This window comes from Panicum virgatum, chromosome 2K (assembly GCF_016808335.1).
Source record: "Panicum virgatum strain AP13 chromosome 2K, P.virgatum_v5, whole genome shotgun sequence".
Classification (NCBI taxonomy): Eukaryota; Viridiplantae; Streptophyta; class Magnoliopsida; order Poales; family Poaceae; genus Panicum; species Panicum virgatum.
In genome coordinates this window covers 65307897-65361586 of record NC_053137.1, presented here as the reverse complement: position 1 = coordinate 65361586, position 53690 = coordinate 65307897, and the positions used below count along the sequence as shown (strand labels likewise).

At 48.1% G+C, this 53690-nt stretch overlaps 2 protein-coding genes and 1 pseudogene across 3 annotated transcripts; 1 reads left to right on the top strand and 2 right to left on the bottom strand.

Annotated features, from left to right (window-relative positions):
• Positions 1-13989: 13989 nt before the first annotated feature.
• On the top strand, positions 13990-15068 carry LOC120694622 (annotated as a pseudogene).
• An 11522-nt stretch (positions 15069-26590) lies between these two features.
• On the bottom strand, positions 26591-29262 carry LOC120694624. The gene is made up of 7 exons (XM_039977804.1): positions 28914-29262; positions 28379-28494; positions 28208-28267; positions 28074-28131; positions 27795-27935; positions 27114-27281; positions 26591-27029 (listed from the first exon to the last, which is right to left on the bottom strand). The coding sequence occupies exons 2-7, from the start codon at positions 28435-28437 to the stop codon at positions 26970-26972; spliced, it is 546 nt and encodes a 181-aa protein (XP_039833738.1). The 5' UTR covers positions 28438-28494; positions 28914-29262; the 3' UTR covers positions 26591-26969.
• Positions 29263-30040: 778 nt separating this feature from the next.
• LOC120694625 (SWI/SNF-related matrix-associated actin-dependent regulator of chromatin subfamily A-like protein 1 homolog) lies at positions 30041-37956 on the bottom strand. 2 transcript variants are annotated; one of them, XR_005683570.1, is made up of 5 exons: positions 31175-31194; positions 30958-31083; positions 30698-30756; positions 30574-30610; positions 30041-30468 (listed from the first exon to the last, which is right to left on the bottom strand). XR_005683570.1 is itself a non-coding variant. In XM_039977805.1 (5 exons), the coding sequence occupies exons 1-5, from the start codon at positions 37939-37941 to the stop codon at positions 30319-30321; spliced, it is 486 nt and encodes a 161-aa protein (XP_039833739.1). In that variant the 5' UTR covers positions 37942-37956; the 3' UTR covers positions 30041-30318. The 2 variants fall into 2 exon arrangements, 1 of the variants encoding a protein (XP_039833739.1); XM_039977805.1 differs by lacking the exon at positions 31175-31194 and adding an exon at positions 37828-37956.
• Positions 37957-53690: the final 15734 nt, after the last annotated feature.

Sequence of the window (53690 nt, the reverse complement as noted above, 5' to 3'; positions counted from 1 at the left end):
GCGCGCATGAAAAATTTCCGCCAGCTATTTCAATTCGCTCGCGTCCAATATTTTCAGCATGATACAATACTACTTTTGAAAACTCCCCGACCCCGAGCATTATTCATTCTTCACCCTGCGTCCCTGCGCCCCGCGCGCGCATGCGGTGGGAGATAGAGTGGGACGAGTCGCCGCGAGCTCATGACCCCAGTGGCAGTGGCAGTGGCAGTACCCCCACCGCGCGGACGCGGTCAACATGTGCAGATCTGGCCGGACGACGATGGCGTCGTCAGGGCCGGCCGTCCGGGCTCGCTGAGAGCCTGACACCCACGTACGTACGTCGTGCTCCTCAGCACCGATTTGTTATTAAAACTGCCACTTGATGAGTTAAACAAATGAACTGAACGAATGGTTGGTACGAGCCTCGCCTTTCCCTTTTAATATCTTGCTTGGCATTATTAATTCCTCTGCACTTTGCTACAATTGGAAGAGAAGATATATATACAACATGCATGTGGATGATGAAATCGTTAATAAGAACGTTGGGTGGCGAGGGAAGATTCTTTCCAGTGGAGGTTCGCTAGCGGATCCCTTTTATTTGAAATCTTATCTGACTAGCATTACAATCTGCTTGCTTTCTGTCATTAAGTTCCCTAAGTGGGCTGTGGAAGTTATATTAACTCGGAGTGGCAAATGCCACTTGGCTAACTGGCAATTGATGATTGCAAAAAAAAAAAAAATTGTGGATGGTGGTTCCAGACCTGCAGCACATTAACATGTGCTTGCTGGCTTCCTGGATTTTCATCAGGCACCATCTATGTGAGGATGTAATTTGGAGGAAAGTAGTAGATAGCAAATGTAGGACTAAAAAACCCAACCTATTCTGTTGTCCTGATGAGCAATACACATCCCCTTTTTGGAGAGTGATGTGGGCTAGTAAAGCAGCTCAAATGGGGTACTCCTGGAAAAGTGAAAATAGCTAGTAAGATGATAAGATTCTGGGAAGACTAATGATTTGCCAAATTCCAGCCTTAGTCTTCCGAATTTTGGCCACTTTAGAAAAAAGTCAGACTGTTGCTGAAGCTTGTGATGGGGGTTAATACGAAAATCACTTTTAGAAGGACAATGTCTAGTGGGCAGATGGAGATGTGGTATGAAATGTGAGTATAGCTGAGCCCATCTCCCGCTAAAGAGGAAGATGCCATAATTTGGAACAACTCTTTTGGTCTCTAGTCTGTGCAGTCCCTATATGCTTTTGTCAGCCTCAGAGGTGTTAAACTTATGCACTCCTCTTCTGCTCTGTGGATCTTAGCTCAGGTTACCCCCGAGAGTGCATCAGGGGCGTCCCGGCCAAATCAGGGGCATGTGCGAAATGTTAAGATGGGCCCATACTAACTTAATAAAATTAAACAATATTAATATGTAACAATAGTTTTATTCGGCTCGGTGTCTTGGTACTGTGCAGACGCACGGTGAGGGCAGAGGCCGGAGGGCCAAGGCCCTGACCCTAAGCCTGAGGTGCTGGCCGCGCCAGCTACAGCGAGGCAGCGGCGTCTAGGCTGCCATAGCCGTCCAGGAGTGCCCATGGTCCGTGGGCGTCTTACAACTCATGTTTGGCGACCGGCATCAGCAAGTTGACACCGTGACAGCGATCGCCAGGCGCGAGTCCGCTCCGCCTCCGCGAGGCACGACAGTGCGCGACAGGAGATGAGCAGCGTCGGTCTTGCCTTCGGTGTAGGTGATCGAGTCGAGCACCGCCGCAGCCGCTAAGTGGAAGGCTGGACATCGAACTATCAACAATCAGGAATATGATGTGTGAATTCTGGGTGCAATTTGGACCTTGTTTTGTTACGAATTGGGCTGCAAATTAATGAAATTGAAGCATCCGATATTACTATACATAAGATATACTTTATATTTTGAGGGCCCTTCAAATTTGGGGGCCCTGTGCGGTCGCACAGCTCGCACGCCCCTAAGGACGATATACTTTATATTTTGAGGGCCCTTCAAATTTGGGGGCCCTGTGCGGTCGCACAGCTCGCACGCCCCTAAGGACGCCCCTCGAGTGCATGTGTTTTTGTGGTTGCTTAACAAAAATAGGTTGCTGACATAGGATAATCTGTGTAAGAAAAATTTCCGCCAACTAATCAATTCGCTCTCGCCCAATATTTTCAGCCTGATACAAATACTTTTGAAAATGCCGCCTCAACACACATAACCCTAACATCTCTGTCTCCATATTTTTCATGTGGTTGTGATCTCTCGAGAAATTGTACTTCCTCCGTTCCAAATTATAAATTATTCCAAGAATTTTGAAAAGTCAAAGTTTTTCAAATTTAACCAAATTTATATGATAAAATAATAACATTTATGATACCAATTAAGTATCATTAGATTCTTTGTTAGCTATATTTTCATAGTACACCTATTTAATGTCATAAATTTTTATATTTCTCTCTATAGTTATGGTCAAACTTTGAGATGGTTTGACTCTCCAAAAATAACTTATAATTTGAAACGGAGGGAGTATGTCCCACCAGCCACCAGATTAAGGTTTTAAGTCCGTTTCGCTTAAATAACATGATCGAAGACTAAGGTGCTGAAAGAGACAAAAACCAACCCGTTTCGCCTTCCCAGTTGTTCCACCGAGGAGAGCTTCTCCGGCAACCAGTCTTGCTTCCCCAAACAACACACGCGTCGTCCCATCACCTGAAGTCCTGAACGTGTGGACGAGATCATGGCGCCATCGGGGCCGGGCCCGATGATGGCCTCTGCCTGCAGATCGACACCATGCATGGCATGGAGCCGACAGCAGGGGGCAGGGTTCACCTTACCGTTTGCACTGTAAATTTTACTATTTTTATTGTAGCGGTAACTGTTTTTTGACTTTTGTATTTTTAAATTTTAAATCGAAAAACACCAGTTACCGCTACTGGTAAGTGTTGCCGCCAAGTAGCGGTAACGGTAAAAATTACCGGTAACCGGCAATTTACCGCCGGTAAGTGAACCCTGGCAGGGGGTGCATGAAGATCGGCCGGAGCCGGATCGAGCACGCACCACATGCTCGGTCGTCATCGATCAGTGATTGTAACTAGAACTTCCACTTGTGAGTATATAAACAAATGAACGCATCGATTGTTAATGTATATAAACGCACGGTTGGTACGACGCCGAGCTACAGTAATAATTCAGAAATGCGCACGCATGACACCGAGATCATACCTAACACGCATATATATATATATATATACGCGCACAGTGCACCAAATCAAACAACCTTGCCACGGCACCAACCGTGCATGTAATGGCGTTGTTTGGATCGTGCTAGTTACTGGAACGCACGTTCTCCGAAAAAAGAATCTCGTATGTATAAAGTACTAAATGAAGTCTATTTGCAAATCCCCTTCAGAAACGGGTATAACTTTTCTTGATGAATCTAATGACAATAATTAATCGATGATTGGCTACAGTGATGCTACAGTACCATTCTTTAATCACGTGATCAAATGTCTCATTAGATTCATCAGGGTTCCTAGTGCTGGGGTTTTGAAATTGATTTTGTAAATTACCTTTGTTTGACACCCCTAATAGATGGTCAAACCTTGTTCTAAGATCCTAAAACACCAAACCAAACAGCAGGGCCATTCATCTAAAATTTTGTCCGAAACCTTCACTTGAATATTCGGACCAACTTGACATCAGCAGCTGTACTAGCTACTCCCATTCTCTTCTATAAATATATAGGCAGCGGAGCATGCTCTAAGTCAACAAGAACACAGTTCGATCTACTAGCTGCTTGTTGACACAGAATCGCGCCAACACACTCTAATGCGCTAGAACACGCAGGAGATTGTCAAAATGATCTGAACCAGCGATGCCCTGGCGGACCGGTCTGACCGGTTCCGCAGACCGATATGACCGGTGTGGAGCAGAGAACCGCGAAGACCTAGAAACGCGAGCTCGGGAGGGACCCCGTCGGAGCTTGCGCGGCTAGGGTTGCTCTGAGGTCGGCAGGCCACTCAGAACATCTTCAAACGTCGTCGAGACGAAAGAAGAAAGCAATCTAGGGTTGGAAAAAACTATGATTTGAGAGATAAAAAATAATGCGATATTTTGATTGATTCGATTGAGAATACCTCAATTGGCCTTAGCCTTTATATTTATAGGCCGGGGAAGTCGTACCCCTCTCCAAGTCAGTTTATACAAGAATTTCCAAAATAAAACGAAGTCTACTCGGATTACAACTGGACAGACAGGTCAGACCGGTCAGCCTCTGAACTGCCAGAATTGGCTGTCAACATATGCCCCCGTGCTTTTTGGTGAGTTTCACAAGCCAAAAAAACAAGAACTATCCTGATGTACATATTTTACACAGAGCATACAAATCTAAAAAATAAAACTAAGGGCGATATCTAATACCGGCCATCTTCATCTTCATGCACTTTGCCATACGCTAGGATACAACTTCTTCAAGTACCTCCCTTTGATAGCCCTTGGTAGACGCTCTGTAAGGAATATAGCACCATTTATGCCATTTCAAGTGATTTTGGTGATCGAATGATAACACAACACTTGGACTAATATGATTGTTAAGATGACTATTCGCAGGCTTTTATGTTCAAGTGATGACTAAAAAAAGAAAAGATAGGCAAAGTGAGGCCCGAAGGGCCGCCCCTACGGGGGTTCCGCTCTTCGGATCAGGAGCACCGGAAGAACCGATGCCTAAGCATCGGTGCATCCGACGCTTGTCGGAAGAACCGGCGCTATGAAGTTTGGTGCAGAAGGGAATCGAAGCCAAGTCAGCCTATAGGCACCAGTTGAACCGACGGGTCAAATAGGGGGCATCGGTGCATTGGGCGTCCTATGTTCCAGAGACGATGTCAAGACCCCAGGAGAAGATTCTTCAGCACCGGTTGAACCGGTGAAGCATCGGTGCATACCATCAGTGTAATGACGTCAGCTGTCAGGAGAAGATTTTTAAGCACTGGATGAACCGGTGATGCATCGGAACAAAGCATCGGTTCAACCGGTGGTCACTGCATCAGCTGTCAGGACTTCAATGGCTACTTCGGTTTATGAGTGACCGGAAGAACCGACGCTACCCCTGCCAGAGGCATCGGTTCTTCCGGTGATAAGCAGATTTTCAGCTAATCGTTGGAGCAACGGCTACAAGACTTGGTGGCCTATATATACGCCTCACCCCGGCCATCTAAAGAATGCTGGAGTTGCTGGACATCCCACACACACCCAAAAACATATCCAAGCCATACAAAAGCATCAAGATCATATCCTTAGCCCTTAGCACACTTTGAGAATGTTGTGTAAAGGATTAGCTCTTAGTGACTGATATTGCAAGGCCTTGAGCCTTTGTGCTGTGGTTCTCTAGTGAACCAAAACAAGAGCTTGGTGCGCCGGCACCTTGGAGCGTGAAGCTCGCCGGCAATGTCATCGACCCTCCGACTTGGTGTGGAGCGGCGACGACATCTTTGTGCGGGGGACGTGGAGACCCCCATCCTTTGTGGAGAAGCTCCTTAGTGGAACCCGGGGCCAAGGTGACCGTGATTGTGTTCACGGAAGAGACTTGGTGGCCGAGTAGCAATACTCTTATTGAGTGCTACGACAACGTGGATGTAGGTGTGCCTTTGTGGCTAACCGAACCACGGGATAAACACCCGCGTCAAGAGTTTGCTATCTCCTATCCCGCTCTTTAAGCTTCCGCATTTATTACTTGTAACCTTTGTGCCTTTACTTTCATAGAGTAGTTTCTTGCTAGAAAAGGCTATTGCATAACTCTTTTGAGATAGGGGTTTTACACTAGAACAACCTAGTTGCACATCTAGATAGCTTGTTTTAGTTTAAGTTTTGTGCAAACTAGTTGGAGCCATAGGTCAAATTTTTTTATTAGTGCCTAATTCACCCCCTCCCCCTCTTAGGCTAGAGCACCCGATCCTTTCACGCTCACCTTGCACCGTCTCCACCATATACGAATTACCGGAGATAACTTTGATAATCTTGTATGGACCCTCCTAACTTGACGACCATTTGCCAAACTTGTTGCTTTTCATCTCAAGAGGCAAAATTATCTTCCAAACTAGATCCCCAATCTGAAAAGATTTAAGTTTTACCTTTTTGTTATAAGCTCTGGCCACCCGAAGCTTGTCTTTCTCAATCTCCTTCAAAACCTTCAAACGCTTGTCGGTCACCTCATCAATATTATCCATCATCAAATCATGGTAATCAACAGCGGAGAGGTCATTTTGCTATGCCAATATATATGCGTCCAGATTTACCTCAACGGGTAAAACGACCTCTTGACCATACACAAGCTCAAAAGGAGTAACCTTAGTAGCACCATATCTAGATATACGATGAGCCCACAATGCATCGGATAACACTTCATGCCACCTCTTAGGATTTTCTTCTATCTTCTTCTTGATAAGTTTGATCAAAATTTTATTATTAGACTCGGCCTGCCCATTGGCCTGAGCATAGTATGGAAATGAATTGAGCAACTTAATTTTATAAGATTCGGCAAATGCACGCATCTCTTTTAATATAAATGAAGAATCTTGATCCGTTGTCAAAGTTTGTGGAATGCCGAATCTATGAATAATATGCTCAGTAATAAACTCAATTACCTCTTTATGTGTCATATTCTTCAAAGGAACCGCTTCGGTCCATATAGTGAAATAATCCGTAGCAACCAACACGAAGCGATGCCCCTTTGAAGATGGAGGATTAATTTGTCCAATGAAATCCAACCCCCAACCTCGATACGGCCATGGTTTAATAATAGGATGCATTAACGCAGCAGGCACCAATTGCAAATCACCAAACTGCTGACATTCTTCACACCCTTTATAGTATTTGAAACAATCGGATAGCATGGTGGGCCAATAAAAACCGGCCCTTCTAAGTAACCACTTCATTTTGGGAGCCGATTGATGAGTACCACAAACACCTTCATGAACCTCACCCATAGCAACCCGGGCATGATCCGAGTATAAACACTTGAGAAGCAAATCTTCGGCAGTTCGACGATAAAGCTCATCGTCAATTAAAACATACTTAAAAGCCAAACGCCAAATATTTCTCTCCGCTCCATGACCAGGATCTCTCAAATATGATATAAGAGGGACCCTCCAATCCTGAGCTTCGGCCGAGACAATTGAATCGTCTTTCTTGGCCGAATCAGAGCCAACAGCTGCATTACCGGTCAGACCAGTCTCTGGACCGGTCTCGCTGACCGGTCGGACCGGTGCATCCAGAACTAGACACTCGGCTTTCGTTTGCATAGGCTTGCGAATGTTGAAATATTTTTTTCGTAACATTATAGCCAGATGCTTGCTGAGCCAGAGTATTTGCCTTTCCATTCACTTCCCTCGAAATATGTTTGATAATAAATTCATCGAAAGAAGAAATAATATCGAGGCATTTATCAAGATATGTATTTAGAGAACCATTATAGCACTGGCATACCTTAGATACTTGCTGCACCACCAGAAGAGAATCTCCAAAGACATCAACATGCTTCATGCCCATGGATTGTAAGAATTCCAAGCCAAATAGAAGAGCCTCATATTCAACTTGATTATTTGTGCACTCTTCTTCCAATCGGTTTGAAAATTCAAAAACAGCACCATTCGGAGAAATAAGAACAGCACCAATCCCTTGACCATCATCACAAACCGATCCATCAAAGTACAACTTCCATGGTGCACAAATAATATAGCCGACTTCTAGATCATGCTTGTCATTAATCCGATGCTCAATAATAAAATCCGCTATAATTTGGCCTCTCATAGATTTTAAAGATTCACAAGCCAAATCATATTCAACCAAAGCATAAGCCCACTTGCCGATTCTACCACTCAAAATCGGTTTTTGTAACATATGTTTGATCACATCGGTTTGACATACTACTATGCAAGTACTAGATAGTAGATAATGCCTTAATTTGGTACAAGCATAATAAAGAGACAAACACAATTTCTCAATAAATGTATATCTTGTCTCCGCATCAATAAGTTGTCGGCTTAAATATGTAATGATATACTCCTTCCATTCGGTTTTTTGAGTCAAAACAGCCCAAATAATCTTGTCTTCAGCAGCCACATAAAGTCTGAAATGTGCTCCTCTCCTAGGTTCTTTGAGTACGGGTGGAGAAGACAAATAAATCTTGATATTCTCAAACGCTTCTTGCTGTTTTGCCTCCCATATAAATTCGGTTTCATCTTTTAACCGAAGAATAGGAGTAAAATCATCGATCTTCCCGGACAAGTTAGATATAAACCTTCTCAAGAAATTTACCTTGCCCAAGAACTTCTGTAAATTCTTCTTGCATGTAGGGGCTTCAACCTTCCTCATGGCTTCAATTCTTTTAGGATCAACCTCTATTCCCTTCTCATGAATAATGAAGCCAAGAAACTTTCCAGCCGATACACCAAAAGCACATTTCAGTGGATTCATCTTCAAACCATGCCGGCGCTTCCTCTTAAGAGCAAGTCTCAAATCGGCTAAATGATGATCCAAACCGGCCGATTTAATGACAATATCATCAATGTACACCTCCAAGATGACATCAAGCAAATCATGAAAGATTAAATTCATAGCTCTTTGATAAGTAACACCCGCATTTTTCAAACCAAAAGTCATAACAACCCACTCAAACAAACCGACAAATCCTAGACATCTAAAGGCCGTTTTAGATATATCTTCTTCGGCCATAAATATTTGATTGAAATCAGCATTATCATCAAGAAAACCAATGGCACGATATCCGGAAGCCTCATTGATCAATATCGGCTATAGGCATAGGATATTCATCCTTGGGAGTAGCTTTATTAAGATCTCTAAAATCAATGCACACTCTAATTTTTCCTGAATCCTTTTTCTCAACGTGCACAATATTAGAGATCCAATCAGCATAATGACAAGACCGAATAAATCTAGCATCAAGTAAACGATTAATTTCAGTTTTAATTCGGTCGTAAATAATGGGATTGAAACGTCTAACCGGTTGTTTATAAGGTCTAAAACCGGCTTTAATCGGTAAATGATAATCAACAAGATCACGGCTTAAACCGGGCATTTCATGATACTCCCAAGCAAAGCAATCAACATATTCCTTCAATAAATTAACCAAATCGGCTTTATATTCAGCTGATAAATTTTTGTTTACAAAGGTCGGCCTAGGGATAGTTCCATCACCAATGTCTACCTTTTCTAAAGGATCGGCCGATGCCTACCCTTGGCCCAGCTTGTCTAGATCATCAGAATCTTCAATGGCTTCACACATATCGTTCGTACGCGCCCGATACTGATCTAGCCTCTGCTGTAACCACTCTGTGTTGGACCGGTCTGACCGGTCGGGGTGTCCGGTCTGACCAGTCGGCTCTGTGCACCGAACGGGATTGGACCGGTCTGACCGATCGGCACAAGCGGTCTGACCGGTCGCTTCTGGAGCTTCTGTTGTACTCATCTGATTTACATTAAATGATTTAGCTGATTATCCATCGGCTTTAGTACAGCAGAAACAAAATTATCCTTAGTACAACTAATCAAATCATAATCGGACATATCCACGCCCGATAAACACTTGACGTTGTGTGTGCATTAATAGAATCCGAATCGGCTAAAACAACAAAGGATGAAGTGTCCCCATGGACAATCTCAACCTCATCGCTGATCCACTAAACAAAAAACTGATGCAAGGTAGAAGGAACGTACTGATTTGCATGAATCCAATCCCTCCCAAGAATCAAATTGTAGTTACCTTGCACCTCCGAGATGAAAAAAGCCGTAGCAAGCGTCTTGCTCCCAATGGTGAGCTCCATGGAAGCAACTCCCTTGGCGCTAAGGGGCTCGCTCCCTCCAACACCACTGACCATCATGTTTGTCTTGATCAAGTCCTTGTCTTGGCCACCGAGCTTCTTGTACAACGAGTAGGGCATAAGATTTACAATGGCCCCACCATCCACTAGCAAGCGAGTTACCGGCTTCCCGTTGATGTGTCCCCTCAGGTAAAGAGCCTTCAGATGGTTGTCCTTCTCGCTTGGCTTCTGGAACACAGCTTCACAGGGCCCAAACTGAAGATGAGCCAAATCCTCTTCCGGAACCACGAAGTAATCCGAAGACAAGTGCACCACATTAATCTCCAAGTTGGTGCGCTCCGGAGACGCTTCATAATCCACCAATTCCTCGTCTTCTGCTGTCAGAGGAACTGCTGGCACTTCGTCTATAGAAGGAACCGAAACGGACGGTGCCGATTCGGCTGCTGGCTCTGCAGTAGGTTCTACCGGTCTGACCGGTTTGTCAGAGCGGTCTGACTGGTCTATCTGACCGGTCGGCTGCGGCGGTCCGACCGATCTGGCTAGCTGATCAGCTGTCTTGACCTTCCAAATCTTGCTCTGAGGGAACATGGGCCTGTATCTGTTGAAGTCCTCATCTCTCATCTCCTCTTTCTCCTGCTCCTTCTTTTCTTTGTTGCGAAGGCGCTGCAATTTCCTCTTCTGTGTATGAGTTAAACCTGAAGGACACCACCTAGGCTGATGGTACTTGTCCGCTGCTACCGTCCTCATGATCATTAGCTATGACCGGCTTTAGTGAACGAACATCAGTCGATTCTTCAATATCCATTGGCTTTTTGCCCGTGTCTTTTATGGGCACTTTGATTTCATCGATTTCAATAAAACCGGCTTTAGACTTCTCTGGATTAGCAACAGGCTTCTGCCCCTTAATACGATACTCAAACCTTAGAACAGGAGCCTGGCCCAGCCTCTGGTGAGACCGGTCTGACCGGTCCATGGCGACCGGTCTGACCGGTGCATCCTGCAGCACTGGACCAGATTGGCGTGGCCCCAATCGGTCATGCACTGGTACTCTAGAGCTTTCTCCTTGATAATGTGGAGGATAAGGCATCGGAAAGCACTGCATCCATACCCCTCCATGCTCCCATGCCAGATTGGTTGCATTTGAAGCCGGAGGCACCCATGGCATGGTAGCACACATCTGGGGAGGATACAATGTGACCACATCACCCCTACGCCTGCTAGATTCCCTCCTTGGGGACACTGGACGGTCTTGACGCGGTGGTGATCGCGGTCTCTTTTTTAATGGCCGATCATTTTGAACGGCCTTTGTGTACTTGTTCAACAACTGGTTGAAGGTGGGCTTCTGATTAGCAGTTCTTCCTTGCACCTTCACCTCGTTGGTCTTCCAAGTACCCACTTCTGGACACTTTGGCTTGAAAGTCCGGGGACGCTCACCAGAGCGATCTGACCGGCTAGAGGAACTGGTCTGACCGGTCGGACCGGTCTGATCGGTCGGAGACACCGGTCTAACCGGTCGTGCTTGATCAGCAGACCGATTTTCTGGTGGAGAGTTTCCTTGCCCCCCGAGTCTAGGATTTCTGACTATGATCTTCAGAGTATCCTTGCCATCATCAGTATTCTCCTTGATGACTTCCCGGGCGAGGATTTTGTCACTTGTATCCATCGGTATTGGATCACCGATGACAACATTCTTCCCCTTAGCTCTTTTGGCTTGTTCCGGCCGAATGAGCACCTTTGGATTGTTCAATTCTAGCGTATGAACAGGGAAATGAGCTTTGTCAATTAGCATCTCAAAAAGTACCAATCGTCCTTCATTAATGGCCGATTGTACCTGTCGACGGAAAACATTACAATCATTAGTAGCATGAGATGTAGAGTTATGCCACTTACAATATGCATGTCATTTGAGCTCATCGGGAGATGGAATAGCTTGTGACAATCGGATGTTACTGTTTTTAAGTAATTCATCAAAAATCCAATCACATTTAGAAATATCAAAAGTAAATTTCAGCTCCTCTTGCCGATTCTTTTGAATCGGCTTGAGAGACGGAACTGAACCGGGTTTGGCCTTTGATGGCCAAACAAATTCAGCAGCGTATACCTCCTTGCTATCATCGTCCGAACTATCTGAATCATGATCAAGAATATGCGTGTTGGACCGATGAGGCTTGAAGGTATCTTTGGTATTTTTAAGTTTAAACTCTAAACCCATGAATTTGACTTGCAAGAAATTCACGGTATGATATTCAAAGCCCTCGAGTTTCTCTTTCAAATAAGAACGTAAATCATTAAATGCCAAATCCGCCAAATCTTTTTCAGAAATTGTCAAACTAAAACACCGATTTTAATTTCTTTAAATCTTTTAAAATAATCTGAAGAAGATTCATCACGTCCTTGCTTAATCGATGTTAAGTCCAATAATTTCGCTTCGGTCTCCCCGCTAAAGAAGTGATCATGAAACTTATGCTCCAACTGAGCCCAATTGCGAATAGAATTAGGAGCAAGCGAGGAAAACCAAGAGAAAGCCATTCCAGTCAAAGATAAAGAACATAAACGCACACGCAAAGCGTCATTGAAATCGGCTTCTCCCAACTGCAAGACATATTGACTAACGTGTTCCCAAGTCGTACAAGAATCATCACCATTAAATTTAGTAAACACAGGAATACGCCAACCAGCAGAAAAATGGGTAAAATCAAACTCGGCGGGATAAGGTTTTTGATACAAACGCGTAGTACCCATATCCACCCCAAGCTTAATTTTAATCACATTTGCCAGATCTTCTTTGAACTTAAGGAGATTGGTCTGATAGTGCTGGCTGGTATAAAACTCAGAAAAACGTCGTGCATTAGAATTTCCATGCGCCATAGTCTGTGAAGAAGTCGGGATCGGTCCTTGGTTAGGTCCAGATCCTCGTGGCCCTCCCGCTACAGTAGTATTGCGAGATGGTGTATACAGTGACAACTCATTAGTTCGGCTAGGGGCAGCCGAACCTGGAATTGTCTCGAGAGGCATCGGCGATGGTACTGAGTAACCGGTCTGACCGGTCGTACCGGTCTGACAGGTCTGTGGGACTGGTCTGATAGGTGCAGTGTGCACGGTCGACGGTGGTGGGGTTTGTCCTGGAACGAGTTTGGCGGCATACCATAGAGTGGTTCAGATGTGAACTCCAGGGTAGCCGAACTCGGATCTGATGAGTTAGGATCTGACATGGGTTGTTTACCTTTAAGCGCGTCAACATCACTACTCAATTTAATTAAAACGTTACCCGCAGCAGCTTGTGCAGCAATAATCTTTTGATCCATCATGGATGACATTCTATCAAACATATCAGAGGGAGAGAGGCTTACATTGGGGATCTCCTCAATCTTATCCTTGCTAAGCTTGAGAGATGGCAGTACGAACTCCTCCACCCTCTTGACGAGGCCACCACGATCCTTCTTGAAGCCCTTCAAGAATTGTGCCATGACGTGCTCCTCCACAAGAAGGTAGGCCTTGCGCTCCTCTTCGGTGAGATCCTCCATTGTAGCCGTGATGATGTTTTCCTTGTCGATCTCTGAAGAGTCCATCTTCTTCAAGGAGTAGATTAGATCGGTTTTAAAACCAGATTAATCTTTTCCCAGTGGAGTCGTCAAAAAGTGTGTTGACACAGAATCGCGCCAACACACTCGAATGCGCTAGAACGCGCAGGAGATCGTCAAAACGATCTGAACCAGCGATGCCTTGGCGGACCGGTCTGACCAGTTCCGCAGACCGGTCTGACTGGTGTGGAGCAGAGAATCGCAAAGACCTAGAAACGCGAGCTCGGGAGGGACCCCGTCAGAGCTTGCGCGGCTAGGGTTGCTCTGAGGTCGGCAGGCCACTCAGACGAAAGAAGAAAGCAATTTAGGGTTGGAAAAGACTAGGGTTTGAGAGATAAAAAGTAATGCGATATTTTGATTGATTCGATTGGGAATACCTCAATCGGCCTTAGCCTTTATATTTATAGGCCGGGGAAGTCGTACCCCTCTCCAAGTCGGTTTATACAAGAATTTCCAAAATAAAACGAAGCCTACTCAGATTACAACTGGACAGACCGGTCTGACCAGTCGGCCTCTGAACTGACAGAATTGACTGTCAACACTGCTCAACTTGTGTAGCTCTCCAGCCAGCAGCTGCTAGCTAGCTAGCTAGCTAGCTCGCCGATTATCGACCGAAAGATATAGTCGTACGTCGTTGCGTTATATTGATCGAATCGATTTAACTAGCAATATAATGCAGGGCCTCAGTATTAAGCCGTCTACCAAGCTGCAGCTCAGCAGCTTGTTGGTCGCCGTTGCTACTGTCATGCTGGTATTGCTCGCCGGAGTCGCCCACGGCGGCGGCAGGAGGCTCGTCGTCTCCAGCAGCGAGGACGAGCCGTGCAAGAAGATGACGGTGTACTACCACGACATCCTCTACAACGGCAACAACACCGGCAACGCGACGGCGGCGGCGGTGACCAAGCCTTGGCGGCGCTCACGCCGGAGCGGACGAACGGCACCTTCGGCCTGCTGGTGGTGTTCGACAACCTGGTGACGGAGGAGCAGGCGCTGTCGTCGGAGCTGGTGGCGCGCGCGCAGGGCTTCTACTTCTACGACAAGGAGGAGGACAACGCGTGGTTCGCCTTCTCGCTCGTCTTCAACTCCACGGCGTACAGGGGCACCCTCAACCTCATTGGCCCCGACCTCATCGCGGAGAAGACGCGGGACCTCTCCGTCGTCGGCGGCACCGGGGACTTCTTCATGGCGCGGGGCGTCGCCACGCTGCGGACCGACTCCTTTGAGGGCCTCTACTACTTCAGGCTCCAGATGGACATCAAGCTCTACGAGTGCTACGTCTAAGTGGATGCGTGTTTGGATTCTCTGTTCCGCTGCATGTGCCTGGTGGTTGGTGCTGATTTATTGTGAAAGATAAGTACTGCTGGCTGGCTGGTGGCTAGTGTTGATTTGGTATGAAAAAAGCACCGCTGCTGATTGCCAGTAGAACAGACATGTAAAAGTATAAAACTAGTCCATCCCAATAGGAGTAAAAATAAGCATACCATTATTGCATACATCGTAATAAAAAATAAGCATACCACGTACTGTGTGCATAGAAAAAACATAGCATCGTAATTAGGCCGTCTACTGCTTGTCTTCGCCAAATAAAGTACTGTATGTATATGTTTACTTATGTATAAGTACGGATCTTATTACTATATATGTTTACTTATATAAGCCTGCCGCGATATATGCACGGTACTTGTATCTACTCCATGTAATGCTCTTAAAATCTAATAAATCTTCCTTTTATCGAAAGTTTCCGAACCCGACACCGCCGCGTGGTTTGCTGAGTGTCTATCTTTTGAAGAAGTCCGCCCCATGTGTTTTTTTGTGATGGATCCCGAATGTTTCTAACAGAGGTGAGAGGTGGTGGTTCTTAGTTTTGAAATTGTAATATGCATGCATGTCCTCAACTCTTTACGCCCTGGAGACGCGGCTTCGTATCGCTGAAGCTGATAATCCATCACCTAAACCAATCGTGTCCGCCATCAGCGTCTATTGCTATAACAGGACATTTTGATTCAGTCGAAGTTTCGATATTTGCATATAACGGTGGTCCGATCATCATTTCAACTAATACGGAAAGGTTCTACGCATGCAAAAGATGATAGTTATTATGACGCCACCCACATGCATGCAAATTCCAGACTAAAAGCTATAAATATTAAACTAAGCATCCAAATTAATTTGGATTTCATCATTATTTTTACTAGGACAAAATTTTCAAAACAAGACCACACTTACCTATGTCTGCACAATATTTAAAAATATTTATTAATACTAAATAATTATTTCAGCTACGGGAACAATATTTCAACAACAAGAACAAATAATTATTCTTACAAATAAAAAATTTAAACATAACAAATAAATAGCACAAAACATTAAACATCATGAACATTTGATCATGTAGACTAAATAATAGAAAATAAATATCGCGAATAAATGAGTCAACAAGGCCGAACAATTTAATCTACAAAACGAACAAATAAATTATACACCTCGAACAATTATATTGTGAACACAAAACAAAACATTACTATATCTATAAAAAATAATGGATAAATTGAATAATAAAGAGTAACTAAACAATATAAAAAAGGAATGGTAAAAAATCAGAATATGTAATTAAAGAATAAATGAAAAAAATTAGACAAGAAATAGTGGAAAAATATATTTGAAAAATGCATCAATTATTAGTACAATTAGAATAAAAAAGAAAATACATTATAAAATAAGAATAAACAAGAAGAAAAGGAAGTCAGATTATATACTAGTGACGAAATGTTTATTGCAGCATTAGAAATAAGAAGAAAATAAAATAGTAATAAAATTTATAATTAATAAAAATAAGAAGAAGGTAAGGTACAACTTCTTGCATGCATATGGAAGGAAATGAATAAACAATAAAATAAAAAAGATAAGGTACAACCTTTTGCATGCATGTGGATGAAAATAAATAAATCATAAAGAAAATAAAGAAAAGATAATAAGAAAATGAAAAGGAAGAAAGAAAAAGATATTTTCTTATGAACCGAGCTAGCAGTCTAGGTCCAAATATTATTCGGCTAATCCAGCCAGCAGTTGCAAGAAGAAAAGGATAAAATGGGCTAAATAGACTACGCTGCGGACTGACTCCTTTGAGGGCCTCTACGACTTCGATCAGGCTCCAGATGGACATCAAGCTCTACGAGTGCTACGACGTCTAAGACCATACACACACATCGTCGATATACTAACTATATGCGAGATAAATTAAAATGCACGATTGTTTTAGCCAAGTTCTTGAGTACATGTCTTGCGTGTTGTGATGTTGTGTTAAATTGGCATCTTGTTGTATACCTGTGGGAGTTCGGGTTGTGTGTACCCATACGGTGTTGTAAGACGACATGGATGTGCCTGCATTATTCATTCAACATAAAGAGTGTGTTCTATGAGTTCGTCGAGCTAGTAAATGCTACTCCCTCTATGCATCTTTGCAAAGCATAGTTTTATGCCCAATGCAAGTTGACACTTTGACTGATGATTAGTCAAATAATATGTGATTTATGCATGTGAAATGAAATTGCTATGAGCCGCTGAGCTTCTATCGCTGCAATTGATCTGATGCCCAGGTTGCTGTGACATGATGAGCTTCTAACAGGAGATGCCATGTCCTGGTGTTGCAGGCAAAAGACATTCCCCTCGGAGACCAGGATTACTAGCTCGCCCTGCTGACTTCTCCTCCGACTGCACAGTGCACACTGGGCACCCTAACCAACTGCTTCCTGCCCGGTGACTCCATCACAGCCAGCAAGGTTGAATAAGGCACGCACAACGGATCGGAGTCCATCGGCACTGATGCAGAAGAGCGTATGCCCATCAGGCCATCACGCCATTCCCCGGACCCGTCCCTGAGCTTGGGCTTCTCTCTCGCTGTGCCCGTCGGCACTGATGCAATTCAGCGGTCTGTTAGTCAGTCACGCGTCGGCCTCTCCGGCACGACTGGAGCTTCCGGATCAGGAGACGCGTCCAAGGAAAGGGACGCTCCTGCTTCGGAGTCCGGAGCGCGTGGGCGTTGCGTTTCGCCGCCGTGGCGCGCGGCGATCCGCGGTCTGCCGGCCGGCCGTGCGATGGTGGGCAGCGCCCGGGCGCCCGGCAGGCAGTTGTTACACACGCGTCTTCCGCACGGAGGAGAAAACCGCGTTCCCGACCCGCGCTTCGCGCTCCCACGGCTGGCGGACAGCGGAAGGAGCGGCGGTGACCATGGCGACGAGGTGGTCGGTGGTCTGTTCTGGTCGACCAGGAGTGGACGGTATTTCATTTACCGTCCACCCCTGGGGTCTCAGGAGCCGTCGGATCAGAAACAAGCGGCCAGATCCGAGTGGAGGATGGCGAGCTGGTACGTCATGTGGGCTTTGAAGGCCCACCAACAAGCAGCCCAGTGAAATTGGGCCAAGAAGAACGAAGGGGCTCCCAGCCTGAAATTGCATTGACACCGCTCTGAAACTCTGACGACGGACAGCTCGCCGGAGTTCTTCCTCCCCGTCGCCGTCATCCACATCCTGGTCAGCTCCCCCGCGACCGATGAGGTGCTCTCCATGCTCTGCGGAGTGCGGATGCATGATTACAACTCGCTTCACTGTTGTGTGTTCTTAGCCGCCCGCCTGCCCAGCCGCGGCGCCTAGCTCTGCGTTCGTGTACACGCTGCTGCTTTCCGGATCAAAGGCCGATGAAATTGTATGTTTGCATCTGTGCTTAGCATAAGAGAATCTATAATGTGGGCAGGTGGCTGGTGATGCATCCCACGCCATGGAATTGAAGATTCTGTGCGCGCGCTCTACTCTACTCTCTCAGTCTCACTGCAAGCTGTTGCTCCGTAGTGCAGCTGTTTCCGTCCTGATCATTTTGTTCGCCTACAAGAGATTAGAACCTTGTTCTCTGTAGAAGATGCTTCTCCAATTTACCAGGGAATGGAATTGACGCCTGACGATTCCAGTGACCACGTTGACCAATGGGTATTTTTTTTTCAAACAAATTTGCAGGCGCAGGCCGCAGGGCAATGGGTACCAGTGCTCGCATATCCGCCATGGCTGGAGCTGCAGGAGCAGGAGATACATCCTAGGGAAGGGAGGCTTTCAGCATAGGAGTCCGAAGCGCGTGACCGGCGCCGTGGCTCAAGCCGACGTGCGGCGTGTTGATCCGCAGGGCGGCCGGCGTCCGTGAGATGGCGCCCGGTGCCCGGCAAGTAGCCATTCCAGGAGCGTCTTCCGCACGAGTACTGCTCCACGCTCCCATGGCCGGCGGACGGAGGCGGGGGCGACGGTGACCAGGGCGCGGGGGCGGTTGGCGTCTCGTCCCCCGATCTGGGGTGGACGGTATTTCATTTACCGTCCACCCCTCGGGTCACGGGAGCCATCGGATCGACAACGAACGGCTAGATCCGAGCGAGGAGGGAGAATCTGGTGCTTAGTATGGGCTTCAAAAGCCCATGAAGCAACTCAATGATCACTGTGGGCCGTGGCTTGTGATGGGCTAAGCGAAGCACCCGCGAGGGACGGGGCCTCCCGCGACGACTCCAACAGCGGCGCTGGAACGGCTGGCGGCGGCTCGCCGCCCACCGGCCTCCATTGCCGGCCTCGACGACATCGGCTGCAGGGTGTGATGGGGCCTCGCGCCATGCCCACGATCAGCGACGACTCCCGAAACAGAACGAGACAGCACAGAGTCCAGCGGCGCAGATTAAAGGACCTCCCCTGTCCCCTGTAAGCTTTAACCATGTACGGCAAGAGAAGATTAACCATATTTCATGTGTGCTGCGCAGTTGAATCTGTTCTGCCATATGCCCCTGCACTCCATAAGAATCATAGTTCACGGCAATGGCATTTGAAGATACAAAGGGTGCGTAATCTTGGGATATTAGGAAGGCAGTGATCATGGGTAGGGAACCCGTACAGGCGAACCTCACGGTGTGGCTTACCGATTGGTGGCTGCCGATTCAATTGGGGGCGGAGAGAACGCCCTTATCGGTGGCTGCCTTGCGGGCTGGGTGGCTGCCTTGCTGGCTGGCTGGCTGCCGATCCAAATGAAGGAACGCTGTAGAAGATACTAGAGAACACGGCACCGATGCCCAACGAACTCGTTGCTGACGGGGGAAGCTAGCTCTGTCGGGAATTTTTTTCCACGCAGCTCGATCAGCTGTCAGTCAATCAATTCAGTGCACGCGCCGGCTTCGCCGCCATAGCTTTACCTGGCGGAGCAGGAGACATATCCGAAGAAATAGAAGCACTTTTGCTTCGGAGAGCGCGCGCTGCGTGGCCCTGGCGTTGATGTGCGGGACGGCGGCGACAGGGAGCTGTTCTATTGGCAGCGGCATCACGAACCATCTGCGCTGCGGAGTATCCGCGTCCTCGGACCCGCGGCGAGCTTCGACGGCCGGTGATCGATGGCGGTGACCGCTGCGAGGGGGCAGGTCAGTGGCTTGATCCCCGACCAGGGGTGGACGGTATTTCATTTACCGTCCACCCTTGGGGGTCGTGCCTGCCGTCGGATGGGAAACTAACGGAGGGATTCGAGCGGAGGAGGTCCGGCTGATGCGTCGCATGGGCTTGAAAGCCCAAGTAGCAGCCCATTGGTCAACGTAGGCCGTGTCTCGTGAGTCGTGAGTCCAGTGATGCTGATGCGCGCGGGCTGGCCATTGTTGTCACCTCGCTAGAGGCCTCTCCTCCACCGTCGGTGGCCTCGACGACGACGGCGATCGAGGGCCTCGCGCCCTGTCCACCATCTGAATTGAAACTGCTCAGTTGAGTGAGATATTCAGGTGACTGAGAGGTCCTTGCCGGATCTGTTGAGTGAGATATTCAGGTGACTGAGAGGTCTCCCTGTTTTTTTAATCACAAATCTTAATGGAGGTGCAGAGATCAAACTGAATGGATAACGAGTTTGCAGGTGCAAATGTAGGCAAGGACGAGGGGCCATCAGAACCTCTAGATAGATAATGTGTTGAAATCTTTATCTTGGAATTTGGGAACTTTTTCGAAATTGGATATCGTCAGCTTGTATGAAATTGGATATCCTGTGTTTGTTTTTGCTAAGGTACGTCTCTCCTGAGCAGATTATCTTGGTCGGTAGACATCGGTTCGTTTTTCTGAAAATTGTGTTGGGATTTTGCATATGTTAATCTTGACTTGGTCTCCCTCTTCGGCTGACTGATATGCATGCGCACAAAAATTGGGTCTTGTTGCGACGCGCCGACGCATCCAAATCGGCATCCACCATCGGACAGACATTGGCGTGACCATGATCGCCATAGCCGCCGTCCTTGGGAACGAGCCCCGACAGCCTCCGACCCTCCTGTATTCAAACAGGACTGCGATTTCTGCATCTCCTGTTGTTGCAGGCAAAAGACATGCACCTCGAAGAGACGGAGACCATTTGTGCTGGATCAGCTCGCCCTGCTGACTTCTTTTTCTGACTGGCGACTGCACATGCACTGGGCACCCTATCCATGCCAGCTGCTTCCACAGCCCGGTGACTCCATCCATCGCAGCCAGCAAGGTTGAAGAAGGTACAGCGGAGCCCGTCGGCACGTACTGATGCAGAAGAGCGTATGCCCATCACGCCGTTCCCCGGACCAGTCCCTGAGCAGCTTCGGCTTCTCTCGTTATGCCCGTCGTCGGCACTGATGCCAATATGCCATTCAGCGGTCAGTTAGTCAGTCACTCATGCGTCGGCCTCTCCGCCACGGCTGGAGCTTACCGATCAGGACACGCGTCGCGTCCGAGGAAAGAGAAGCTCCTGCTTCGGAGTCCGGAGCGCGTGCCGCGGGGCCGATGCGCTTCGCCGCCGTGACGCGGCGATCCGCGAGCCCCCGCCGTGCGATGATGGGCAGCGCCCCGGCCCCCGGCGCCCTGAAGGCAGCCGTTTCAAGCGGCGACTTCCGCGCGGAGGAGCAAACTGCGGCCTCGGACCTGCTCCTTGCTCCCACAGCCCCACGGACCGCGTCGAGACGTCGAGGGGCGGGGCGGACGGCCTGGTCCATTGGTCAACGCGGGCTGTGGCACGTGAGCCCAGTGATGTGCGCGGGCTGGCCATTGTTGTCACCTCGCTAGAGGCCTCTCCTCCACCGTCGTCGGCCTCGGCGGCGCGATCGGGCCTCGCGCCCAGTCCACCATCCGAATTGAAACTGCTTCAACGGCGTTCCTCTCCTCTAGACCTGGGAAACGTCGGGTCGGGTCGGGTCGGGTTCGGGTCGGGTCAAGGTCGGGTCACGGGTCGCATAGGACGGCCCGCGCTCGACCCGTACCTATCACCGGGTCGGGTCGGGTTGGCCCGTGCACCCTGCGCAGACGTGTCGGGTCGGGTTTTTTTCGGGTTGGGTCGGGTTTTTTGTCTTTGGGTTAGGTCGGGTTTTGGGTCAAAAATCACGGCCCGTGCCCGGCCCGTTGATTGTTGCGGGTCAAAAAATACGGCCCGCGCCCACCCACCACGTAACTCGGGTCGGGTCGGGTCGAGTTTTTTCGGGCGGGTTGGGTCGGGTTGTTCGGGTCGGGTGACCCATGCCCAGGTCATACTCTCCCCGTCCTTTCTGAATTGGAACTACGGCGAACAGCTCGCCCGGGCTCGTCCTCTCCATCGCCGGCCTCGACATGCATCCTGGTCATCAGCTACCGTGCCGCAGAACCGATGCTCAGCCGTCAGCCTGCATGCCACCCCATTCATTGAAGGGCCCTTGGCGATCCAGTGCATTCTGCTGTTTAACGGGACAAATCTCTGAGACTCTGACGCTAGCTGCTGCTGTTCCGCGTCCAATGCAGCATGCATCCACAACGCCTGACGAATTTTCATCCCTGGTCTCTCGCGGCGATTATCCAGATTCCAGAGATTGTACTCCAACTAAGAATCGACGATGACGACCAACTGAATTGTACTGTACGAAGTGTCGAAGCCCCAGGATTCACCTGCATATTATTATTATTATTCTCGAGGAAAATCTGCGCCTGTTTCCTTGCGTAAATTTGTCAAATTATCCTCAAATTTACAGGCCTGTTTTGGATAGTATATATGAGATCCGTTTTCTTGATCCCATGGCAACATCATCCTAGGTTATTATGATCCAAACCAAACGTTTCCAAACACTCTCATCAGTGGCCAATGCATAAGTGAAGTATATGCAGCTGCCTCTGCCATCGAGACTGCCGGAGGGACAAGGGCCAGGTTGTCGCCTCGCCGGCGGACTCCACCGTCCGCGGCCTCGACGACCACAGCGGCGCGATCAGGATCCGAACTGAAACTTCTTCAGCAGGGTTCCTCTCCACGATCGAGAGGCCGCTGCACCTCTCCGTTCGTGTACATGCTGCTGTTTAACTAGGACAAATTAAATCTCTGAGCCTCTGATGCTAGACGCTAGCTAGTTGCTACTATTCCGCGTCCAATGCGTGCACCGACGCCTGACGACGCGGCGAGAGCGACGGCGGCGATTGCGGCCGCAGCCGACGCTGCTGAGCAGTTCGGTGTCCGTCAGCGGCACCTTCTTCGGCGAGATAGTGGTGTTCAAGTTGAACGACGCGGTAGCAGTCGGCGCCGGTGGCGCGCACCGATGGGTTCCACTTCCACGACAGGAAGGAGTCGGCCTTCTCCCTCGTGTTCAACGCCACGGCGCCCATGGGCACGCTGTCAACCTCATGGGCGCCGACTGACATCATCGTCGGTGAGGCGCGGGACATCTACGTCGACGATGGCACCGGCGACTTCTTCATGGCGCGCTTTCAGGCTGCAGTCAGCAGCTCGCCCTGCTGAGTGCTGATTTCTCTTCCGACTGCACGTACAGTGCACACTGGGCACCCTAACCAACTGCTTCCAGCCCGGCGACTCCATCGCAGCCAGCAAGGTTGAAGAAGGCAAAACGGATCGGAGCCCGTCGGCACTGATGCTGTGATGCAGAAGAGCGTATGTCCATCACGCCGTTCCCCGGACCCGTCCCTGAGCTTCGGCTTCTCTCGCAGTCTCGCTATGCCCGTCGTCGGCAGATGCCATTCAGCGTTCAGTTAGTCAGTCATGCCTGCGTCGGCTTCTGATCTCCGCCACACCTGGAAATAGACGCGTCCGAGGAAAGAGGCGCCCTGCTTCGGAGTCCGGAGCGCGTGCCGCGTGGCCGTGGCGCGGCGATCCGCGGGCCGCCGCCGTACTATGATGGGCAGCACCAGGGCGCCCTCCCCTGCAGGCAGCCGTTCCCGGCAGCGTCTTCCGCGCGGAGGAGAAAACTGCGGCCTCGGGCCCGCTCCGTGCTCCCACGGCCGGCGGACAGCGAGGGACGAGGGAGCGGCGGTGACCACGTCGAGCCGTCGAGGGGCAGGGCGGACGGTCTGGTCTGGTCCCCCGACCAGGGGTGGACGGTATTTCATTTACCGTCCACCCCTGGGGTCATGGGAGCCCTTGGATCCGCTACGAGCGGTAGGATCTGAGCGGGTTAGCAGGTGCTTCGTGTGGGCTTGAAAAGCCCAAAAAGCGGTCCAGTGACTACCGTGGGCCGCGACGGATGGGCCCATTGAAGCCCCGCGCTCGCGCCCTGTCCACGACCTGCGACGATCCCCGAAAGGCCGAAACTGAATGAGAATGAGCAGAGTACGTCCAACGGCGCGGATTACAGACAGAACCTCCCCTGTCCCCTGTAAGCTTTAACCATGCTTGGCATCGCAAGAGTTTCAGGTGTGCTGCAGTTGAATCTGTTCTTCCATGCCCCTGGACTCCGTAAGCAATTACAGTTCACGGCAATGCCATTCGAAGATACGAGGGATGCATTATCTTGGGACCAAGGACGGCAGTGGTCATGGGGAACTCGTGGAGACGAACCTCACGATTTTTCTCACTGATTGGTGGCTGCCGATCCAATTGGAGGCGGTGAGAACGCGTCTCTCTGAACCTCTGATCGCTGCCTATCCAAATGGAGGAGCGCTGTAGAAGATACCGGAGAAGAACGCATCGATGTCCAACGACCTCGGTGTTGACGGGGATGCTAGCTCTGTCTGGAATTCAATATCCGCTAAACGCCCGTCTTGTTCACGCAGGACGCAGGACGCCCACGGCTGGAGCTGCCGGAGCAAGAGACGTGCCGTTGCGCTTCCCCGCCATGGCGCAGGCGGCGGACCGATGTACAGCGTGTTGATCTGCGGGACGACGGAGAGAGAGGCGGCGCCAAACAGCACTTCCATGCGCGTTTGCCGCACGAACCGTCCGCGCGGCGGCGGAGCAAATGCTTCCTCGGACCACGGCCAGCGAAGGGCGGCGGGAGGAGCGGTGACCGCGGCGAGGGGACGGTCGGTGTCTCGCTCCCCGACCTGGCGGGGTGGACGGTATTTCATTTACCGTCCACCCCTGGGGTCGTCCCAGCCGTCGGATCGGCAACGAGCGGCAGGATCCGAGCGAAGGAGGTCGGGCTGGTGCGTCGCATGGGCTTGAAAGCCCAAGTATAGCAGCCCAGTGAGGTGGGCGCGTTGGCGATTGGCGGACGTGGCGCTGCTGGACTGCCGGTGGACAATTGTCGGGTCGCCAGGATGTCGCCTCGCTATTGGGGCCTCGACCTCGAGCCCTGTCCATGATCCGGCTGCGCCCCTCCGAGGGTCTCTACTTCAACGACAGGAAGGAATCGCCCCCGGCCAGCGCGTGGTCCGCCTTCTCCCTCGTGTAGTCGTGTTCAACTCCACGGCGCACAGGGGCACGCACGCTCAACCTCGTGGGCGCCCCGCCGACATATATCATCGCCGAGAGGACGCGCGGGACATCTCCGTCGTGGGTTGCACCGGCAACTTCTTCATGGCGCGCGGCGTCGCTATAGTTGGCCAACTGGGCCGAGCCCGACGGACTGGCACGGGCCCGGCCCAAAAAAGCACGGCCCGAATCCGGTCCGGCCCGTGACCGACCGGGCCAGTGCCGTGCCCGTGCCAGGCCTCGGGCCGTGCCTGGGCCGCAATCTCGGCCCGCGGCACTAGCACGGGCACGGCCCGGTTAAAGGCCTAGCACGAAAAAAGCCCGTTTAACAGCCTCAGCCCATGTAAATTTGGAAACTCAAACCCTAATCTATTCATCTCCCTCACGCGCAGCCGCCTGCTGCTCCTCTCGGCGCCCGTGGCCGCCGCCTACGTCGTCGCCCGCGGCCGCCGCCTACGTCGTCGCCCGCGGCCGCCGCCTACGTCGTCGCCCGCGGCCGCCGCCCGCGCCGTCGTCGCCCGCGGCCGCCGCCCGCGCCGTTGTCCCCCGCGCCGTCGCCGCCGATGCGTGTCCGCCGTCCCCGTCGCCACCCCGGCCGCCGCCGCGCGTCTGCCGTCGTCGCCCCCGGCCGCCGCTCCGGGCCCGTCGTCGCCAGTGGCCGCCGCCCGCGCCGTCGCCGCCGATGCGTGTCCGCCGTCCCCGTCGCCACCCCGGCCGCCGCCGCGCGTCCGCCGTCGTCGCCCCCGGCCGCCGCCGCCGCCCCTCCGGCCGCCGCTCCGGGCCCGTCGTGCTGTCGTGCCCAAGGGCACGGCACGGCACACCGACGCCGGCGTCGGGCCGTGCCTGGGCCGGGATGCCGGCACGGCGGCACTACGCGGCACGGCACGGCAGCGCCGCCGTGCCCCGCCGGACCGTGCCTCGCCGTGCCGTGCTCCGGCGTGCCCGGGCCCGTGCCGTGCCGTGCGGCCCGGTTGGCCATCTATAGGCGTCGCCACTCGCTGCGCACCGACAGCTTCGACGAGACGAGGGCCACGCCCACACTACTTTTCAGAGTTCAGGCTGCAGATGGACATCAAGCTCCACGAGTGCTACCTAGCTCTAATTAAGCCCATGCTTTTGGTAAAATGAAGAGATACTTGGCGTCTTACACTATTGTTGCCAATTCCTTGTTTTGGGATGGGTTAATACTATTTCATACTTGTACCCATGAGCATCTGACATCCATGGTTGTAGTCCTGTGTATTGTGCGTGTGAACACGCATGCCTACCCATAAGTCCTCGCTAGAAGGCCAGTGTTTTGGGATGGGTTAATGAATGGTCAAGCCGTCGAAGTTGCGTATTTACGAGTCTTGTTCAAAGTGACATATTCTTGAACATGTGTAATATCGAGCTCGAACTGATTGCTTGAATACTTCATGGGTGGTTCAACTTTAAGTTTGATAACTAAAGAAAAGTGCCAATACAGATGTTTGTGGATGAAGGGGGGGGGGGGGGGGGGGGGGAGGCAACTGCAACAAAATGAACAGGTGCTGTGGTGTCTCAAGAACTTGACACATTAAACATTCAAAATTACAATTATGCCAACATTATCAACTATTGTTGGTAACAGAGAAGAACATAGGCGCTCGACAATCTAAGATCACAATGGGCATGCAATGCACAAATATCTTTGCAATCCGTTCAAACAGAGTTGTACGCCTATTCCCCATGGGTATTGGTGGAAAGGTTTCTCCGAGTATCAGTGTAAGAAAATTGATCTTGCCACTATCTGGTAGAATCGTTTACCCCCTTCTAAAACTTCTTCTATGTCAGATGTTAACCCATCTCTCAGATGATCTGGAACTGTTGCATGCCGAGGAATTCAAACTTTTTTATCCATCATTTGCTGCTCCCAGAGATAATTTATGGTTCATTGCTTACTACAATCCAGGACCTCGTCGATAGTCTTGTTGACCATGCTGTCTCCAGCCTAACATGCATTTGAACACCAGTCTCATGAATACTTCCTAGACAGTAAAGCATATTGGAATCAATGAGAAGAAAACAAGCTGACCTTTACTCCAATGGCAAGTGTTGTTCTGATATTCACCACATGACCCAACCTCACTGAGCCTCCTTTGTTGTCCTTGATGCAGAGTACGGGAACCTGCCTTGTAGATGCCAGGGTTGGTATATGTTTTGTTAACCACTTGGGATTGCAATCGGCTGCAACAAGGACAGCCTGCATTGTTGTATTATAAAATGAGACATATTTGTCAGCTTCAGAGTTCCTCATTTAAATTGTTGTCAAAGATGTATGTAACACTTGAAAGTTGAAATTGTCCATCTTTGTACTTGACTGAACAAGTTCACCAATATCCTTGACTCATTTAATTGTTGCCCACAGAGTGAAAGAGAATAAGCTAATGATGTAGAAATAAAACAGTACAGTACAGATGAAAATGTGTGAAGACGTCATATATTTGATGTGATAATTTATTATTAAGGCTTAACATCACAGTATGCAACAAAAAAAGTTCAAAGTGGCCAAAGTCCAGGAAAATTTCCTAGGGAAGCAGAAAGGCACTGATGTCTTTGTCTTCACTAAAAGAAAAGAGCAAAAAACAATGGAATTAGACACAAATATTCTGCAATTTCACATCTTTTTGCACCTAATATATAAGCATAAGAAATTAAGAGGCTCCAATTTCATAGGTGGGTTTCTTATGAAGGCAAACTAGGAAATAAAACTAACCTGCAGTGGCACCAAAGGAGCTCTACGCCGACCTGAGACAGTTTGTGCTTCAGTAGAACTATGAGTAGAATTAGTGGCAGTAGCCGGAGGCATTCGCTCAAGAACCCTTGTCACGTCATTGACCCCGATAGCAAATTGTTTCTGCAGCAGCAAAATGGCATAAATGCAAAAGGAAAAAAAAAAACAGAATCTACTGAGCTTGCTCAGGAGACAAGAGAACAGAACAGACTGCCATTAACAATGGCAAAATGTAGTGAAGCCAAGTAAGGATAACAATACCTTCATCCATATCTTTTCTGGTAAACCTCCCCTAGAAACCTTTGCAACCTCCACACTCCTAGAGAAGAATACCTTTTAGGCCTTTCTGAATGTAACTAATGAAGCAGCAGGGAAGGGGTGAAAACAAGTGTTACCTGACAAGTTTCGACAATAGGTCATCAAGAGCGTCTCCTGCAATGTAATCTGAAGTTAGTCTGCATAACGAAAGTGCACAAGTGAATTAGCACCGTGAGAATCAGATGAAAGCATCACAGATCATAACCAAGAGAAAAGTTAATAATATTATAATAAGACAAAGCGTGTACACTTCTTCAGCATCTCTCAACGATTTGGCTGGTTTCAGGGACTTCCTCTTCTTGCTCATCGGCACCAAACAGACTGCTAATAGCCCAATACCCAGAAGAGCGGAACGCTAGCGCTACTGCAAATGACAGAACAGGAACGCTTAAGAAAATGAACACTGAAAAAATTGAGACTTGCAACATCGGAGTGCAATCAATGGCGGACCAAGGATTTGAAACTAGGATAGGCCTGTCAAAAAAATTCAAAGCACAATCCAGTATAATCTAATAGCACTTAATAACAATACGGTCACCAAATTTACAATAACATAATTAAAAAGGTCCTATAATACGTTCAAATCAACAAATTAGTTCAGAACACGAATATTACAATTAATTAATCACTTAATAGAGAGCTAAACTTCATGACAACACACAACAACAATACAAATGGATGCACCAACTATTCAATTAATCACTTAATGTTTGAATTCAGAAGTGAAATTGAGATGGAATCATGAAACAGAATGCGAGAAAGAAGTACACAGTAGGGAATTACAATCGACCAATGGCTGCTGCCTGCTGCGGCAGTTGCCCGTGGCCCCTGCCGCTCGGGGTGGCCGGGCGAAGGGCCACGGGTGTAGGCCGATGCGGGGCTGCGGGATGCTGACGGAGCAGGCCGCGGAGGTGGTGTCAGGGCGCAGCCGCACGGGGCGCCGTCAGCCAGCGGGAAGCGCGAGCCCGCCCAGAGGCCAGAGAAGGCCAGCACCAGTAGGAGCCGCAGGAGTCGAAGGGGGCGGGCGGAGGCGCGCTCGGGCGGCGGCCGGCGGCAACGCGGCGCGGCCGCACGCGAGGGCGCAGGGTTGGTCTCGTGGGGGAACTGGCGGCGTGCCGCGTGCTCGAGTCCCCTCGAGCCGGCAGCGTCGAGGTCACTGCCCGATGTATTTGGTCGGCGGAAATCAGCAAGACTCTCGTGTTGCCTAGGATTTCATTTTATGGGCCAAGATTTGGGAGGCCCTTTATCCATTAAAAATTAGGCCCATCATACGCCTTCATCAGAATCTGTCAATCCTATATATTTTTTGAAAAAAAATATTTCCCCACCTATCATTATTTAAGATTTGTACAATCATCTATAATTATTAGATCTAACCAGTCAAACTTTAACCCTTCCTTGCCTCCTCTTCCGTGCACCGACCGCCACCAAGGGCCGCGTCGCCACCCTGGCCGTCATCCCCTCCGCGCGCGCGCCGCCCCCCGCCCCCTGCTGGCGGCACCTGGACCCTCTGCTGCCACCGCCTTCTGCGAACCACTGCCTGTGCACGCGCCACGCTCTGCCGCTGCCTTGTGCTGCTGCAGCCGCCCGCTGCCGGAGAAGAAAGTGATAAAAGTGTTGAGTTTTAATATTTTCAAAATACTAGTTCATCATTTTCAAAATACTAGTTTAATATTTTCAAAATGCTTGTTCAATGTCAACCGGACCTTAGAAGCTTTATAGATAATTTGTTTAACTATCTTTCACAAGATGTATAGGAACCCATGAGCATCCATTCTCTCAACAGCAAAATAACGCCAGCCCATCTATGGCTCTGGTATCATCTGACAAACCTCGGTATATGTGCCCTCATTCAGCTGCTTGCGTTAAACCTCGAGACTTTCGAATCCGGACCGTAAAATCCAGAGACATGCATAGCAAAGACACTGGATTTGAATCAACGGGCAGCGTAACTGACAACTGGGTCGGGATATGATCTCCCATTACAAATCCAAATTAGTAAGGATTTTACAACCAACCATAAGCCAAAGTACAACAACGCTACTACCATCAACCGATCCAGCTGGAGCAAGCTTCGATCTGGTCGAAGTTCAGACAAAACATACAAACAATGCCATGTGGTTGGCTGGGCTGATCCTCAGTGGAGGTGCTGCACCTTGATCAGAAGCTGCCACTATTAAGTCAGAAGTCAGAACCGGGGGTGCTTAGTGCTGGGCTGATCCTCAGTGGAGGTGCTGCACCGCTTCAGGAAGCCGTCGAGCGTCTTCTGCTGCTTGGATGGGCTTGGTCTGCTGTCGATCTGGGAAACGTCCAGTGTCTTCTCCTGCCCGTCCAGCATCTGAAGAACATAACAAAAGAATAGGGTTGTTGATTTCTCGACCAGACTTGTGTGGGTCGCTGAGTCCGTCGTGGAAAAAATGATTTAGTAGTAGCGAGACAGTACCTGCCCCAGATTTTCAAGTTTGCCTTGAACAGCGCCCCTAGGAAGCAAAACCAGGGTGAACAAGACCAATGAGTAAACGGAATAAATTACAACATGATATAGGTAATCAAAGACCAGGACATACCAGATAAAGTCATCGATCGTGCCATGCGAGAGAAGGTAATATACATTTACTGATGAAACCTGGAATTGTAAAGAAAATAATGGAGCTACTGTTAAAGGTGGAACATCAAATTATCAACTGAAGGTATATAAATATTCAAAGAATACTTGAACATTTATATCACGGAAAACATTGTGGTCTCATCAAATCAATAAATCATAAACTTTCACATAAAAAATGGGACTCTGCTGGTCACAAAATAATGAGTGTCTCATGCTCACCTGGCCGATCCGGTGGGCACGATCTTCAGCTTGAATAATGTCGCCAGGAGTCCATGATAACTCAGCAAAGATTACTGTACTCGCTGCTGTCAAAGTTAACCCGTAGCCTCCAGATTTGATGGACAACTACAGCATTACAATCTCATTAGGCTTTACGCGATAATACTACACTAGATTTGATAAAGGAAAAAGTCCATTTTAACTATCCAACTATCACCTGAGTTTGATTTTGACCATCAAATTCCAAAGCCGGATATCATTGACCATGGAAGTGTGTAAACCGTGTACCAATGGCCACAGCACCCATTTAAAGGCGGTTTTGACTCGTTTTCGGTGGTTTTGACTGCCAGCGTGGATCCAATGGCCACCTCAACTACTGACTCTTGCGTCCAAGCGCCGCCACGCGCACACCACGCCGCTGCACGCGGCGGCCGCGCTGCTGTCCGGCCCGGCGCCGCTGCTCTGCTTCTCTCTACTCTCCCTCTTCTCTCCTCCCTCACTTCTCTACTCCCCCACCATACCCGCTCTGCTCTGCTCTACCGCATCGCTTCTCCAATCACCCGCCCTCCCCTCCTTCCTTGCATGACGCTGCCGCCTCTCGCTCACTCGATTCCCTGGTCCCCGTGCAGCGGCGCGGCAAACGAACCGCTACCATTTTTCTATCCGATCTCGTGCCCCCGCCCGCTTTACAGCCATGCCGCGCGGCCGCCTATAATTCCCGCTGAAGAAGCACCTAAATCCTGCTACTTTACAGCGACCGGCCGGGACCGATCGAAGAAGAAGCGGAAGAAAGGAACAGTGGGCGGGGGCCGGACGGATGGAGGCGTGCTGCTGCTCGTCCTCGTCGGCACCCATCCTCGCCGCCGCGCCGCCGCTTCTCCGCGCCGGCGTGGGCGGCGGGCGGGAGGGTGCCGCCGCCCCTGGCCGTGCCCGCGGCGCCGCGGCGGGGGCAGCGGCGGTGGCACCGTGGCGCGGGCGCTGTCAGGGTGGTGTTCGAGTGGTTCACGGAGCGGGCGGTCGAGGCAGTGGTCCTCTTGCAGCAGGAGGCGCGCGGGATGGGGGACGAGGCCGTCGCGCCGCACCACCTGCTGCTGGGCCTCGTCGCCGAGGACCGCTCCCCCGCGAGGTTCCTCGGGTCGGGACCCCGCGCCGACCGCCGCAGGGCGCACTGGGCAAGCCCGGGCCCGTGCATCCCGCCGCGGGGCGTGCAGATAGAGGCAACGGTAGTGTTTCGACCAAACTACTGATGGAATTGACGAACTAGCGAGCGCATGAGCTTCACAGGATCATGCCTAGCTCACATGCGCTATCGTACAGAGCGGAAAGGGAAGTAGCGCGCCTATGCGTACCACCGGCGCATCGGCAGCGGCAGCGTGGCCGAGCTCCGCCTCTCCACCAAATTCGATGCAATGGTGAGCTCCTTGTTCGATTCCTTCAGTCAACTCCTTCCTCAACCTCTCGCAATGCCCTGACTGCGACATTCTTCTTCTTCTTGCCCTCGTCTTCCGAGAGTGCGGCGAGGATGCCAAGTCCTTTCGCGGGCGAGGCAGAGGTGCTGGAGGACCAGAGCACGTCGAGCTCGAGCAGATCGCCGTCGGCACAGCGGGCGGCGGGAGGCTGCTGGGGGAGGCGGAGCGGGGGCGGTGGGCGAAGCGGCCAGTCCGGCGACGGGCGCGGTGGACGGCCAAAGGTGTTCAGAGGAGGGGCGGCGAGATTGAGAGAGGGAAGAGAGAGAGGAGGGTGAGAGAAGAGAGAAAGTTCTGACATGTGGCCCCACCGCCACATGTCGTCCATGTCAGCGAAACCACACACCAAAACCACTCGATGGTCAATTATGAACGGTTTTGATAGTTGAGTGGTCACAAATACCCGGTTTTTGAGTTAGATGGCTAAAACTAAACTCGGGTGATAGTTGGATGGCCAGAAATGGACTTTTTCCTTTGATAAAACCTGCCCACAGAGTTTGAACATCACAATACCATGTCACAATTTTGATTGTTAATTACATATTTGAAAACAAACTAGACCAGCCTAAGAGGAACTAAGTGGCTTAGAAATTATGCACTCAAATCGCTTAGGCAAGAACTCATACTTGGGTAGTCGCATCACAGTTAACTTCACATGTTTTCAAATCATTCAGGAGAACACTTCGTTATCTAAGGAGTAAGGAGTCAAATTTCCTATCAATGTGAAAAAGTCATGGCAAGTTCCCTCTTAGTTCAACCTTTCTGCAAGGGTCAAAGAAAGGTTATACTCGAAAACAGTTTTAGGCAACTATGCAAAAGCCGAGATCATTGAGTAGGGACTTGAGCAAATTTCAAAAATCAAAATACCAAGACTAATTTCTGGAACTTGATATTTGCATGTACCAGTTATTGTATTCAATACATGTTAATAGTGATCAGCTTTGATACCAATTTGTTATGGATTGACTAGATCAGGAAGACTGGAACGCTTGGCCGGGCAGGAAACCCGGCCAGATCGCCGAAGAACAGGCTGCCTAAGGCTGGTTCTATTCTTCTTCGAAACTCTAACCCTAGGACTTAGGGCACCTTTATAGACTAGGCGCCCTGGCTAAACCCTAATCACCCACGGGGGTACTGTTCACGCCTCCCTTTTGGGCTCTACACTCAGCCCATACAGGCCCAGCCGCGGTTTTTTCTTTTTTATATTTAAAAAAATTAAAATTTCAAAAATATATGTCGGTTTTGGAAAATTTCAAAAATATACCCCGGTCGCCCTATGGGGGGGCGACAGGGCTCAAATGTAATTTTTTTTCTTCAAATTTACAGCGAAGTCCTTGGAGAAAAAAAAGAGGGGGACCTGTCGCCCACCCCAGGGGCGACAGGCCAGTGGGCCCGCCAGGGGGGCCGGTCGCCCCTCCTGCGGGCGACAGGGGGGTCCTGTCGCCCCCACCCCCCACGGGCGACCGGGTCAGGCCGCCTATATAATGCCTCCCCCTCATTCCCTCCTCTCATTTGACCTCAAAAAATCCAAAAAAATCCAGAAAAAAGAGAGGGGTGAGAAGAAGGGAAGCAGCGAAGCTCTGCCGAATTCCTCACTTGTGATCTACCGATAACTTTCGTATAAATTCGTTGATATTGTATAACAATTTAATTTAATTAGCAGATTAGCTGAATTAGATTTTGTGCTTTAGAACACTGGTTTAGTATTACAATTTGAGTACTATTACAGACTTTTTCAAATAAAATAATTATACATTTGAATAGAATTATGATAGTACCTTATTGATATTGCAGTATAAGACAATAGAATTATAATAGTACCTATATTTTCACGCATTGATTTGGTATACGATATGTGCATTGCTTAAATTATGGTTTGTTATTTGGCGCACCACACTATAGCGCCAATGTCTTCGTCAGGATCAACCTACATTCCGTGGAGCAAGTGTAAAGCCACCGTACCCAAAGGAATTGATGTGCCAATGTGCTTATGCGGTTCGTTATGCAAGTTCATGCAATCTGAGGTTTTAGGAGATGACTACAACATGAGGTTCTTTATGTGTGAGAACTACGAATATGATCCACCTAAGCGATATGGCAAAGACCGGGCCAAGGTAACAGGACAACATACGCTATTTTTCTATATGACCTAACATTGAGTTATGATTCTAACTTGTGTTGGACAAAGTCTCATCCGCCTCTTTGTGATTTTATGCAGTGGTTCGACACCGTGCAGTCGCAGCAGGCAAAGGACATTGTGGATGTGGAACAAAAAGCAAGATGGGCTGCAGAACGTTGGCGCCGAATGAAGCACGAGGAACAGCAAGAGGAGAAGCGCAACAAAGAGCAAGAAGAGATCCGCAAGAGGATGGAGGAGGTGGATCGTAAGGCGGCGGCCGAACGTGAAGCTGACAGGGAGAGAAAGCGAGAGAGGGCACGCCGTGCGAAGGTAGCCGGGCCCGAAGCAATTAGGAAGGGCAAATATCCTAGGTGCACTCAATAGAGTAGTACCATGTAATCCCGGCATTTTATATTCCGTAAGGCATGGTAGGTTTAGATGCAACAAGAAATTATCTTGTCGCGTGCACATGCCACTGCAATTAGTTGTTTATGTTTTAAGTTGAGAGCTTAACTCTGTGTGTTGTAGCCTTTACCATTAATTTGCAGTTGTAGCCGGGAGTCTATGAAATCTTTGAGCTTTTCCTTAATATTTTCGGAGCTTTTCATGTCAATAGAATACTAAAAAACACACATTAATATAACGATAAGAATTAAGAACTAAGAAATACATCAGGGTCTGCTGCTAAAAAGCTCGAATAGCTCAAAATAGGAACCATAGTGTATCTAGCTACGAGTACGAGATCACAGGTTGCCACTGCTCAGCACGGCGATCACGGGTTTCCCAAATGTCGCATTCTTTGCCCAGACATACGTGACAAAAGACGACAATCCAATAGCAGTGCTCTTCCAATATTTCAAAAAGATGTGACAAGACGACAACCACACCAGCTCACCTTCAAAGCAGTCTCTCTGGCGAGGACGACGGACCTGTCATTCTACAGCGAAGGTCTGTGGCGTGTAGTGGAGAAGGCGGCATCTAGGCGCGATCGACCGAGCGGCAGTAATGCAGTGCTGTGAGTCTGCATGCACAGAGATGCATCGAGTAGTCATTTCGAGAATCGAATCTAGCCATTTCAGTGTTAGGTCAGCTAGCCTCTTCACTGTGTTGTCATGTAGGTTTTTTAGGTGCATTTACACTCCACACTCCGGGTATCAGATCTTTGTGCGCCTATAAATACTCCCAAGTTTGTGAACTCCCAGCACAACTCAAACATCAAACCTCATTGTATACCCAATGTCTGGAGGTGGGTCTAGCGGGAAGAATTACTATGGTTTTGGGAAAGGAAAAGGGGGAAGAAAGGGAGACCCCATAATATGGGAGGAGCCTCTTGTACCTGATTCCTTTCCGGAACCAGTGTTTGAGTTTCCACCACAGCACAAGAGTGAATTTACCAATGAAACTCCTCTTCGACAATACGATAACCGTAGAGAACCGTGGCCAAAATGCAGACATGGTGAGGACTGCTTAGTGCAGATGTGCACCGACGGGATGGATGGCGGTCGGTGTTTCTTTAAATGTCCACACGCATGGGTAATACTCGGTTGTTTCATTTCTTTATCTTCAATGAGACACCTTACATGGAATTTGTTTTGCAGTCTTCCGATGCTCCAGAAAACTGTGGTTTTACTAGGTGGGTAGATCCTGCACCAATTGATTCTGTTCAGGAGTTCATCGTGTACCTCCAGATAAAGATCTTTGATCTGGAATGTAAGGTGAACCATTATGAGGAAGTGAGCGAGGGTAACAAAGACGACGAAGTTGATGATATCAGCAATGCAGCCGGTTCACAGGATGAACCATGCACTATTCCTTACTGCAACTGCCCTTGTCACAAGAAGAAGGGCCATGCGCCTCCGGCACCACCGCCTGCACCACCTGCAATGGGTGGATACTGCGGAGAAGGCTCAACGCAGTTTGCTACGTGGGGGTACGGCTACTAGGACTACCCTAGTGCTAGTGACATGCTGTATCATTGTGTTTATTCTGTTTTTTTTAAAATTACCTAAGGCATGTTAGGTTAGTCCGGAATCTGTTTACCATAGTTTGCAACGGGTTCTGACATGCCACTACATGTGTGATGTGTGTTTCATTATCGTTGTATTATGATGTAAAATTTGGTGGTTCACATTACGTAATGCGTTTCTTAGTTCTTATTTCTTATCGTTATATTAATTACATGTGTGCTTTTAAGTTACCTGTAGATCAGGAGTACGCAATTCGGCAGAGCTTCGCCGCTTTTCTTCTCCTCACCCCTCTCTTTTTTTCTGAATTTTTAGGCTCAAATGACAAAGGGAATGGCGGCGAATGGTGGCCAGGGTTTAAGCAATAACGGAAGCAGCAGCAATTAGTGGATTCATGTTGAGTTCCTCATGTCAAAAAAAAAGAAATGGTTAAGGATACAATCAACCAAGAAATTATTACTTCGAACTTCTAAGCTCTATTAGTAGAAGTAACTAATAAGTACAAATAAATGATAATCGAAATCATCCGAATTGCTTCGAGATCTCGTTTTTAGTTTCTAATCATTATAGGTTTGTGCAAATCAACGTGAAATCTGCATCTACCAGACATCCGCGCTGACAAAAAAGTTTATAGTTCGAAATCACATGAAAAGTAGTTTCTCTAGTGTCATCCTTTAGAGGCTGCATCGCCCACCAAAATTGACATCCGACACCTTCCGTAAATTTCATGATAATTCGAACTCGATTTCCAAATCCTTCTGCAAATATATCACAATAAATCTTCGGACGCTGGAGGAATTTTATGCAATTCAATAGGCTTTGTTGGCCAGGGTTTAAAATCCTTCTGCAAATATATCACAATAAATCTTCGGACGCTGGAGGAATTTTATGCAATTCAATAGGCTTTGTTGGCCAGGGTGTGTGTTGGCCAGGGTTTAAAACACAGGGGAGGGACCCTGTCGCCCCCCCCCCCAACTGGCGACAGGGGCCTGTCGCCCGTTGGGGGGGCGACAGGCCCCCTCTTTTTTTTTCTCTCCAGGGACTTCGTTGCAAATTTAAAGAAAAAAATTACATTTGAGCCATGTCGCCCCCCATAGGGCGATCGGGGTATATTTTTGAAATTTTCCAAAACCGACATATATTTTTGAAATTTTAATTTTTTTTTTAAATATAAAAAAGAAAAAACCGCGGCCCAGCCTGCTGCTATAAAAATGCAGTTTCCTTTTTTCTAATTTATATGCAAAAGGTAATTTCAGCGACTTTAAGCTAGATTTAAGAAAAATGCAAGATAGAATATGAGGCACTAAAGTAAAAAACGTACCACTGCTGCCTTGATGCCATCCTTGTTTTGGAAATCTGTCACTAATGTTTGCCTTGTAGTCACAGGTGTCTGGCCATCAATTCTGATACACTTAACTTTCTTTTTCTGAAACATGGTTGTTACAAGTAGGTCCAGATGCATCATAAACAAGTAACATTAAATAAGTTTCAACCCAGGAGACTTCGTTTATCTCAAGGTTTCACCCATCCGGGGAACTCGGAGATTTCAAGTACAAGGAAAGTTGGCCCCTCGGTACATTGGACCGTTCCAAGTTCTGAAGAAAGTTGGAGCAGTAGCATACCGTCTAGAGCTACCAGAAGAAATGTTGGATATACTCCCAGTGTTTCACGTCTCGCAATTAAGAAGATGTTTGAGGGTATCCGAGGCAGAACACGTGCCAGTAGAAACGATAGATCTGCAGCCAGACCAGCGATACCAGGAAATACCGGTCAAGATCTTGGACACAGTCACTAGGAGGACAAGAAACTCCGAAGTACGGATTTGCAAAGTTCGGTGGGGCAGACACAGAGTAAAAGAAGCTACGTGGGAATGCGAAGACGCTCTGAAGAAGGAGTTTCCCCATCTGTTTAGGAGCCAGCCGAATCTCGAGGACGAGATTCATTTTAAGTGGGGTAGGTTTGTGACAACCCGAAAATCTATCAAAATTAAATCACACGCTAAAATATTTTTTTCCAAAACTTTTCATCGTTGAGCTCAAAATCCTCCTAAAGAACCCCCTCCCCTTCCCCGTGGAGGGAGGAGGAAGAAGATGGCAGCTTTGCCAACCCCCCCTTCCCTCTATTCCTTAAAGAACCCCTCCACCCTTTAGCCCTTTTTGCAAATTAAACCCCTCCATTTATTACATTCCAAAATAAAACCCTTCCCTCATATAAACAAATTTCTAAATAAGCCCCTACCTTCTCAAAAATAGTTACAAACAAGTCCCTGGACCCTTATTTAACCCCTGAACCTTTATAGAGCTTATCATTTCATGCGCCAAACAACCTCCGATCGACCTGAAACTTTACCATGCCATTACTAACATATTTTTGGCCATGCCAATAGGAGACCTCCCAAATATATTATTTCTATCTCCATATCTTAATTGTTTCCGAATCGAGCTCAGCGATAAAACTTTTGTTTCTTTTTCTTGACTGTGTGTTTGTTTGTATGCGTCGTAGATCACGGTGTGAACGAGGGAGAACCCATCGACGAGCGGTACTGCGAGTAAGCGAACGAGGACCAGTTCCGCGACCCCGAACTCGAAGGACCGTACCTCGAGCAGAAACTCCCATAAGGCTTTGAAGACGGCAAGTTCAATCCCGCCCTTTGATGCATATTTTGTCCTAGTTTTTTATAAACACACCCTATTGGCCTGTTTTACAAAACTGCATATGTTTTGCCTGCTGAAAACATGGTTGGATAGTCACCCCTTGATTTGTTACAACCATTCCTTGACCACATAGATTAATGTCGGAACGTGATTTGTTTGGACAATAATCGCTGCTAGAGCGCTTAGGACCTTAAACACGATACAACATGTTTTATAAAGAGAAAATGCGTGAGTGTGTGGGAAGAGAAAAATGTGAAATTTTCGAAAGATAAGTTTAGACGGGATGGATGGCACTTCTGTGTGATTTGCCAAATGGTGTGCTCGTGCCTGTGTGGTTGAGCAAGGAAGGGAGATATCCATCTTGTCACAATTAAGGACCGAGTTGGTGTGTCATCTCACCTAACTCCACTATCGTGCAAACCACTCGACCGTTGAATGGGCAACGGCTTAGCATAAACCCCACTAGTTAGTCTGATAGCCATCAGGAGAGCTGAGAGCAACGGGTGATCAAGGAGAAGGGATTAGCTCTGTGTGACTTATGCCCCGGTTAAAACCTCTGTGATAGGTCAATGACCCCTTGGTGGATCCCGTGATGGCTAGTCAGGTCTAGCTAAGGTGGGTAATGGCTTTGTTGGGATCTGCACCGACACTAAGGTGATCGAGTTGCGGTACCCCGCTTGTGGGTAAAGTTGCACACCTCTGCAGAGTTAAGAATCTATTCGAATAGCCGTGCCCACGGTATTAGGCGAGTTATGGTGTGGTCACATAACTAGTGTTTCTTCTGGGATTGGATGGGTTGGCATGAGTTATTTTGGAAAAGTGTCCGGCAGTTGTGCCGTGTGCTACGACGGATGGGGAGTCCGGTAGCAGTTTAAAACTTGGATCCTGTGTGGATCAACACTACGTGTTACTCGGTACAAGAAAACTTGCTTTGAAAATCCTTTCTTTCAAATGAACCCTTGCATAAAACTTATCTTTCCGCAAAGTAAACCCTAGCCTTATCCTTGATTTACCCTGTGCATGATATTCTGTTTATACCCACTCCGTGGGTGTGATTGGACTTGCTGAGTACGTTTGTACTCACCCCATTCTTAATTTTCACAGAGCAAGACCCAGACTTCGTTCCTGAAGACGTCGAGTAGAGGTCCCGTCCTGCACCCAACCTTGCCTGTGGATAGGGTCACCCGCAGGAAGTTCCGCATGGCGCAAGACTCTGATGACCCCCTCTTCGTAGTTAATATCGTTGTGTGGGTGTTAGTGGTTATCCTCGCGATAGTGGCGCTTCACTGCCCACTTCCGTGTAGAGTTGTACGGTGATGTACCATCTGATGTAATAAAAGTGTTATCAGCCTCCTAGGACTAATATTGTATCACTTTTAAGTCTTCTCTTATGAGGGGACGCTTCACGGTCTGACCGGTTGAACTGGGTTCAACTGGTTGGGCCCACAACATATAAATCAGTCTCTCTTTTTCTCCCCACCAACTCCCTCACCCTCACCAGAGAAAGCTCGAGCCCGAGCTCCCTCTCCCTCCCCTCTCACCCAAATCCTAAGTCCCAAATCCTCCCTTTCCACTTGATTCCAAGGCCAAGGAAGGATCAAACCGGCGTGGGGGAGCTTCTTCTCCACGATTCCCTCCCTGGGGAGTGGGGGATCCAAGTTCTTCGCAGGGGAAACACTCACCCAAGGTATTTTAGCTTGTGATGGTCGATCTCTAGTTCTATATGTTTTTAGGTGGTTCCCTCTGGTCAAAAACATCCAAATGTATCCTTGGACTAGTGCCTATAAGGGTTTAAGAATTTGTGGGCGATTTTCGCCGCGCCAAGGAATCCTAGGTTTTTGGTCTGGGTAGGACCGGTCTGACCGGTAGGGGTCCGGACAGTCCGGCCATGTGTTCGGATACTCTGAATTTGTGGTAGTCTAGACATTTCGGGTTTAGGTCCGAATTCTCCAGACTTGGGAGTCCAGATACTCCGAGAATACGTCCGGATACTCCAGATTTTTGGTCTCGAGTCGCACACAGGCCAGACCGGTCTGACCGGTTTGGTATACCGGTCTGACCGGTGCTAGCAGGGCTGAGAGGGTTAAATCAGGGTTTGTTAGTGAAAATAGATAGAAATTGATTTGGTTATTTTAAATTATGACACCTATATATGTCTCTATTACTTGTACATTAGGTTTAGGAATTGTTTGGAACCCTAGTTGCATGATCTCCAGGTTCCCTTGAGTTATACTAGTATGTATAGGACGATAAAAGTGCTATGCTTAATGGTTCCCGGTAGAAGACGAGTGATCTCTGGTCACTCGCGAGAAATAGGATGATTAGAAGTCGAGTAATTTCCGGTTACTCGCGAGATATATAATATTTTATAATCCAGTTCCGAGTTATTGAACTTGATATAAATGGAAGCTTGAGACCAGACGGGAAGTGATGATGATATATAGGTATGGCAGCAGGACAGGGTTTCTGGGTGTCTTAGTCCCGTCGGTGTCGTTTAAGGACTGTACCGTTGTTGGCCCTGCTGATTATGTTTGAATTGTACTAACCGCATGCCGGGAGTAGGAGGTAGTCGAAACCGGTAAGCCTAGTACTGCCTCGCTTCGAAAGTACAGAACTGAATCACCACCCCTTATGGCGAGTCGAGTAGTCGCGGAGAAACGGGATGCATATGTTTACTTTTGGTAGTCTCACGTTGAGCTCGGCTGACTATATGAAGGTGGGGTGGTTCTGTAGTTCGAGGCGGGGAGGGAAAGAGTTGGTGCGTGTGGTCCGACGGGGCATACGCGTGCCGTGTTGGTTAGTTCTACCTTGAAATGTTAAATCGAATCGATTCGCCGTCAGTCGCTCTCGGATATGAGCACCTTGATCACCGAGTCACATCGTAGTCCAAGATAGAATGATAATTATACATATACAATGTTGAACACATTGAATTATTATTGATTGCACCACCATATTTGCTATAGTTGGTTCATGCAAATATTAGATTAGAAATAATTTACATAGGATCTAGGGCTAAAACCATGTAATTTATGTTCATTATGTAAGCTATTGTGTATTTGAACTCGGTTTGTGAAAACTCTTGTATCCTAATTTGTGACCTTAATATAATTTCAAGTCTTTGTCATGCTTGTACCATCTGCGTCCGCCTTCGCGTGGGACTACCGGTGTTGTTTCGATCGGGCCGTGGGTTGAGAAAGGATCGTCAAATTAAGCCATTAAGTTAATGCACCTGATGTGTTCAAATGTCGGCCATTACGTTTAATTTGGAGTTTTAATTTGGCGGTTCCGTCACAGTACCCCCAAGAGTGCATGTGTTTTTGTGGTTGCTTAACAATAATAGATTGCTGACATGTGTTTTTGTGGTTGCTTAACAATAATAGATTGCTGACAGTACCCCCAAGCGTGATACAAATACTTTTGAAAATGCCGCCTCAACACACATAACCCTAACATCTCTGTCTCCATATTTTTCATGTGATTGTGATCTCTCGAGAAATTGTACTTCCTCCGTTCTAAATTATAAGTCATTCTAAGAATTTTAAAAAGTCAAAGTTTTTTTTAAATTTAACCAAATTTATATGATAAAATAATAATATTTATGATACCAATTAAATATCATTAGATTCTTTGTTAGTTATATTTTTATAGTACACCTATTTGATGTCATAAATTTTTATATTTCTCTCTATAGTTTTGGTCAAACTTTGAGATGGTTTGACTCTCCGAAAACGATTTATAATTTGGAACGGAGGGAGTATGTCCCACCAGCCACCAGATTAAGGTTTTAAGTCCGTTTCGCTTAAATAACATGATCGAAGACTAAGGTGCTGAAAGAGACAAAAACCAACCCGTTTCGCCTTCCCAGTTGTTCCACCGAGGAAAGCTGCTCCGGCAACCAGTCTTGCTTCCCCAAACAACACACGCGTCGTCCCATCACCTGAAGTCCTGAACGTGTGGACTAGATCATGGCGCCATCGGGGCCGGGCTCGATGATGGCCTCTGCCTGCAGATCGACACCATGCATGGCATGGAGCCGACCAGCAGGGGGTGCATGGAGGCCGGCCGGAGCCGTATCGAGCACGCACCACATGCTCGGTCGTCATCGATCAGTGATTGTAACTAGAACTTCCACTTGTGAGTATATAAACAAATGAACGCATCGATTGTCAATGTATATAAACGCACGGTTGGTACGACGCCGAGCTACAGTAATAATTCAGAAATGCGCACGCATGACACCGAGATCATACCTAACACGCATATATATACGCGCACAGGGCACCAAATCAAACAGCCTTGCCCCGGCACCAACCGTGCATGTAATGGCGTTGTTTGGATCGTGCTAGCTACTTGTGGAATGCTCATTCTCCGAAAAAAGAATCTCGCATGTATAAAATACTAAATGAAGTCTATTTGCAAATCTCCTTTAGAAACGGGTATAACTTTTCTTGATGAATCTAATGACAGTAATTAATCGATGATTGGCTACAGTGATGCTACAGTAATCATTCTCTAATCACATGATTAAATGTCTCATTAGATTCATCAGGGTTCCTAGCGCAGAGGTTTTGGAATTGGTTTTGTAAATTACCTTTGTTTGACACCCCTAATAGATGGTCAAACCTCATTCTAGGATCCTAAAACACCAAACCAAACAGCAGGGCCATTCATCTAAAATTTTGTCCGAAACCTTCACTTGAATATTCGGACCAACTTCACATCAGCAGCTGTACTAGCTACTCCCATTCTCTTCTATAAATATATAGGCAGCGGAGCATGCTCTAAGTCAACAAGAACAAGTTCGAGCTACTAGATGCTTGTTGACACAGAATCGCGCCAACACACTCGAATGCGCTAGAACACGCAGGAGATCATCAAAACGATCTGAACCAGCGATGCCCTAGTGGACCGGTCTGACCGGTTCCGCAGACCGATCTGACTGGTGTGGAGCAGAGAACCGCGAAGACCTAGAAACGCGAGCTCGGAAGGGACCCCGTCGGAGCTTGCGCGGCTAGAGTTGCTCTGAGGTCGGCAGGCCACTCAAAACATCTTCAAACATCATCGAGACGAAAGAAGAAAGCAATCTAGGGTTGGAAAAAGTTAGGATTTGAGAGATAAAAAATAATGCGATATTTTGATTGATTCGATTGGGAATACCTCAATCGGCCTTAGCCTTTATATTTATAGGCCGGGGAAGTCGTACCCCCTCTCCAAGTCAGTTTATACAAGAATTTCCAAAATAAAACGAAGCCTACTCGGATTACAACTGGACAGACCGGTCAGACCGGTCGGCCTCTGAACTGCCAGAATTGGCTGTCAACATATGCCCCCAGCTTTTTGGTGAGTTTCACAAGCAAAAAAAGCAAGAACTATCATGATGTACATATTTTACACAGAGCATACAAATCTAAAAAATAAAACTAAGGGCGATATCCAATGTCGTCCATCTTCATCCTCATGCACTTTGCCATACGCTAGGATACAACTTCTTCAAGTACCTCCCATTGATAGCCCTTGGTAGACGCTCACCTTGCACCGTCTCCACCATATACGAATTACCGGAGATAACTTTGATAATCTTGTATGGACCCTCCCAACTTGGCGACCATTTGCCAAACTTGTTGCTTTTCATCCCAAGAGGCAAGATTATCTTCCAAACCAGATCCCTAATCTGAAAAGATTTAAGTTTTACCTTTTTGTTGTAAGCTCTGGCCACCCGAAGCTTGTCTTTCTCAATCTCCTTCAAAGCCTTCAAACGCTTGTCGGTCACCTCATCAATATTATCCATCATCAAATCATGGTAATCAACAGCGGAGATGTCATTTTGCTTTGCCAATCTATATACGTCCAGATTTACCTCAACGGGTAAAACGACCTCTTGACCATACACAAACTCAAAAGGAGTAACCTTAGTAGCACCATGTCTAGATATACGATGAACCCATAATGCTTCTTGATAAGTTTGATCAAAATCTTATTATGAGACTCGGCCTGCCCATTGGCCTGAGCATAGTATGGAGATGAATTGAGCAACTTAATCTTATAAGATTCGGCAAAGGCACGCACCTCTTTTGATATAAATGAAGAATCTTGATCCGTTGTCAAAGTTGTGGAATGTCGAATCTATGAATAATATGCTCAGTAATAAACTCAATTACCTCCATATGTGTCATATTCTTCAAAGGAACCGCTTCGATCCATTTAGTGAAATAATCCGTAGCGACCAACACGAAGCGATGCCCCTTTGAAGATGGAGGATTAATTTGTCCAATGAAATACAACCCCCAACCTCGGAACGGCCATGGTTTAATAATAGGATGCATTAACGCAGCAGGCACCAATTGCAAATCAACAAACCGCAGACATTCTTCACACCCTTTATAGTATTTGAAACAATCGGATAGCATGGTGGGCCAATAGAAACCGGCCCTTCTAAGTAACGACTTCATTTTGGGAGCCGATTGATGAGTACCACAAACACCTTCATGAACCTCACCCATAGCAACCCGGGCATGATCCGAGTCTAAACACTTGAGAAGCAAATCTTCGGCAGTTCGACGATAAAGCCCATCGTCAATTAAAACATACTTAAAAGCAAACGTCGAATATTTCTCTCCGCACCACGACCAGAATCTCTCAAATATAATATAAGAGGGACCCTCCAATCCTGAGTTTTGGCCGAGACAATTGAATCGTCTTTCTTGGCCGGATAAAAACCAACAGCTGCATTACTGGTCAGACCGGTCTCTGGACCGGTCAGACCGGTCTGGGCGGTCAGACCGGTCTCGCTGACCGGTCGGACCGGTGCATCCAGAACTAGACACTGGGCTTTCGTTTGTACCGGCTTGCAAATGTTGAAATATTTTTTCGTAACATTATAGCCAGATGCTTAATGAGCCAGAGTATTTGCCTTTTCATTCTCTTCGCTTAGAATATGTTTGATAATAAATTCATCGAAAGAAGAAATAATATCAAGGCATTTATCAAGATATGCATTTAGAGAACTATTATAGCATTGGCATACCTTAGATACTTGCTGCACCACCAGAAGAGAATCTCCAAAGGCTTCAACATGCTTCACGCCCATGGATTGTAAGAATTCCAAGCCAAATAGAAGAGCCTCATATTCAACTTGGTTATTTGTGCACTCTTCTTCCAATTGGTTTAAAAATTCAAAAACAGCACAATTCGGAGAAATAAGAACAACACCAATCCCTTGACCATCATCACAAACCGATCCATCAAAGTACAATTTACATGGTGTGCAAATAATATAGCCGACTTCTAGATCATACTTGTCATTAATCCGATGCTCAACAATAAAATCCGCTACAATTTGGCCTCACATAGATTTTAAAGGTTCACAAGCCAAATCATATTCAACCAAAGCATAAACCCACTTGCCGATTCTACCACTCAAAATCGGTTTTTGTAACATATGTTTGATCACATCGGTTTGACATACTACTATGCAAGTACTAGATAGTAGATAATGCCTTAATTTGGTACAAACATAATAAAGAGACAAACACAACTTCTCAATAAATGTATACCTTGTCTCCGCATCAATAAGTCATCGGCTTAAATATGTAATGATATACTCCTTCCCTTCGGTTTCTTGAGTCAAAACAGCCCCAATAACCTTGTCTTCAGCAGCCACATAAAGTCTGAAAGGTACTCCTCTCCTAGGTGCTTTGAGTACGGGTGGCGAAGACAAATAAATCTTGATCTTCTCAAACGCTTCTTGCTGTTTTGCCTCCCAAGTAAATTCGGTTTCATCTTTTAATCGAAGAATAGGAGTAAAAGCATCGATCTTCCCGGACAAGTTAGATATAAACCTTCTCAGGAAATTTAACTTGCCCAAGAACTTCTGTAAATCCTTCTTGCATGTAGGGGCTTCAACCTTCCTCATGGCTTCAATTCTTTTAGGATCAACCTCTATTCCCTTCTCATGAATAATGAATCCAAGAAACTTTCCAGCCGATACACGAAAAGCACATTTGAGTGGATTCATCTTCAAACCATACCGGCGCATCCTCTCAAGAGCAAGTCTCAAATCGGCTAAATGACGATCCAAACCGGCCGATTTAATGACAATATCATCAATGTACACCTCCAAGATGACACCAAGCAAATCATGAAAGATTAAATTCATAGCTCTTTGATAAGTAGCACCCGCATTTTTCAAACCAAAAGTCATAACAACCCACTCAAACAAACCGACAAATCCTGGACATCTAAAGGCCATTTTAGATATATCTTCTTCGGCCATAAATATTTGATTGTAACCGGCGTTACCATCAAGAAAACTAATGACACGATATCCGGAAGCCTCATTGATCAACATATCGGCTATAGGCATAGGATATTCATCCTTGGGAGTAGCTTTATTAAGATCTCTAAAATCAATGCACACTCTAATTTTCCCCGAATCCTTTTTCTCAACGGGCACAATATTAGAGATCCAATCAGTATAATGACAAGACCGAATAAATCCAGCATCAAGTAAATGATTAATTTCAATTTTAATTCGGTCATAAATAATGGGATTGAAACGCCTAACCGGTTGTTTATAAGGTCTAAAACCGGCTTTAATCGGTAAACGATGCTCAACAAGATCACGACTTAAACCGGGCATTTCATGATACTCCCAAGCAAAGCAATCAACATATTCCTTCAATAAATTAACCAAATCGGATTTATATTTAGCTGATAAATTTTTGTTTACAAAGGTCGGCCTAGGGATAGTTCCATCACCAATGTATACCTTTTCTAAAGGATCGGCCGATGCAAACCCTTGGCCCAGCTTGTCTAGATCATCAGAATCTTCAATGGCTTCACACATACTAATCTAGCCTCTGCTGTAACCACTCTGTGTTGGACCGGTCTGACCAATCGGCACAAGCGGTCTGACCGGTCGCTTTTGGAGCTTCTGTTGTACTCATCTGATTTACATTAAATGATTTAGCCAATTATCCATCGGCTTTAGTACAGCAGAAACAAAACTATCCTTAGTGCAACTAATCAAATCATAATCGGACAGATCCACGCCCGATAAACACACTGATTTGCATGAATCCAATCCCTCCCAAGAATCAAATTGTAGTTACCTTGCACCTCCGAGACGAAAAAAGCCGTAGCAAGCGTCTTGCTCCCAATGGTGAGCTCCATGGAAGCAACTCCCTTGGCGCTAAGGGGCTCGCTCCCTCCAACACCACCGACTGTCATGTTTGTCTTGATCAAGTCCTCGTCTTGGCCACCGAGCTTCTTGTACAGCGAGTAGGGCATAAGATTTACAATGGCCCCACCATCCACTAGCATGCGAGTTACCGGCTTCCCGTTGATGTGTCCCCTCAGGTAAAGAGCCTTCAGATGGTTGTCCTTCTCGCTTGGCTTCTGGAACACAGCTTCACGGGGCCCAAACTGAAGATGAGCCAAATCCTCTTCCGGAACCACGAAGTAATCCGAAGACAAGTGCACCACATTAATCTCCAAGTTGGTGCACTCCGGAGACGCTTCATAATCCACCAATTCCTCGTCTTCCGCTATCAGAGGAACTGCTGGTGCTTCATCTACAGAAGGAACCGAAACGGACGGTGCCGATTTGGCTACTGGCTCTGCAGTAGGTTCTACCGGTCTGACCGGTTTGTCAGAGCGGTCTGACCGGTCTATCTGACCGGTCGGCTGTGGCGGTCCGACCAGTCTGGCTGGCTGATCAGCTGTCTTGACCTTCCAAACCTTGCTCTGAGGGAACATGGGCGTGTATCTGTTGAAGTCCTCATCTCTCATCTTCTTTTTCTCCTGCTCCTTCTTTTCTTTGTTGCGAAGGCGCTGCAATTTCCTCTTCTGTCTATGAGTTAAACCTGAAGGACACCACCTAGGCTGATGGTACTTGTCCGCTGCACTCTTGCTGCTACCGGCCTCATGATCATTAGCTATGACCGGCTTTTGTGAAGGAACATCAGCCGATTCTTCAATATCCATCGGCGTTTTGCCCGTGTCTTTTATGGGCACTTTGATTTCATCGATTTGAATAACATCGGCTTTAGACTTCTCTGGATCAGCAACAGGCTTCTGCCCCTTGATGCGATACTCAAACCTTGGAACAGGAGACTGGCCCAGCCTCTGGATAGACCGGCCTGACCGGTCCATGGCGATCGGTCTAACCGGTGCATCCTGCAGCACTGGACCAGATTGGCGTGGCCCCAATCGGTCATGCACGGGTACTCTGGAGCTTTCTCCTTGATAATATGGAGGATAAGGCATCGGAAAGCATTGCATCCATATCCCCCCATGCTCCCATGCCGGATTTGTCGCATTTGAAGCCAGAGGCACCCATGGCATGGTAGCACACATCTGGGGAGGATACAATGTGACCACATCACCCCTACGCCTGCTGGATTCCCTCTTTGGGGACACTGGACGGTCTTGACGTGGTGGTGATCGCGGTCTCTTTTTTAGCGGCCGATCATTTTGAACGGCCTTTGTGTACTTGTTCAACAACTGGTTGAAGGTGGGCTTCTGATTAGCAGTTCTTCCCTGTACCTTCATCTCGTTGGTCTTCCAAGTACCCACTTCCGGACACTTTGGCTTGAAAGTCCAGGGACGCTCACTGTAGCAGCACCGTCCAAATTAGACCGGCTTAAATGCACTAACCATCATCTTAATACTTAATCCAGTTACTGTGCACTTAAAACGGTGTAACCTGACAGGCTGTCGGGTAAAATCCCGATTAAACTACTGTACTCCAGGATCACAATTGCACTTAGACCCGTACGAAGACGAGCACAGGTGTTACCCGCATACAGAAATCTTCAAATTAATTTACAACACCAGTTTTACATAAAAGTCTTAAATACAAACAACAGAGTTCAAACGCACAGCGGAAGTTTAAAACTGAGTTCGAAATACAATACGATAGCTACGACGACGATAAAAGGTGAGCTCCACATCCTGCCCACCGATGTGACGCCAACCTGCCCAATCTTCACGGGGAAGACGGGGCCCACTCGACGGTCCAACCTGGAGGAAGCGGCTGTCCAATCCAGGACGCACAGATCTCCTCGAAGTCCGCCGGGACACAACCTGCTCAGAAGGGTACAACAACAACCCTGAGTATACTAATACTCAGCAAGGCTTACCCGACCTTGGGTATACCTAGCCCATTACCTAGACATGCAAAGCTTTTTGGCTCTGGAGTTCTTTTGCTGAAAAGCTGCTATAAGTGAATCCTTACTTTCAATATTTTAGCTCCATTTAGTATACCAAGTATTACTAAGTTCGCCTATTCATCTAAAACACACATGTTGGAACAGATTATCTTTTAGTAACTTCCAAACCAGTCTTTTCCATTCCGTTTCCATTCCACTTTCTTACTACGATGTGACAAAGAGATCAAGGCTCTCATAACCGCGAGTCACGGCGAATCGATCCGATTTAACCTTGCAAGGTGGACCTAACTCACACGACACATGTAAGCCCCGTCGGGCCACTCGCGTCAACTGTTTCCACATTACCACGGCATCTGAACTACGCCTGCTAAAACCCAGGTGATGGGCCCCTCGCAGTGAACTCCCGGAGAACCCGGAGGCGGCATCCTATCCAACACCCGCCAACTCCCACGCCCAGCGTAGCATGGCGGAATTCAAATTACCGCTGTAAGGTGGTACACAGCTTACCGGTTTCGACTACCTCCTACTTCCGGTATGTGGTTAGTACTGTTCAATCCTCGATCAGCACTGCCAACAACGGAACGGTCCTCAATCGACACAGGCGGAGCTTACTTTCCATCCATTCCATACCAAAACCAACTCATTTCCGCCCGGTCTCCATTTCTCTTTACTCAACAATTCATTTCAAGCCCAAGCTAAGGGATCAAGATCCTAAACTCGCGAGTGACAGCAATCACTCGACTTCTACCGAAAACCTATTTAGCAAAGCATTTCTATCGACACCTGCATACTAGTATAGGCCCACGGTACCTAGGGAACATGCATACTATGGTTCCATTCAACTCCTAGAACATAAATGCACAATACTTAAATAAACAATGAATACTTTAAATTATGGTTATGCTCCGGGGCTTGCCTTGCAAGTCAGCGGGGTTAACTAGGTCTGCTGGAGCGTGCTCAACGGCGACCTGCTGCTGCTCCTCTGCTCGTGGCTCCTGGACCGGCTCAACGATCAGCTCGTGGACAGCGTCGGTCGTGGCGTCTACACGAATAAAATATGTCATGCAACAGATAGGACACAGAGCAATGCATAAGAGCTTACGATGCGAAAACAAGGTTTAAACATTTAGCCTGAAGTGTTTCCTTCGAAAACAACTACTAAAACGACTTAGGTTAGCATGGATTAACAGGAATTTGCTTTGCATGCACGAAACAAAATAACTAACCCTAGCAAGCCAGCGAAGTATAAACAGATCTACCAAAAGTGCATAGCAACAGGCCCTGAAACTTTTACAGTGGACTATACATGAAATGAGTAATCCACTGCAAATTTTTCATAATTTTTAGAGTAACAAAACAAGTGGTACAAAATAAACTAAGTTAAACACAAATTGAATTTTTCATCAGAGAAAAAGTGATAAAATGCATGATTAAGTATTTTTCCTCTGAAGATCCAGATTTTAGAAACCTAACAAAATTTGTTTGGCATTTTTCGCATTTTTCTGTGAATTTCTACACAATTATGAATTATCAGCTGAAATAATTGAAAGAAACATAAAAGATAAAGGGGGGGCGCTGACAGCCGGGCCCCACTTGCCAGGGAGCCAGGCCCGCTGCTCCCCCTCCCCTGCTTCGCGTGCGCTAGCGCGGCCATGGCCGGCGCGGCGCTGACGGCCCGCAGCGGGGCTCCCGCTGGCGGGGGCCGGCCGGCGGCACTGCTGCGGGGCGCGGGGCGCAGGGCGGCGGCGAGGTCGGGGCGCGGGACAGGGGCGCGGGGCGCAGGGCGGCGGCGGCGGCGGCGCACGCGCGGCTTGGAGCGGCGGCGCGGGGGTGGCGTTCCGGCCACCGCGGCGCAAGGCGGCGGCGGGAGCGGGCGGCGGGAGCACCAGGGAGCCAGGGCGGCTCTAGGGCGCGCGGTAGGGGGGCGCGGGCGGGAGCAGGGAGCCCCGGCGGCGCGCACGGGCGGCTAGCGGCGCGTTCTGCGGCGGCGCGGCGGCGCTTCGACGACGGCGGCGCCGATTCGGGTGGGGAAAAGGTCGGGGAGTAGGAGGAGGCCGCGATTGAGCTCACCGTGGGTCGATTTTGGGCGGAGGAGACCTCGGAGAGGATCGTCGACGAAGAGGGCGGAGCTCAGCAAAGAACGACAATGGCGGCCGTGGTCTGCGGGCTCGATTCGGCTCGGATTGGGCGCGACCGAGGTCGGGAAAGGGTGGAGTGGTTTCGGGGTGAGGTCGCGCGGCTCTGGGCGCGAAGGAACGAGGTGTGATGGTGAGGAGCGACCGGGATCGACGCCGGCGACACACTGCACGGCTCAGCTCCGCTCGTCGTGAGCTCGGGGAAGGAGAAGAAGGGAAGGGAAGGGATGAGAAGCCTCCAGTTCTCGCGCGAGGATAAGGGCGGCGCTCAGACGCCGAGGTCAAAGCGCGATCGCCGACGCGTGGACGCGCTCGCCGGCGTCCATGCGCCGGTATGGGCGTCGGGGCACAGTGCCGAGCACAGGAGGGGCACTGTTTGCTCGTTTAATGATTTTAGCTCGAGTTTGACAAGTTGAAACTCAATTTTTCATATAGGAACTTGAAATTTGGCCAAAATAATAGTTGTAAAGAAAAAGAAGATCTACAACTTTCGTTTTGGGCGGAAGTTGATTTGGAGCTCAGATCAAGGACAAAAACGAGATCGAACACAGCTAAGTAGATGTTTACTAAGCGAACGCGATTAGCGTTAACGACGAATTTGAGTCCACGATTAGCGAGATAAATCGTGATTAGCGGGACAATTAACACAGGGGTGTTACAGCCTTCCCCCCTTAAAAGAATCTCGTCCCGAGATTCAAGCATGAGAGAATTCAAACAGGCGGAAAGGGTTCGGAGATGTAGTACCTGGATGAGCGTTTAAAAACTCCGGATACTTGGATTTCAGAAATTCCTCCTTCTCCCAAGTCGCTTCATCTTCGGAGTGATTACTCCATTGAACTTTGTAGAATCGGTTGGTTGTGCGACGAGTAACTCGATCCTTGCGATCAATGATCTTGATAGGATGCTCAGGATAGGTGAGATCAGACCCTAATTGAATCGAGTCACTTGCCACAGCTTCAGTCGGAACTCTAAGGCACATTCTGAGTTGCGATACATGGAATATGTTATGAACTGCAGAAAGATTCACTGGAAGATCCAACCGATAAGCCACAGGACCGCATCGTTCCACAATTGGATATGGACCGATGTAGCGAGGAGCTAGCTTTCCCTTTATTCCAAATCTTTGCACGCCTTTCCAAGGTGATACTTTTAAATAGACATAGTCACCGACTTTAAAGACGAGTGGATCTCTTCTTTTATCTGCATAGCTCTTCTGTCGAG

Bases quoted from the DNA above. Each gene is read 5' to 3' on its own strand.
- LOC120694624 (XM_039977804.1), bottom strand. From the start codon at position 28,437: ATGAGCAAGAAGAGGAAGTCCCTGAAACCAGCCAAATCGTTGAGAGAT. The intron at 28,268-28,378 runs GTACACGCTTTG...TTCGTTATGCAG, and splicing joins TTGAGAGATGCTGAAGAAGT to ACTAACTTCAGATTACATTG. The intron at 27,936-28,073 runs GTATTGTTATCC...TTGCTGCTGCAG, and splicing joins CAGAAAAGATATGGATGAAG to AAACAATTTGCTATCGGGGT.
- LOC120694625 (XM_039977805.1), bottom strand. From the start codon at position 37,941: ATGTTTCAGAAAAAGAAAGTTAAGTGTATCAGAATTGATGGCCAGACA. The intron at 30,757-30,957 runs GTGAGCATGAGA...TTACAATTCCAG, and splicing joins GTGCCCACCGGATCGGCCAG to GTTTCATCAGTAAATGTATA. The intron at 30,611-30,697 runs GTATGTCCTGGT...TTTGCTTCCTAG, and splicing joins ACGATCGATGACTTTATCTG to GGGCGCTGTTCAAGGCAAAC.